General features: G+C 33.3%; 2 protein-coding genes across 2 annotated transcripts; both read right to left on the reverse strand.

Moving 5' to 3' along the window:
• Window positions 1-22,687: 22,687 nt before the first annotated feature.
• LOC131857868 (receptor-like protein Cf-9 homolog) lies at window positions 22,688-23,953 on the reverse strand. The gene has a single exon (XM_059210639.1). It carries the CDS (start codon window positions 23,951-23,953, stop codon window positions 22,688-22,690), a length of 1,266 nt encoding a protein of 421 aa, XP_059066622.1.
• A 71-nt stretch (window positions 23,954-24,024) lies between these two features.
• Window positions 24,025-25,674, reverse strand: LOC131857869 (probable LRR receptor-like serine/threonine-protein kinase IRK). The gene has a single exon (XM_059210640.1). The coding sequence runs from the start codon at window positions 25,672-25,674 to the stop codon at window positions 24,025-24,027; it is 1,650 nt and encodes a 549-aa protein (XP_059066623.1).
• Window positions 25,675-72,089: the final 46,415 nt, after the last annotated feature.

The following is a 72,089-nucleotide window of genomic DNA, read 5'->3' on the forward strand; positions in this document are numbered from 1 at the left end:
ACCGGTTGCAATTAGGCCTCCTTTTGAGGGAATTGGGTGATAACTTTTGACACCCCGAGGATCTAAGCAAAAAATATATATTCAGATACCCTTTTGGGAGTTCTCAACAATATCTCAGTTTCTGGTACCAAATCAACTTGCAGATATTCCAACCAGTGTTGCACTAACAGACCTAATAGAGCTTTTAGACCTATTTGACTGAATGCCTTTCACAAAATAGTTTGGTTATCCTAATGGATGACCATCACAGACCATGAAATATTTTTTAAACCTCCAAATTACTCTTCTATAACATTCAAACCCTTTTCCAGTGTTCTACCACTCAATTCTCTCGCACTGCACTCATCAAACTGGTCTGTCACATAGAGACGCCAGACCTAGGGTTAGTTCTCCATCCTCTTCACCCTGTTGTATCCTCTTAATGAATTTTGGGTACTAATATATGATACAGTGGCCTATCATCTCCTGTAACAATAGAATGTCCAGTTAAGGATTGATAGGCCAAAACCAATTATTGCAATCAAACCCTAGGGGTTTAAGGGTTTTAGGCTACCCAGTAAAGATTTGCTTGTTGAATGGGGCAACAGCCACTTCAAGACTTCACACTCAAAGAAAAATAAAACAAGTGGTACTAGTACTAGATAAGTAAGGAAAGTTTCAATGTTTCAATCCTATAAGGATTACATGAAATTTTCTACTACTATCTAGTAGGTTTTGTCTTTAGAGTAAATTTTTCTTTATTTTGAATAAAAAACTATGGTTAAATACATTTGATACAAAGTAGTGCTATTAATAGATGGATAACAAAGTTTCAATTTTTTACCTCACTAAATATCATTTTAAATTTTGAAACAAAGTAATACTTGTATTGGATAGGCAAGGACTGAAGGAATGCTTCACCAATGGAAACATCACCTAAAATTTTGTATTATATTTTTCATAAATGATTTGGGAAGTTTTCTATTTAGAAGAAATAAAAAAGAAAATTATTTAAAAAAATTGCATGATTAAATATGTTTGAATTAAAATAATACATTATTATAATTGAATAAGAAAAAATGTAATATGTCATCTTATTAAGCATAAAAAATAATCATAAAAGTGGCATCCTTTCAAATGAGTGCTTCTCAAATATAAATGAATATATTGGACTCAAAAACTACTAAATTAAACTTTTGTAAAACATTATTTTCTTTTCATTTTCTTTCATTATCATTGAGACAATAGAGTGGTTCATCACACACCATCCTTAGACTACTATTTTGGACTCAAAGAACGGCGGATTGCAGTGGGACCGCCATGCTTACCCACGTCTCGTTCAGTCATCTCTTCCACCCTGAATTTCTACTCTGCGTGCTGGACTAAACCCAAGTCATACGCCAATGAGAAAAGGATTGCTACCCATAAAATAAAATCATGCGCTGTGATAAAATTTGTAGGAAACATGTTTTTTAACTTACGATTTGACTTGACTCGAAAACGTCCTCAACACGCGCTGAACAGTCTGCTACTTTGTAAGGATTCATCAATGAATGCTTAAATCAATTACCTTTCGTATTCCTGACAACTATGGGAATTCACCATGGTATCATTGAATTTAATTTTATTGGAATTTTAAATAATTTGGAATTAATTTGTGTATAATCTATGTCTTGACGTCCGTCGTTTTAACTGATGGAGATAATCTAATTTAGAATTATAGTTGTTATTTTGAACCCCTTAACAAATTGCCCCAAACTTATCCCACTTCCTTCCAAGTAGTTGTTAGTTGTTAGTTGCTGAGATAAGCAGGGGAAATGTAATTTGCACATTATGGTGTTGCATGGAAAGGCAAATCTTAAGTCGTTTTTAGTCATCTAATCAATTAATATTGATCTAAACTAATTCATACTAAAAATCTACTTAAGAAAATCAATACAACATTACTATCACATTCTCATAGGATTATATGAATAAAATTAGAACATACTAGCATATTGTAAGATTATTTTTTTAATTTATAATCAAAACTACCAACATCAAATTTGATAAGTGTCAAAACTTGCCAACATCAACTTTGATCATAAAACATATGTTAACTTCAAAATACTCACATTTCAATTACTATCACAATTAATTAATCTATAATTAATTTCTTGTTAATATACAATTTATCGTGTTAGCTTAAATTATAATTATTTTTTATTCGGTTTAAGAATAAGAATTGTGAAAAGCAATATCTGAAACAACAACCAACAACAAAACAACAACATAGAGACACTATCTCTGATGTCCAAATTGATCTTGCAACAATAGAGTAAACTATATTCAACAATGGCAGCAATATTGTAAGTAGTTCATCCTAGAGTCAATGGACTTGCAACCCACAAAACAATAGATATAGATAAACTGTGCCTATTTTCAAGAAAACACTAGATACCCCCAGACTCTAGAAAACAAAAATTGTACTCTATCTCAATACATCATGTCATTGTCTTTGAATGTTCCTTCCTGCAACCATAAATTGTTTTGACTCGTGCATGGGGGAAAGCAATTCGTGTCTTTTCTTATGCAACCTTCACAATTAATAAAAGCTCCAAGTGTTGAGCATGAAAAATTTCATAACAAGTATTTCATCCTTATTCAAACCATTAAATTCACATTAGGGGTTTGACTAGGAAGAATAATCCCTCCACGATAAACTCTCACTATTCTCTATAGACACCACAATTTTAGATATCAAAGGTGAAGAGAATGTTATAGGTCATAGGGGTGTATGTTGTTTACATAGATTTAGGTAAAAACCTTACTCGTGGGAATCAATTTTGCTAGTACTAATTAAATTGGAATGCAAAAGATGTCATCTTGTAGTTTATTAGAGTACTATTGTTGCACATTTTTTACACTCCAATTCAAAAGTTCTTTTTAATAATGGGTAGATGGATAAAATATTTATGTTGTAAGATTCTTATAATGGTTATTGTATATTCAACATTAGGAGGTAGAGGACTTGGTATTTTAGTAATATTTTTGAAACAATGGGATTTCAGACCTCTAAGCTAAAATGATCTCAAGGTCCTTTTGTAACATTGGAACATAAATAGGCCTTATTATTGTCCTAAAAAAGAGAGCTAGGTGTTGAGATTATGCTCTTTAATTGAAAAAGAATGAGATAGTGATGTGTGTGTATGTAATCTAGACTAAAAATGACAAAATGATTAAATTTAATTGTATACAGTAGATATAGGATGAAAAGCATGAACAAAAAGATAGATATGAGATGAGAATACATAGAGGAACTATGATCCAAAATTTGAAGCTAACTATACAGGATATAAGCTCTGGGTGCCCTAGTCTAAAAGTGATGAAGGTTGTGGAAGATGACTAAAAATGCGATTAGGAGGCTCTACACATCTATCTCTCAAAAAATTGGGTCATTATAGAGAAAAAAGGGTGTTAGGAACCCTAGTATTCCATCTATTCAACACCCATCATAGTCTATCACTATTTACTGTGCTCTTCTATAGCTCTCTCACTATTAGATTTGAACCTACACACACATAAAAGGGGAAAATGGTTGTGTTGTATAAGGGCTTGCCTAATTCAAACCCTATGTTTGTGTTCCCACCTCCACAACAACTATGATGAGTGATAGAGTGCATGCCCTTGCAAAGATAGAGGCTAAATCAATGGTGAAATATTGAAATGGCATGATTCCCTTTAGTAATTTGATTCTCTTTTGGAAGTCCTGCAAATAATAGTGCAATAAAAGAATGAAAATAAATGACAAATATGAATCCATTCTTGAATATAGAATTCTTGTAGTCTACTTCTTTATATATGTATAGCTCTATATTTGATTATATTGTAATGTGATTACTAGATAGTCTTATCTACCTTAGGGCCTTATGAATGATCGAAGATGTCCTTTATATAGGGATTACAAGGTTATTTTAAATATAGATTAGAAAATAATGATCAAATGCAAATAATTCTTAGACCAAATCACTAATAATGAAGGTGGACACTTGTAATAATAAAATTTGAGCTTCTTTTAGAGGGACTAGAGCATTAAGGAATAGGTCCACTTAAAAGGGAACCTTCAAAAGGGGAAACTTAAAATGTCAGGATCCTAAACATAGGACCTAGTCTTCGATTTAATATTTGATGATGATTAAGTTATAGGCTTATCAGTAAAATTATAGGGTAGGATAGAGCACAAATGGTCTTAAAATGATCTAATAGAAACCTCACTAAAGTAGGTACTAGATAAACTTTAAATTTTTTAACGTAAACAATTTATGACACAATATTTAGCCCCTACTTTAGTGAAAGTATGATCTTATGCTCATACTCATAGTAAAGAAATATAGAAGTTGAGAGCAAGGCACTCTAGGGATAGGATAACACTAAGTTGAGGGATTTGCAAGCTCTAGAGCCTAGGATCTTTTCAACCTACACAAGAATACTCAAAGAAGGATACACTTACTAAGGACACAAAAGGAACACAAAGCACAAAAAAGGATAGTAGTAATAAGACAAACAAAGGTTCCAATTCAACTAGGTGAAGAGACTTCAATTAAAAATTTATGCCAAATATTAAGTATCATTCCCAAAATGCTATTGTAAAGACACACGGACTTTTAGAAAGAGACAAAAGCACACAACACTAAGACGATATTCCATGGTTTGCAAATCAACAAGTGTGATGTGTTGGGGGTCCACAGACATTCCAAGCTACATGAATTTACCTAGCTAATAAGTCGTGTTATGTTTGGTCATTCATATATGGATAAGTGCAAGAAGATGAGCACAATTTTGGGGAAGTTTGTGCATTGGGAAAGATACCACTAGAAATGGGTACCTATTATGCTTCAGAGCCTGAGACTAAAATTCAATAATGATTGCCCATTTTTTAAATAGTACGTAACCATTATTTAAAAAACAAGTAATGTTATCTTAAATATATGTATTTTTTAAAAAGGTACCCATTATTTTTAAGTATTTTTTATTAATTCCTACAAACTCATTTTCACACCATAAATAATGAGTACCCATTACATTTAAATAATGGGTACCTTTTATTTAAAGTTTGAAATTCCAACCTGCCCTTTGCATTAGGTTTCAGCTCGGCAACTAGGCTTGGTGAGCCCGACCCTTAGCCTTGGACCTACAAGTACAAGGATATGTCAATAACAATGGAAAATATTGACTTTCAACGTATATCTATAGCCTTCTTTGACATAACTGTTTGATGAAATTAAAACACATTATAGATTATGGTGTGTAGATTTCAAATATGTAATTTTTTTTGGATTTTTGGAATACTTTTTTCTATTTTTTAATTATTATTTTTATGAAAATCATATTTTTAATTTATTTAATAAATTTTGTATTATTTACATTTGAGGGTCCAAGAGTTAGTATTTTGTGTCAATGTAGGCCTAGGTTGAGTTCATTCTTCTTAAGTTTGCATTTTTGTGTAAATAGTGGGTTTGAGTAGGTGGTTGACCTTCTTGATGGTCAAAAGTGTCAAAACTTGGTATAAGCATTAGGGAGGGTTAAATAGATCTTAGAAATGTTTGAAAAGTCGTATGTGATGACTTGGAATAGGTCTTATAGGTTGGAGAGACCAAAAGTGCAAAAATCACAAAGTTGCAAAAAGTTGTCATGACAACTTTTGTCCTGAATTGGTTAGCGGTGGAGTTAGGGTTTGTTCAACGCCCTAGGAGGACTCCACATGTGGGAAAGATATAAATACCCTCTCTTACACATTTAACAAGGTTAGAGAAGTATGTGATGTAAGTTCAACAATTGAGACTACTCATTTTTCAGTCTTGTTGACAACATTTTGGTTTGAGTTCACTCATTTTGCAATTGAATATGGATTGAATCCATTGATTCAGAAATGGATTGAGTTAATCTTATGTGTTATTGTGTTTTTTTTTCAATTTAGAGTTTTTGAAATACTATTCATTGGTGTTTTCTTGCTTAAGTTCGCAAGCAGCCAGTTTTTGCTTGTATATAGCAGTTTTCTAGTAAATATGATTGCCCCATGAGTTTCAAACATGCTGAAATCACGGATAGTTGGGAAATGATAGGAAACCACCTATACATTGTACATATTTAGGTTCAAGTTCTGGAGAAGAGTTTAAGTATGACTGTCACCTTGTTCTAGGCGAGTCCACGAGCAACCAGGCTAGAGGAAATAAGGTGAAAATGAAGTGCTAAGTGTAGGGGTGTGTGCCAAATCACCATTTCAGAGTTTGGAGGGGTCCATGGACTTGGGACAAAGTTTTCCATGCAAGGAGGAGATTTTACAAAGCTATTTGATGCCAAAACCCCAACTTGTTCATTCACTGCTCGTTAAAGGCCTAGTAAACCCTTCAAAACCCTCATTTTTGGGTTAGTACATTGTACGGTGAAACTAGGGGCCAAAACCAAAAAAATCCTTTAGTACTAGGTGTATCTTTGAAGAAAATCTGAACTTATTTTGGGGTCTTTTGCATCATTTTCCTTCAACCCCTAGAAAACCGGATTTGGAGGCCTAATAGGGCTCATTCCTTGTAGCCCTTTTCTAGGCAAGATTTTGAAATTGGTAAGAAACCTAATGATTGCAAACAACTAATGGACCCTAAATGAATTCAAAACATGTTAGAAGATACTTGCACACCTTTGCATCATCCCACAATAGCAGTAGGTCAGTTTGACAAGTTGAAGCCAAGAGGCCAGAATTGAGCACCTGAGAAGCATTGTGAATTGATAGGGTTCCTAACCAAAAGACCAAAAGAAAACACCTTAGAATGGTCAAGAATCAAGCCCTAGAAGAGATTGAGAAGGAATTGGATGTATAGAGTGCAATTAGGCTTGGTGAGTTGGTGGAATTGAGCAACACCAACTAGGTGACGTGTTGAGTAGGCTTGGTAAACCCCATCAAATTGGTATCAGAGCCTATAAGATTTGGGTGAAAAGAGTTGATGTCCTCAGTGGAATATGTAAGAGACAAAATCATGGTGACCAATGCAGAGTTGGCAAGGAAAGTGGATGATCAGGAGGAAGAGAATAGACTCCTGAAAGAGAAATTGATTGAATTGGAGAGTAAGCTTGGTGCAATTGAAACTAAGGCTGATGAAGTGTTGGTAAAGGTTGAAGGAGAAAAAGGGAAGGGTAAAGAAGTGTTAGAGATAGACAAAGTGCGTGAACCAGATCCTGTTCTAGAGAAAGAACCTTTCCTGAAGGCATTGAAAGCCTTGAGCGGTAAATCACTAGAAGGATTGCCATTGTTCACTGGTAAGATGGAGGCAGAAGTGGTCTTAGAATGGATAGAAGGTATGGAGAACCACTTTGAATATGAAGGTATAATTGAAAATGGATGAAGCACCCATCTCTTCTTGGAAAGGGATGCTAGTAAAAATTAAAGAAGTCTACCTCCCTGATGACTATGAAGTGCAAATTCATAGGAAGAGACAAAATTTAAGACAAAAAGACCTTGATGTTAGTAGCTACACAGAGGAGTTTCACAAACTTAGCCTTAGATCTCATGTGGTGGAAGAAGAGAGTCTCAACGTTGCTAGGTACCTAAATGGTCTACGGTGGAACATCCAAGAAGAAATCAGCCTAATGAGCCCAAAAACAGTCCATCAAACCTTTCAACTTGCCCTTAAGGTGGAGGAAAAACTGAAAAGAAAACATGACTCAAGCAGAAATAGAGGCCATAGGGGAGGCTTTGGAGGAAGAAGTATTGAACAAAGAACACAAGGTGAGTCCAAACTCATAGAGCAGCAAGAGAGTGGCACTAGTAGAGGAGGATTCAATTGAGGAAGGGGATCAAATAGTGGTTCCAAGGGAAGATGTAGTGGACAAGGTAGAGGTTCCTCATATTTTGCAACAATGAAGTGATACCATTGTAACCAACTTGGCCATCCAACATATAGGTGTCCAGAGAAGGGATCATCATCACAAGGTAGTGAAATAAGAGTGAACTATCTTCAAGAAGAGTCTTCAAGTAGCATGACCTCAGAGGTTGCCTTAGAGTCAGAAGTAGGTGACAACTTGATGATAAGGAGAACTTTGATCAAAGAACTAGTCAGAGAAGAGCCTAGCCAAAGAAGGTCCTTATTTAGAATCAAATGCAAGACTATGGACAAAGTGTGCAAAGTGATAATTGATTCAGGGTCTACAGACAATATTGTATTAGAAGAGGTAGTGAGTAAACTCAAATTGCAAAGGATACCTCACAACAATCCTTGTAGATTCACTTGGTTAAACAAAGGTCAACATGTTCTAGTCAATGAGCAAGCATGGGTCGATTTTACCATTGGAAGGTATAAGGGCAAGGTATTATGTGATGTCCTACCCATGGATTCATGTCATCTCCTATTAGGAAGACCATGGCAATTTGATAGACAAGCTATCCATGATGGAGCAAAGAATGCATACTCATTCAAGAAAGATGGAGTCACATTCAAGATTCACTCTATCCTTGAGCAAGGTGAGAAAAGGGCAACAGGTCCTAATGTTCTTTTGGTAAGTGAAAAATAGTTTTTGAAGACACTTGAGCAAGGTGAAGGTGTAGGATTTGCACTAGTGATGAACCCTAAAGAGGAAGACAAGAAAGATCAGTTAGATTTGCCAAAAGAGGTGCAAGATTTGTTGAAGAAATTCAAAGGCGTAGTAAGTGATAGACAACCAGCCACATTACCTCCTAAAAGAGCCATAAGCCATCAAATAGACTTCATTCCTAGATCATCCTTACTTAACAAGGAAACTTATAAGATGACTCCCCAACAAAAAGTTGAGATTGCCAAGCAAATCCAAGAGCTCTTAGACCAAGGCCTAATTAGGAGAAGCATTAGCCCTTGTGCTGTCCCTACTATGTTAGCCCCAAAGAAAGGTGGTACTTGGAGGTTGTGTACTGATTATAGAGCCATAAATAGGATCACCATCAGATATAGGTTCCCTATTCCTAGAATAGAAGACCTCATGGATTGTTTAGGGGAAGCTAAGTGCTTTACCAAGAGTGACCTTAAAAGTGGATATCACCAAATTAGGATTAAAGAGGGTGATGAGTGGAAAACAACATTCAAGACAACAAAGGGACTTTATGAGTGGCTTGTAATGTCATTTGGATTATCCAATTATCCAAGCACCTTCATGAGACTCATGAATGAGGTGATGAAGGATTTCATAGGTAAATTTGTGGTGGTATATCTAGATGAAATTCTCATTTTCAGTAAGGATAGGGTGATCATATTACTCATTTACAAGATGTATTACAAAGATTGTATGATAAAAAGCTAACCATGAACTTGGATAAGTGTGAGTTTGTCAACCAGGATTTGGTTTACCTTGGGTTTGTATTGTCTCAAGGAAACCTAAAGATGGATCCCAGCAAGGTTGAATCCAAAGTAAATTGGCCCACCTAAGTCAACAATAGAGGTGAGAAGCTTCCATGGACTAGCTCAGTACTATAGGAAGTTCATTAGGCAATTCAGTGCCATATGTGCACCAATGTTAGACACCATTAGAGGTGGAATGAAGGAAAAATTTTAGGGGAATGAGGAAGCCAACAAAGGTTTTGAAACCTTGAAGGGGAAGATAGCTACTCAACCGGTGCTAGTGTTGCCTAGTTTTGAGAAATTTTTCATTGTAGAATGTGATGCAAACAATGTTGAGGTAGGTGTTACCCTAAGCCAATAAGAAAGACCAGTAGCTTTCCATAGTGAGAAGCTAAGTGATTCCAAGAAGAAATATTCCTATTATGATCTTGAGTTGCATGCTTTAGTGCAGGCTTTGAGAAAGTGGAGACACTATCTCCTCCCTAAGGAATTTGTAGTCTATACAGATAACCAAGCATTGAGTTTCCTAAAATCACAAGATAAACTTAGTCATAAGCATATGAAATGGGTGGAGTATATGCAGGCCTATACATTCACCATTAAGCACAAGAAAGGGCAGTTAAACCGGGTAGCTGATGCATTAAGTAGAAGACTTTTGATAGTCCAAGAGATCCAATTGAGAAGCATAGGTGTTGACAATTTTAGAGGCTTATATCCAGAGGATGAAGACTTCTCAAATGCCTACAAGGTGTAAAAGGAGTATCAAAACCACTTCCATAGTGAGTATTCTGATTTTGCTTTGCAAAATGGACTATTGTTTAGAGGTGGGCAGCTTTGTGTGTCTAGAGGCTCAATGAGGGAAAATCTCATACAAGAGAAGCATAATGGAAGCCTTAGTTGATATTTTGGATTCAATAAGACTCAAGAGTTGGTTCAAAGGTACTACTATTGGCCAAGGATGAGTCAAGATGTGAAGAAGTATATGGAGACTTGCATAGTTTGCCAAAAGGCCAAAGGTACTTCTACAAATGCCAGTTTACACCAACCTCTTCCTATACCAAATAGACCTTGGGAATGCATTAGTATGGACTTTGTAGTAGGTTTACCAAGGACAAAACATGGATATGACAACATTTATGTCATTGTGGAGAGATTTAGCAAAATGGCTCACTTTGTGCCTTGCAAGACTACTCATGATGCATGCCAAATAGCTCAATTGTTCTTCAAAGAGGTAGTGAGGATACATGGTTTACCCATGAGAATTGTTTCAGATAGAGACTCAAAGTTCATGAGTAATTTTTGGAAGACACTTTGGCAAAATCTTGGCACCAACCTCTCTTTTGGATTAGCCTATCATCCTCAAACAGATGGGCAGACCGAAGTGGTGAATAGGAGCTTGGAAAACTTATTAAGGTGCCTTACTAAGGGATATGGTCAGACATAGGATCAAGTACTCTCACAAGCTGAATATGCATACAATGACACCATGAATAGGACTACCGACAAGAGCCCTTTTGAGGTGGTCTATGGAGTGCACCCAAGAGGAATTTTGGAGTTGAGAGACTTAGGTAGTGCAGCAGCAAGAAGTGGATATGCAAAAGAATTTGCATAATCAATGAAGGAAGTACATGAATCAGTCAAGCAAGCATTGAAGGAGAACACAAGCAAACTCAAGCAAGCATTGATGGAGAACATAAGGAAACTCAAGCAAAAAGTTGATGAAAGGAGGAAAAATCTACAATTTCAAGTGGGAGATCTTGTCATGGTGCACCTAAAAAAAGAAAGGCTACAGCAAGGAGTGCCTAACAAGTTACAAATGAGAAGGATAGGTCCATTTACCATTCTAGCCAAGTATGGAGAAAATGCATACAAGGTGGATCTACCTAGTGACATAGGATTGTCATCGGTTTTCAACATAGCAGACTTAATTGCCTATAAGGGACCAATTCAAAGTTCATATTGTAGTCACTCAGAGGTATCAGATGATGTGAACCACCTTCAATTACCAGCCAAACCAAATCCACAGGCCAAGAAGGTGTTGAGTTCAAGGATCGCCAAGAAGACAAGGCATCAAGCCTATTGGGAGAACCTCATCAAATGGTAGGGTATGTATGATGTTGAATCTACATGGGTGATTGAGATAGAGTTTAAGAAGCTTGGGATTGATCAGAATCTGATTTCCAAAGAGGTGACATGATCTTCTTTTGTTTGGGAGAATGGTGCAAGAGCACCTAGGACTTAGGCAAAATATTTTTCACAATTTTGGCTTGTATTGACCCAAATGAAGTCATTAGTGAATAAGGACTCTAGGAGGGTCCAAGAGATAGTATTTGTTTCAATGTAGGCCTAGGCCGAGTTAATTCTTCTTAGGTTTGCATTTTTATGTAACTAGTGGGTTTGAGTAGGTGGTTGACCTTCTTGATGGTCAAAAGTGTCAAAAATTGATATAGGAATTAGGGAGGGTTAAATAGGGCTTAGACATGTTTGAAAATTCATATGTGTTGATTTGGAATAGGTCTTATAGGTTGGAGAGACCAAAAGTGCAAAAATTACAAACTTGCAAAAAGTTGTCATGACAACTTTTGTCTTGAATTGGTTAGTGGTTGAGTTAGGGGTTTTCAAACACCCTAGGAGGACTCCACATGTGGAAAATATATAAATACCCTCTCTTTCACATTTACCAAGGTTAGAGAAGTGTGTGATGTAAGTTCAACAACTAAAAATACTCATTTTCAGTCTTGTTGACACGATTTTGGCTTGATTTCACTCATTTTGCAATTGAATATGAGTTGAATCCATTGATCCAGCAATGGATTGAGTTACTCTTGTGTGTTTTTGTGTTTTTAGTTCAATTTAGAGTTTTATAAATACTGTTCATTTTTTTTTTCTTGCTTAAGTTTGCGAGCAGCCAGTTTTGGCTTGTATATAATAGTTTTCTTATAAATATGGTTGCCCCATGAGTTCCACACATGCTGCCATCAAGTCTAGTTGGGAAATTGTAGGAAACCAACTTTACATTTTAAATATTCAGGTTCAATTTTTGGAGAAGAGTTGAAGTATGACTGTCACCTTGTTCTAGGTGAGTCGAGGAGCAACCTGACAAGAGGAAACAAGGTTAAAATGAAGTGCTAATTGTAGGGGTGTGTGCCAAATCACCATTTTAGACTTTGGAGGGGTCCATGGAGTTGGGATATACTTTTTCATTAAGGGAGGAGATTTTACAAATCCATTTGATGCCAAAACCCCAACTTGTTCATTCACTATCGGTTAAAGTCCTAGTAAACCCTTCAAAGCCCTCATTTTGGGGTTAGTACATTGTACGGTGAAACGAGGGGCCAAAACCACAAAAATCCTTCAAGTTTAGGTGTATCTTTGAATAAAATCCAAATTTATTTAAGGGTCTTTTGCATCATTTTCCTTCAAGCCCCAGAAAACTGGATTTGGAGGCCAAAGTAGGGCTCATTCCTTGTAGCCCTTTTCTAGGCAAGATTTTGAAATTGGTAAGAAACCTAATGATTCCGAACCACTAATGGATCCTAAATGCATTGAAAAAAATTTAGAAGACACCTCCACAAATTTGCATCATCCCACAATAGTAGGAGATCAGTTTGACAAGTTGAAGCCAAGAGGCCAGAATTGAACACCTGAGAAGCACTGTGAATTGATAGGGTTCCTAACCAAAACACCTGAAGAAAACACCTTAGAATGGTAAAGAATCAATCCCTAGAAGAGACTGAGAAGGACTTGGAGGTCTAGAGTGCAACTAGGCCTGGTGAGTTGGTGGAATTGAGCAACACCAACTAGGTGAAGTGTTTCAATCTTTAAGTATTTCAATTTTTAAGATCAATTGTGAGAAATTTTAAAAATTGAGAAAAAGAACATCCACTTTAGGAACTTTATGTGGACTCAACTTCTTTCAATGACATGTATACGGTATGGATTCCACCATCCAACAAGTTGTGTTATGTTGGGTGATCCATATATTTATATGCTAAACAATCACAACTAGCAAGCCACACTATATTAGGTGACCAATTCCTTAAGAAACATAAACAAGAACAAAAAAAAAAACTAGAAAGACACACTCTACTATATAATAAATTCTTTATGGAATGTAAACAACAATAGAGATCAAAATAGCAAGCCATGTCGTACTAGTTGATGATGATGAGTCATATGAAATGGATGTCATTGGCTAGAAATTTATGTTATATTGGTTGAATCATATACAATCAAAACCTTAGGGAATGTAAAAATGGATCACACTAATAGCTCACACTATAGTAGATGATCAAGAGAAGCCATATACCACAAAAATTGTAAGAGATAGATTTGATTATCACACCTTAGGGGGTGTTATGCAACACAATGCCACCACTTACGGGGCACACCAAAGAAAATAATACACAAAAAGGAGGTGATATACTCCCCTTTATATGTTATCATATTTTTATACGAATACCTCAAGGATAAGAGAGAGATCCATATCAAGAAAACACACCTTCAACATGAAGAAGAGATACACAATCATGATGCATGCGTCCAAGTGAGTAACATATCCTTATGAATGATGTACACACCTCTAAGAAAGGAAGGAATCATCACAAATGATATATACGTATTTAAATAAGGGTAAAGGGATCCTTATCAAGGATATACATTTTGAAACAAAGAGAATGGATTCTCATTAGGGATACATACCTTCCAAAAAGGCAAATATGGGGTAATTATTGTCTAAGAATACCTACCTTCTTAAAAAAAAATTAGGAATCCCTCCTAGCAAACTAGTTCAAACCGTATCTAGCAGCTTTCTAGTTCTATAATGTAAAAAAAAAATGTGCCATATAATGTGTAAAACTGGTTTGAGTGAATATATGAAACCAAGGAATCGTAAACTTGAAGATCTATTTATTAAAGTGTAGGAAGCATATAAGTGAGAACTAAAGAGTATAGCGATGGGAAGATTAATAGATTAGTATATATTGTGCAACTTTTAAGAATGAAATAGGTATTATATATATATAATCTAAAATGAATGCATAAACATGAGAATGAATTATAAATTCTAGAGAATCCCTTAATTACATAATATATTCTAGCATCACATTTAGTACATCATCATATAATTTATATATAGATTAAACTTATTGTATGGACATTTTCTTATTTCTAATGAGAGAAACTATATATGGTGAATGGAAGGGAGTTGAATATTTTTATGGATTTTTAAAATTTTAATTAACTTTGTATTTTAGTCTTCACATTGAAAATTTATATTTTCCTCGAAAAGAATTGTTCAAATTATATCACATAACACATTCTCATATCTTGATATAGGTAAACAAAAAGATCAAGAATATTTAGGAATATTTATCGAGTGCTTTTAATGAAAAGTGATTAACATGAATAATATACTTTTACTAAAGAATTTTTTTTTTAAATGTTGTTCCTAAAATTACATGATTTTAACATAATATTTTATTAAAAAAATTTAAAAATAATTATAATTATAGCTAACTATTTTTCTATATGTACTTTAATTAATGTACAAAATCAAAATAACATTATAATAAAATTATTATCTTAGAAATTAGATTAATTTTATAACCATTAATTTATATTCTTCAAATATATAATATTTTTCAACTAAATACATATATCTTTGATGAATAATTTTTAATAAAAAATTTAAAATATTTTATTATAATTTAAAAGGTTGTTCATTTTTGTGTAAGCTCATAAAATATCTATTTAATACAATTCTAGTTTATCACATTCTCTAAGTCAATTATGTGACTTTTATTTGTTGGGAAGAGTCGCTCTAAAAGAAATTTAGTCAGTAAAAATTTTTATGTGACTTTCATTTTATTTAGTGGGAACAATGGTCGGTAATGACTAGAAATGCACACAACATTTGGTTTGATCATGAATACTTATAATTTGTTGCCTAGAAAATGTTTGGAATATGCAATTGAACATTCAATTTGCATTCATTCTTAAATCGACATGTCTTTTGCCATCTTGAACAATGGAAAGACAAATGCATCACACAATGAACTTTCTAATTTTGAATGGATAGTTTAGTTTTGTTGTGACAACTAGTGGTTGTGTTTCTTCTAAATATAACAATTGATTGGTATGTGTTAAGTGAACTTTGTATTTATAGATGATTATAAAATAAATATATTAATAATATTTTATATTACAATAATAGTATACTGATTTTTAATGAAATATATTATTGAGAAATAAATAACATTAATCAATTGATGTAAATAGGTGATGATTCTTAATTTTTTTTACATGCACGAATTTAAAAAATTAAAAAGTTGAAGAAATCATTAATTGAAATATCAATAATCTAAGCGGTATCATAGTTGGGAAGTTTACCAAGTCTAGATTGTGACTTTGTGATTGTAGAGTTAGGTTGCATCTAGCATCATGACAATAAGAGCTCTATGAAAGAAAGAATCCATACAAAGGGTAGTTGTAAGTTGATATAATATTTGTAGAGCACTTTTAATTTACTCAATACTTTGTAGAATTCTAAAATAGCTAACCTAGGCTCAATTATTATATACAAAATATCATCTATTTCATCCATTATTTTTTAAATCTAATAGAATTACATACTTGTAATGAGGTAATATAATATTATTTTAAAAATTGGTTCATTCAAATCATTCAATGTTTCAATTAACACTTTGTATTTCAAAAAAATCCAAAGGTAAAATGTTGGAAGCAATAAAGAAAAGCCAAGTATATTTAATGGTCAAAGTTCTAGGAATCCGACCTATATATCTCTTGTTTGTTGGGATTACCATCAACCTTGTAAATATTTTGTGAGTAGTGACATGTACGCTTAGCTCAACCCCTTCAAAAGCCCATTTTAACCCACATACTTGATATTTATTAAATGGAAACCTATAGCTAAACATGGAACAAACAAGTTAGATAAAACATGATACTTGTTGTTTTCTCATGACATCTTTTCTACATTGATATTCTCTGTTCTGAATCTGATATAGCAGTGCATGCACAGTAGGAGTAGGTTTATGTATGTAGGAGTAACCCGGAGCTCTAATGAAATTATTTTTCTCTTTATTTCAAGTCATCTCATGGAGTGGACAATGGGATGCTTGGATCTACGAAGCTGACCAGAAGACCCTTCTCCAGAACTCATCAACCTATTCAAGCAATGATGGGTTCTTTCTTTCCCTTCTTCCTACATTCTTCTATTCCATTTCTGTTTGCATTTCTATGATCAATGTGATCTTTTCTCAGCTATTCCCATGACTTGTGTGGGATCTTCTGAATAGTTTTCTCTTTATAAATAAAGATATATTACATGCAGATGTTTTCTTTCTTGATTCATATATTTCATATTGGAAATAAGATACTTGTATGGCATACATTTTTTTAATAAAGATAGTAAACTTGGAAAAAAATTGTGTACCTTTTCTCTGCAATACATAAGACCTATTGTAGGTCACCAAGATTTTTAAGTGTGATAAAATTTTGGTAACATTACCACCTAAACGTTTGTATATTTTTTTAATGGTTTTCGAGGTATTGTGTTTAGTGGAAAATTAATTATTATTTATTTTAAGTTAACTCCATGATTAAATGCATTTTAGTCAAAGCACTACTACTAATGGAAGGGTAACAAAATTTTGAATACTTATCTCGATTAAACATCACCTAAAATTTTGTACTTCATTTTCTTAATTGCTTTGGTAGGTTTTGTCAATAGAGAAAACATTAAAGTGTTCTTTATTTTAAAGTAAAATCCATGATTAAACATAATTGATTCAAATTAGTTTCAATAATGAATGGGTAACCAAAATTCCAATGTTTGACCATTGTAAACATTACCTAAAATATTGTAGAATATTTTTTAAAACAGTTTAATAAATTTTGTCTTTAGAGGAAGTTTTAAGTGTTTTTTTTAATTTTGAAAGGAACTTCATAACTAAGTTCATTTGGGTTAAAGTAGTTCTAGTAGTATATGGGTTAAAAAGTTCAAATTCTTGACCAATGTAAATGTCACCTTAAATTTTATTTTAGATATTAATGGATGGGTAAGAAATTTTTCAAAGCTTCCAATCTTACAAACATCGCATACAAATTTGAGGCAATGTAGTACTAGTACTAGATGGGCAAGGAAAGTTTCAATGTTTCATTCCTATAAGGATTACATGAAATTTTGATCTACTATCTAGTAGGTTTGTCTTTAGAGTAAAGTTAAGTTTACTTAATTTTGAATAAAAAGCTATGGTTAAATGCATTTGATACAAAGTCGTGCTAGTAATGGATGGATAACAACGTTTCAATTTTTGACCATGCTAAATATCATTTTAAATTTTGAGACAAAGTAATACTAGTATTGGATAGGCAAGGAATGATCGAATGCTTCACCACTGTAAACATCACTTGAAATTTTGTATTATGTTTTTCATAATTGATTTGATTAGTTTTCTCTTTAGAATAAATTAGATGTTTTTTATTTTAAAAAAACTGCATGATTAAATACATTTTAATAAAATAATACTTACAATAAATGAATAAAAAAAATATAATATTTCATCGTATTAAAAATCAAAAAATCATAAAGTGAAATTATTTCAAATCACTACTCCTAAAATATAAATGAATATATTTGACTCAAAATATACTAAATTAAACCTTGGTAAAATATTATTTTCTTATCATTTTCTTTCTTTATCATTGAGATAATAGAGTTGTTCACCACACACCATCTACTATTTTGTTTTGGTAATTTTGTCTTTACAAAAAAAAAAAAAATTCTTAATTTTGAAAGAAACTCCATGATTAAATGCGTGAGTTAAAATAATACCTATAATAGATGAATAAGAAAATTTCCAATATTTCATCTTATTAAAGCCTAAAAATAAAAATAAATAACATGCTAATTAAAATGTTCATTTTCATAGAAGTGATTTTTTTTGTCAAATCATACCTTATTTAATGATAAAGTTTATATTGTAGGCATCTAATAGTATTGAGTTCAAATCTTCTACAGTATTAACAAGAGACACAAAGCGTTGAGTTCCTATCATCAATATGGTTAGTTTAGAGTAGTTGAAAGTAGAGATGCAATAGAGGGGGAGAGGAAGACAGAGAACAATAGATAGAGATAGAGATAGGTAGAGGGAGAAATAGAGAGGAAGAGGCGGAGAGATATATAAGGGTAGAGGGATAAAGAGAAAGAGATAGATAAATGTGTGTGTGTGTGTGTGCGTGTGTGTGTGTAGAGAGAGAGAGAGAGAGAGAAGTATATATGTTGTTTGCTTTAATTTTAACAATAGCATGTCGAGGAAGCCCATGATGAGTTGTGCAATATGTATGAGAAGTTAGATTAAGTTTAACATTTAGGAAAGAAAAAAAATCAATTGTATTTTTTTTAAAACGTTTTATGGATATTATTATTATTAGCTAGTTTTCTTATAAGAAAAAAGATTATTTCTATAAATCTAGATTAAACAAATAAATAAAAATAATTATCTAATAATTGAGCTAGGATGGATAATCGAAATTGAATTATGTATTATAATTAAATAAAGGGATAGGTGTACGTAGTTTTAGAATCGATGATAAATAAATGTGGTAGGTGTTGGTTGGAATATTTTTTCATTGTTGAAAGATTAGTTATTTTAGTTTGATGAATGTTTCAAACTCTAAATTGAAATTATGAACCAAAGTCAACAAAAATTATACTTATTATCCCTATTTAATCACATTAAAAAATTGAAATTAGACTTGTATAGTGTAGTATGTAATCATTAGATGTGAAATTGAAAAAAATATTGTATAGAGAAAATAAAAAAACTATTCCCTATAACAGTGGGCCAAAATATGAGGACTAATTGACTATTAATTCATTAATTAATTAAAGTTTGTGAAAATGTATTTGTTAGAAATATTAAATTGAAAAGAAATAATTAAAGTTAAGATATTATATTATAATATTATATACATCTTTTTTAATAGTATATTATTATTATATAATATTTAAACAAATTATTTTCATTATATTTAAGAAAATTATATTACTAAATTACATAAGGATTACCCCAATTTAACTTTTATATTTTTAATGTTGTCCAAAGGCGCCCGTTTCCACTATGACTTTGAATTTTCGGCAATGAAATTTCGGCCATAACAAGAATATTCCAAGAAACGAAAAAAAATTAAAGAACGGAGGATTGCACTGGGACCGCCATGCTTACCCATCTCTTTCACTCATCTACTACGACCCTGAATTTCTGCTGTGTGCTGGACTGAACCCATACAATACGGCAATGAAATTTGTAGGAAACATATTTTCTTAATATTAAAATATGACTTTGAAGAGTCTACCGGTAGAAAAATAATTTACAACTATGTAGATGTGAACATTGAATATTATTTGGAAGTCAGTTTGCTATGGCCAACAATAGTAGCTTTCTAGAAAATGTCCTCAACACGCGCTGAACAGTCAGTTTGCTATGGAATTGATTTGTGTCTTGACGTCCGTCATTTTTATAGATGGAGATTATAATCTAATTTAGAATTATTTTTGTTATTTTGACTTCCTTAACAAATTGGCCCAAACTTATATCTCTTTTTTGGAAGTCGTGTTGAAATAAGCATGAAAATGTGATTTGCACATTATAGTATTACATGGAAAGGCAAACCACAAATCATATTTAGTCATCTAATTAATTAATTTTGATCCAAACTAATCCATACTAAAATCTAATTAAGAACATCAATACAACATTACTATCACATCCTCATAAGATTATACGAACATTTATTAAAATTAGAACATACTAGCATATTGTAAGATTTTTCTTTTTAATTTATAATCAAAAGTTATCAACATCAAATTTGATAAGTGTCAAAATTTGCCAACACCAAATTTGATCACAAAAAATATTTTAACCTCATAATACTTGCATTTCAATTACTATCACAATTAATTAATCTATAATTAATTTCTTGTTAGTATACAATTTATTGTGTTAGCTTAAATTATTATTATTTTTTATTAGATTTAAGAATAAGAATTACAAAAACCAATATCTGAAACATTTAGAAAAAAAGTACCAAAAGATGAAGGTAAGCATGGTTGGGTGCGCGAGGAGAAGAAGAGTGTAATGTTGAAAGGGGAGTGTGTAGCAATGCATGGAGACAATGGAAAACCTGTGTAAAGGTGAAGAAACAAAAAAATCAGTAACCACACCTTTTTAGACAACTGAAATGAAACAACAGCAATGTGAAATTTATTTATTTATTTTTTTGGAATCTGGGGTGTCCCACAGGAGATAGCCTCTCGATTAATTATAATAATATATTGATTTGTAGTGAAATATATTATTGAGAAAGAAATGAGATTAATTATTTGATGTAAGTAGTCATTCTTAGTTTCTTTTATATGTATGAATTTAAAAATTTAAATAGATGAATAAATCATTACTTGAAATGTCAATAAATATGAATACTATTGTAGTTAGGAATTTTATCAAGTAAAATTTAGATTGTCACTTTTGTGATTGTTAATATAGGTTGCATCTAACATAATAACAATGAGAGCTATATGAAAGCAAGAAGCCATACAAAGGGCAATTGTAAGTTGATACAATATTTATAGAGTACTTTTAGTTCACCCATTTACTTTGTACAATTTCAAAATAGTCTACCTAAGCTCAATTATTATAGACAAAATATGATCTATTTCATCCAATATTTTTTAAATGTAATAGAATTACATACTTGTAATGAGGTTATATAATATTGTTTTCAAAAATAGTTCATTCAAATCATTCAATGTTTCAATTAGCAATCTGTATTTGAGAAAGGTCCAAAGGTACAACAAAATAAAGCCAAGTATATTTAATGGTCAAAGTTCTATGAATGCAATGTATATATGTCTCATTTGTTATGATTAAGGTGCCATTAACCTTGTAAATCTTGTATAATTAATTATTCCTTCTGTTTGTAAAATTCCATAATGGAATATGTACTCACTAAGAAATGGTCTTATTTCAGCTACATTTAGATCTCAATACCTAAAAAGGGGTGTGGGGGCACTTACCCCCCACTACTGTTGTCCCTCCAAGATTTTCCCTAGCAGGGGTTCTAGGATAGTGCTCCCAAATGGAATTTTTTAGAAAATTGCATTGTAAAATTATATAATTTTTTAGTCAATCTAAATCATTCATCATTAGGTCATAGAAATTATGGTAGGATTCGTTTCCTTAGAAGAAAACACATTTTAATGAGGGCATTGTATTAAGATTGTGACAAGACAGAAAGTTCAGATAAAAGAATAGACGATGTTGAAATAAAGACAAAAAGTGAAGTGTGTTAGTGATTTATTGTAAACTCTATTGAAATTTATATAGACCAGTGCACATCTCTTCTTGTGTTTATTTTCTTCTCAAAAATATATTTCCACATAAATATTATATTTTTCGTATATTCTTTTATTTCCTTTGTTTTCCCTAATTTGTTTTCCTATTATCTCTATTTGGTTATGCATTGGATCAATAATTATAATTACTAAAACTAGATTATCATTCTATAGATGTTTACCTTTATTTCAAACTTTATTTACTTTGAAGAAGTTCATAAATGAAACTTTAAAACTTTTCTTCCATGTTCCTTTTCAATATTTACCTCAATCTAATTTGCTTTTCTATTTTTGGTTTATCTTAATTTTTCCTTAGCAAAGATTTTAGTCTTTACGATATTTCCTTTAAATAAGGGTTTGTGAACTTCATCCTACGGAGGGGAGGAGATGTTCAATTGCTCAAGAACATATTGTAGAAAGATCACCCACAAATCAAGATATTTAAATTTTGAAATAGACATAAATTTGGTTGAACTATATTACCTGATCCAAAAAAATGATCCTCTAATATATCATATTTGTAAATTAAAAAAATATATTAATAGGAATCGTTAGAGATCAAAATAAATTATAATAAAACATAATAAATTTTAAAATAAAAATCAAATAATACAAAAAATTAAATTAAATACTATAATTTTTAAAATAATAAAATGTACAATTTCATCCCTTAAAATTACATTTTACACATCAAATTATTTAATAAAACAAAAACACTTAAAAAAAACTTCATATACACCGATGAAGAAAAAACACAAATACACTAGAAAAGCTAAAACCAAGGAATCATTTTGAATTTCATATATTACCCCTTGAAATGTTTCTGTCATCATTAACACCAACAATTTCTAACACACCTCATGCTAATAAATTTGCATCGGCCATATACTAAAAGAAAACTTTGTCATTATACTAACAAAACCCTCTATACAGTTGTATCTACTTTGATCTATTAACCTCTTATACACCCATCAATAGCTAAAATTACAACATCATAAAAATCGAAGGCTCTCTTTCTCACCCTCTTATTTAAAGTCAATACTCCAATCACAACAGAGAATCCCAAACCATAACTCAATCCAAGTCCGACTGCCCATCCTATCATTTCACCATCTGAATTCTTTGCTTCACCAATTCTCTCAATACTTGTGCAGTTGCCATAGCCAGAAGAGTTGTTGCAGACGCTTATATTGGTAAATGGAATCCCACTTAGGTTAAGATTGCCTAAGTAGGACGACTCCCCAAAAGTTAGGAACTGTCCTCCATGGGGTACCTTTCCATCAAGCATGTTGTAAGATAGATTCAAGAACTCCAAATAACTCAGGAACTCAAGTTCTAAGGGAATGTTGCCATTCAACCTGTTTAGCGAGAGGTCCAGAGACTCTAGTTGTTCCATGTGTCCCAATGTTTTTGGGATTCGGCCACTGAGATGATTCCTTGACAGGTTAAGGGCTATCAAGCCTTGAAGAGATCCCGTTTTAAAAGGAATGCTCCCTGATAAACTGTTGTTTGAAAGATCAATACATTTAAGAATAAAGAGAACTTTCACAAATTCAACATCCCAGCCTTTCCAGGAAATTTTGATCTGATTTGTATATTTAGCACCACCTGAACTGTATTCTTCGAGATGGTTTGAATTATTCTGCGATGCATTGACCATTGCAAGCAGGTTTGTAAGGTTGCTTGGAATAGCTCCTGAAAGGTGGTTGCCAGAAAGATCCAGAATTTGAAGATTCGGAAGGCCAATTACCTGGCGTGGGATACTGCCATGAAAATGATTAGACCTTAAGACCAACACATGCAGCTGTGATAGCTTTCCAATCCACTGGGGAAGGGTGCCTTCCAAATCATTATTTCCCAAATCCAATACTTGCAGAGATCGGCCTTCTGAAATGGACGAGGGAATAACTCCTCTCAAATGATTACCATTGAGCTTCAATGTATGCATGTTTGTAATGTTGCCCCACTCTGCTGGCAATTTACCTTCCAGATGATTTTCTGCCAAATCTAGAACACTAAGAGAAGAACAATTCCTGGTTAAATGAGGAGGAATGACACTGCTCAGCGTATTTTTTGAAAGGTCAAGAACCTGCAAATATGGAGTGCAAATAGAATCTGGAATCGCTCCGCTGAGGTTATTCCGCGACAAGGATAAGAACCTTGCATTTTCAAGATACGCACCGATGTGACTAGGAATAGAACCATTAAACTGATTCATCGACAGATCTAGCAGATAAGCTCCAGCGAGAGGAAGATGAAGAGAACCTTCTAGGCTATTATTGTGCAAATCTAGAGAGTCAATATACATAGGTAAGGTTTGTCTAGAGGCAATGACCCAGTTAATTGATTACAGCTAAGGTTCAAATCATAAAGGCTGGGTAAGTTCCATATCCAAGATGGAATATTTGTTTGGATACTGTTAGCAGATAGGTCTAGATATTCCAAGTCGTATTGGGTCACAAGAAACGATGGAATTCTATCTAAATTGCAAGAACCTAATGCCAAACCGGAAAGCGTAAACTCCGGAATCCATGTTGAATCAATGTTTACAGTTAACTGATTGTAAGAAAGATACAGCCTATCAAGACTAGTGAGATTATCGAATACGGAAAGGGAAATGAGGCCGCTTAAACTATTGGAGTGGAGCAAAAGGCTTCTTAAGTTAACAAGATTTGAAATTGTAGATGGAATCTTACCATTCAATTCGTTCGCATTAAGGTCAAGACTAACAAGGGAAGAAAGTGAGTCCAATGAAGCTGGGATTACCCCAGTTATCATGTTGTAGGACAGGTCCAATTCAACAAGTTTAGAGAGATTGAGTATGGAGACAGGAAACTCACCTTCAATAGAGATATCACACAGATAAAGACTCTTCAAGGACGACACATTCCCTATAGCAGATGGAATCCCACCTTCAATTCTGGTATCTGATAGATCAAGACTTTGCAAGGACAACAAATTCCCTATAGAAGCTGGAATCTCACCTTCAATCCTGGTATCTGATAGATCAAGACTTTGCAAGGACAACAAATTCCCTATAGAAGCTGGAATCTCACCTTCAATTCTGGTATATGAAAGACGAAGATGCTCCAAGCATGAGATATTCCATATAGCAGATGGAATTCGGCCCTTGATGGCTGTCATTGAAAGACCAATGCTGGTTAGTGACAAAGAAGACTTTCGTTGTCCAATGAAAGAAATGTCTCCTCCAAGATTCTCATTCCAAGAGAGATCAAGAGAGAGCAAGCGCCCAGTCACATTTTCAAACCAAGCTGGTATATGTGCTGACAAATAGTTGTCTGATAGATCCAGATGAAGCAGAGAGGTGAGGTTGAGAAGGGAATTGGGAATTTGTCCTCCAAGCCCACAGTCAGACATGCTCAGTTGTTGGAGGTTGGATAGACTGCCAACAGCTTCACCCCACTCTTTGCTTGCAGAGATGTTCACTTCAGCAAGAGAGAGGTATTCCAAGCTCGCCAGATTTGATAAGCTTTCCAAACTCACATAAAATTCCCATACAGAATCCAGAGAGGAATAATTTTCATAACCAGCAAATGACAAGTCAAGAAAAGTGAGACTCTTCAACTTTCGATTATGGGGAGGACTGAATTTACCCTTGAAGAGGTTGTGACTGAGATCGAGGTGCTCCAACCGTGCAAGTTGGAACAGCGATGAACTGATGTTACCTTCCAAATTGAATCCACTCAGATCCAGTCGAGAAACATGGCCTGTGCGGAGATTACAACTGACTCCTCTCCACGTGCAGCAATTGAATCCGTGCCAGGAAGTTAGAGTGTTATACTCATCTACAACGGCTGCCTTGAAATCCAGGAGAAGATTTCTTTCAGGGAAGGGGCATGCAATTGCAGGGGAAGTGAAGCAGCATAATATTGTTATAATTGCAAATGCAACTCTGCCACATGAAAACATAGCTTCCATTGTTTTGGAAACTAAAATTCTTATTATCTTTAGTTTGAAAGAAAAGAGATGATCAGAAATCATGGGAAAAGAATGATGAATATATCGCTAACTGTGGTTATAAAGTGTTGTTGTGTGAACAGTGTCGCGTAATATTTTTGTCATTTTCAATGGGTGGAAAAGTCATGTGAAGGTAAGGCCTAACAAATTTCCTTGAGCGATATTTTCAATTTGAATGTGATGGGTATCGTGTAAAACAAGAATATGGCATGTCAATATAGAAAATTAACTAGGTAAATTGTGATTATATACATTTCAATTATTTTCAACATTGACGACAATTTTTATTAGACTTAAATTTCGTGCATTTCCTTTCCACAAATATTCGTATCGACCAGGAAAAGCTTTCACATAAAATTGAGATCGCTGGAAAACATAGACCAGATCATACGACTTACACAAAAATAGAATATACTTAAAAAATAGAACATAGTTAAAAAATACAACAATAATAAATAAATTAGGGGCACAAACTAAATTTACTTTGAATGAAAAGAGATGATCAATATATCGCTAACTATGGTTAAATATTGTTGTCTGAAGAGTGCCATGTCTGCAAAGAAAGCGTGTCACATCGACACAGTAACATTTTTGTCATTTTTGTGTATTTTCAATGGGTGGAAAAGCCATGTGAAGGTAAGGCATAACAAATTCGGGGGTCAAACAAGAAAATGTTGTGTCAATATGGAAAATTAACTATATATTTTTCTTTCCTTATTTCCAACATTGACTGACAATTTTTAATAGACTTAAATCTCATCCATTTTCTTTCCACAAATATTCCTATCGACCAGAAAAATCTTTCACATAAAGTTGAGATCGCTGGAAAACACAAATCAGATCATACGACTCACACAAAAATAGAACATACTTAAAAAATACAAGAATAATAAGGAAATCAGGGGCATAATCTCAATTTTCAGAGTTTAGATGTTTTCAAGCAAAGAATTTTTTTTTAAAATATATGTTGAATATCAAAGAATTTTTTTAATTGTGGTTTAATCATGTGATCTTTGAACACTATGTTATATTTTATAACAAGTTAAATTGTATAAAATTTAATTATATATCTGAATAATTTTGCATAAATTTTAACTGTTTATCATTATAAAAATTATATAGGTAATAGAGTTTTGATAAAAAAAAAATAGTTTTATTTTATGATTAAAAAATTAAATATGATTATATAGTAATTAAATTCTAATATATATATATATAAATTGTTTGTGAATCACATATATTAAAAAAAAAATCATACATAGAGTAGAAACATCATTTTTGTCGAAACTCATCCAAGGATTGGCAATAAAATTTCAAATTGCTTTTTTTCTTTAATTTTGCTAATGTTTATATTTATCCATATTGAAATAGAAAAGATTGTATATTCGTGTCCTCTTCTTTTATGTTTTAGGCCTAATTTGATTAGGTTATCTTTTAGGTATTGATTAGTATATGTCCTGACATGATTTTACATCGAATTTCAATGATTTTATCATAATCTCATTCTATCTCCATGCATCTCAAAGGTATGAACATAATCAATAATCTCCACCATTAGTTAGCATGATTTTTTCATAGTCCATGAAGAATTGATATTATTACTTTTGATTTTAACAATGCATATTTATGAATCAGCAATTTGATTTTAACTAAGTGTGATCCAAAATTTTCATTGAAAAAAAAAAAAACAATTAAAACCAAAAGTAATCATATCAAATCTCCACCATTCATCATCCTATATTAGACCCACAAATGCATAATTCATGTAGGTCACTTGCATGCATACATATTTGAACCTAACAATTTAAAATTCCATTTGATAATTTCATCCCTTTTTAACCATTATTATTCAATTAAAGTCTAATTTATTCCACATTACAACCTAGGTTAGTGTTTGTAAGGACTAATTTCACTTCATTTAAATTATCATGAGATAATCAAAATAATATTTACATGTAAACATAATAGAAAGATCATGTAACATCCTAGTAAGGGCATCATTAGCTTGCAACATTATTCTAGGTGTCCTACATACTTGCTTAATGTCTTTAATCCTCATTCATCACCATTAATTTAGTCTACTTAATGCACTATCTAATAAGAACATAACCCTTTCTTACTAAGTTCATAGAATTGGTGTCTATAAACACCACCCTACTTGATTCATGTGGTACTAAAGAAGATTATGCACTAGTTTTTTTTTTTTTTCGATGGATAATAGGTCGTGTGCGAATAATTGTATTAATAAAATGAAAATACATGAAAGTATACAACCTGATTCAATGTGGGAACTGGTAGGAAAGAATTGAGCAAAGAAAACCTTCAGTCATGCCCAAGGAAAAATAACTCTTGGAAATAATCAGGTAATAAAATAAATGGTCAGATGCCAATAAAGAAAATTACAATTGATAATTCCTGTCGAGAATACCATACTCATTCCATCGCTAATGGATTCATAATTTGACTACAATGGAGTAATATTCTGCTTATATTGAGATGGTGTTGTTCTGAGTAAGACATGACGATGACCTCCAACTAAATCTTGCAGAGTCAGATTGCCAAAACAGAAACCACATTCTTCTTGCACATTGTTAGGCTAGTTTGAATGAAGAATTATGAGCAATTGTAACCCAAAATTGATAAATTCCTCTGTTTTGTCTTAATACCAACATTTCCATAGATTTCCACTATGACAACATACCCAAAGATTTCAAAACAAGATAGATCGATATACTCTCAAACCTGCCTGACAAAAACTTACCGACGCATAGAAGAGAAATCAAGGTAAGCAAGACCCAAAGCAAGATTTAGCTGCCAAATCTAAGTATCCATAACATAACCCAGTCTAGCGCCGTGATAGCCATAGACAAATTTAGGAGACCTAGCCATGAAAAATTAATAAAAGAAGCGAGAATCCCAACCTACATCTACCTACAAGGATGAGAGGATATAGACAAATATATATACAAAATAAAAGATATATATATATATATATATATAGATATACATATCCATATATATATGTATATATACATACATAAATATACATATATATATATATACATCCCGACTATACTATGCTGGGACAAATTCCATCTCTCAAAAGTTGGTCTCTTTTCCTCGGCTGCAATACAAAGGAAGGGTTCTCACCGCAGAACAGTTCAAACTTAGAGGTTACGAAGGGCCTTCAATCTGCCTCCTATGTAAGGAAAATGAGGAAACTTAGTCAATTCATGTGAAATGAATACCACAATGCTAAATGCCATACAATACGCGCATGTTGTCCAAAGGCACCCATTTTCGCTATGACTTTGAATTTTCCAAACCCATGTCATACGGCAATGAATTTTCTTCATCTTACATACTTCTGCCATGAATGCACATGATAAGTGAGAGGAAAGAAGATTCCAAGAAAATAGATTTGATAAATGAAATACAAAACCCATGTGCGAGGAAAGAAGATTCCAAGAAACAAAAAAAAAATAAAGAACGGGGGATTCCAATGGTGCTTACCCATCTCTGTGCTTTTGATTGAACCCACGCAATACGGCAACGAAAAAAGGATTGTTTACCCATAAAATCAAATCATGTGTTATGATGACATTTGACACATACTATTTGACTCGACTCCAAAAGCCAACTAGGAAACGTCCTCAACACCCGCTGAACAGTCGTATTCCTGACAATAATAGGAATTAATTTTATTTGAAATTTAATGAATTTGGAATTGATTTTTGTATCATCTATGTCTTGACGTCCCTCATTTTTACGGAAAGAGATTATAATCTAATTTATAATTATTGTTGTTATTTTGACCTCCTTAACAAATTGACCCAAACTTATACCTCTTTTTTGGAAGTCGCTGTTGACATAAGCATGGAAATGTGATTTGCACATTACAGTGTTGCATGGAAAGGCAAACCTTAAGTCATTTGTAGCCATCTAATCAATTAGTTTTGATCCAGATCAATCCATACTAAAATCTAATTAAGAACATCAGTACAACATTACAATCATAGGATTATATGAACATTTACTAAAATTAGAACATACTAACATATTGTAAGATTTTTCCTTTCAATTTATAATCAAAACTTACCAATATCAAATTTTATAAGTGTCAAAACTTGCTAGTATCAAATTTGATCACACAACATATTTTAACCTCAAAATACTCACATTTCAATTACTATCACAGTTAATTAATCTATAATTAATTTCTTGTTAGTATACAATTTATTGTGTTAGCTTAAATTATTATTGTTTTGTATTAGGTTTAAGAATGAGAATTGTAAAAAGCAATATCTGAAACATTTAGAAAAAAAGTACCAAAAAAATCCTCATCAATCTTCGATGTCTTACACATATTTTTCCTAGTAGCTTTCAGAAATAAATAAATTAGATCAAAATATGGTGACCATACACATGTATTGTATGCTCTTGAAACATATAATTTTAAATAGTAGTTTTTAGAAATGCTTTCTAAAAATCAATTTATATCATTTGGGTATTAAAATAAATTACATGTTTGAAAACTAGACTTGGAGTAATACATTTCATATTTCTAAACTTTTTCAAGATTCAATCTTTAAGTATTTCAATTTTTTAGATCAATTGTGAGAAATTTTAAAAATCGGAAAAAATAACTTCCACTTCGGAACTTTATGTGGACTCAAATTCTTGCAAGAACACATATACGATATGGATTCCACCAGCCAACAAGTTATGTTATGTTGGATGATCTATATATTGCTATGTTAAACAATCACAACTAGCAAACCACACTATATTAGGTGACCAATTCCTTAAGAAGAATAAACAAGAACAAAAATCAAACTAGCAAGACACACTCTACTATATAATGAATTCTTTATCGAGTTTAAACAACAATAGAGATCAAAACAACAAGCCATGTCATACTAGATGATCATGATGAGTCATATGAAATGGATGTCATTGGCTAGAAATTTATGTTATGTTGGCTGAATCATAGACAATCAAAACCTTAGGGAGTGTGAAAAAGGATCACACTAACGGCCCACGCTATACTATCTAATGATCAAGATAAGGCATATACCACAAAAATTGTTAAGACTCATACAAAAGAAGCAACCAGAAGAGGTGAAGAAAATTGGTTGAACATGCACAAAAATAGAGAGGGTTAGTGTGTGAGGAAGGGGAAGAGACCCGGCAATGAAAAGTAGAAGAGTTGATAGCACATGAGAAGACAAAAGAAGGTTGCGTAAAATAAAATAGTGAACTCATTATTTGATGGTTGTGTGAGGAGAGTGTGTGTAATCTGCACAAAAGATGAAGATAAGCATGGTTGGGTGTGCGAGGAGAAGAAGAGTGTAATGTTGAAAGGGGAGTGCATAGAAATGCATGGAGACAAGGAAAAACCTGTGTAAAGGTGAAGAAATAGAAAAATCAGTAACCGCACCTTTTTAGACAACTGAAATGAAACAACAACAATGTGAGAAATTTTTAGTTTTTGGGGGGAATTTGGGGTGTCCCATAGGAGATAGCCTATCGATTAATTATAATAATAGTATATTGATTTGTAGTGAAATATATTATTGAGAAAGAAATAAGATTAATTATTTGATATAAATATGTATTTATTCTTAGTTTCTTTTATATGTACGAATTTAAAAAATTAAATAGATGAATAAATCATTAATTGAAATATCAATAAATATGAATAGTATTGTAGTTAATGTAGGTTGCATCTAATGTCATAACAATGAGAGTTCTATGAAAGCAAGAAGCCATACAAAGGGCAATTGTAAGTTGATAAAATATTTTTAGAGCACTTTTAGTTTACCCATTTACTTTGTACAATCTCAAAATAGTCTACCTAAGCTCAATTATTATAGACAAAATATGATCCATTTCATCCACTATTTTTTTTAGATGTAATAGAATTGCATACATGTAATGAGGTTATATAATATTGTTTTCAAAAATAGTCCATTCAAATGATTCATTGTTTCAATTGGAAATTTATATTTGATAAAGGTCCAAAGGTACAAAAAAAGAAAGCCAAGTATATTTAATGGCCAAAGTTCTATGAATGCAATTTATATATGTCTCATTTCTTATGATTAAGGTGCCATCAACGTTGTAAATATTCTATAATTAATTATTCCTATTGTTTGAAAAATTGCATAATGGAATATGTACTCACTAAGCAATGATCTTATTTTAGCTACGTTTAGATCCCAATACCTAAAAAGGGGTGTGGGGCACTTAACCCCCACTACTGTTGCCCCTCCAAGATTCTCCCTAGAAGGGGTTCTAGGGTAGTACTCCCAAATGGAATTTTTTTAAAAATTGCATTGTAAAATTATTATTTTTTTTAGTCAATCTAGATCATTCATCATTAGGTCATAGAAATTATGGGGTGAACTCATAAAGTTGGTTCCCACTTTTTGGTACATCCTAATTTTTGCTGAAATCATACATTTTTTAGAAAATATAATGATTTAAGCTTTAAGAGGTCCCATTTTAAGTAATTAATTGAAGAGAGTTAAATAAAAGACTCTTAGATCAAAATTTATTGGATATAACCTCTCTACTTCTAAATCATACTTGCAATGGAGTCTCCTTTGCATCTATCAAATGTTGATAAAAAACCAATTTTACATTAGCTTTTGGGGGGTCAAATTAAGTCATTTAAAAGTTTTTTTTAAAATAGTATTTAGTCCTTATTATAAACTTTCCAAATAGTATAACTTTTAATATATTTAATTTCATTAATATATTTTTATTTTATTTCTTATGAATGTAAGTTTTTCATCGAACATGAACTTCTTTGTTCAATGCATTGTGAAAAATAGTAAACTAATTCAAAAAAATTCTGAAAAATATCTATGCACTAGGTATTGATGTTTTCTTTCTAACAAAAAAAAAGAAAATTGAATTTTGATATATATAGAACAAGTTATGTGTTCAAACGTACACCTATATCTAAATTATAATTAGTCAAACTTCAAAACTTAATAAAATGAAAAATATTCAACATATCACTATCAAACCAACTGCATGCCCTGAGTATTGATGTTACAAACCAAAATTCAAAAGAATTAAGTTTTTATCCTTTATAGAAAAAAAATTATGCGTTTCGGGATACACATCACTCTTAAAAAATGTTGTTTGCTGTAAAAAATTACTTTTTGAGGGAGATGGAAAAATCAATTAAATTTTATTCAAACAAATTTGAAAAAAATATATTTAGAATCTACAAACAAGATGTTAAAAATCACTAGTTTATATCATCTTCAAATTCTTAACGGTTTAAAAGTTATAGGTGTCGGAAAGTGAAGGTTTTTTTCAAAATATTCATATAAGTGTCAAAGTTGGTCAAAAAGTGGGAACCAATATTGTGAGTTCACCCTATGGTAGGCTTTCTTTCCTTATAAGGAAACACATTTTAATGAGGGCATTGTATTAAGATTGCGACAAGATAGAGAGTTTAGTTAAAAAAAATAGATGTTGTTGAAATGAAGACAAAAAGTGAAGGGTGTTAGTGATGCATTGTAAACTCTATTGAAATTTATATAGACCAGTGCACATCTCTTCTTGTGTTTATTTTTTTCTCAAAAATATATCTCCACATAAATATTATATTATATGTTTTTTTCTTATATTCTTTTATTTCCTTTGTTTTCCCTATTTTGTTTTCCTATTATCTCTATTTGGTTCCGCATTGGATCAATAATTATAACAACTAAAACTAGATTCTCATTCTAAAGATGTTTACCTTTATTTCAAACATTATTTACTTTGAAGAAGTTCATACAAGAAACTTTAAAACTTTTCTTCCATGTTCATTTTCATTATTTACCTCAATCTGGTTTGTTTTTCTATTTTTTGTCAATCTTAATTTTTCCTTAGCAAATATTTTAGTCTTTATGATATTTCCTTTAAATAAGGGCTTGTTAACTTCATCCTATGGAGGGGTGGAGATGTTGAATTGCTCAAAAACACATTGTAGAAAGATCACCCACAAATCAAGATATTTACATTTTGAAATAGACATAAATTTGGTTGAACTATATGACCTGGTCCAAAAAAATAAATAATACAAAAAATATTGCCCCATTTTGCTGGTATTTTACCTTCCAGATGATTTTCCGCCAAATCTAGAACACTAAGAGAAGAACATTTACTAGTTAAATGAGGAGGAATGACTCTGCTCAGCCTATTATTTGTAACATTTTTCTCATTTTTATGAGAAAAATGTTACAAATAATAGGCTGAGTAGTGTCAGGTGAAGGTAAGGCACAACAAATTCGAGGGTCCTTGAGCGATAATTCCAATTTGAATGTGATGGGTATCGTGTGAAATAAGAATATGGCGTGTCAATGTGGAAAATTAACTAGGTAATAGAATTTTGATAAAAAAAAAATTTATTTTATGATTAAAAAATTAAATATGATTATATAGTAATAAATTCAAGTTTCTAATATATTTAAATAAAAAATCATGCATAGAGTATAAACATCATCTTTTGTCGAAACTCATCCAAGGATTGACAACAAAATCTCAAATTGCTTTGTTTTAATTTTTCCTTTCATTTTGCTAATTTTTATATTTATCCATATTGAAATAGAAAAGATGGTATATTCATGTCCTCTTCTTTTATATTTTAGGCCTAATTTTATTAGGTTGTCTTTTATGTATTGATTACTATATGTCCTGACATAATTTTACATCGAATTTCAATGATTTTATCCTAATCTCATTCTATCTCCATGCATCTCAAAGGTATGATAATAATCAATAATATCCACCATTAGTTAGCATGATTTTTCATAGTCCATGAAGAATTGATATTATTACTTTTGATTTTAACAATACATATTTATGAATTGACAGTTTGATTTTATCTGACCGTGATCGAAAATTTTCATTGAAAAAAACACAATTAAAACCAAAATTAATCATATCAAATCTCCACCATTCATCATCCTATATTAGACTCACAAATGCATAATTCACGTAGGTCACTTGCGCGCATGCATATTTGAACCTAATGGTTTAAAATTGGATTGATAATTTCATCCCTTTTTAACCATTATTATTCAAGTAAAGTCTAATTTATTTCACATTACAACCTAGGTTAGTGTTTGTAAGGACTAATTTCACCTCATTTATATTATCATGAGATAATCAAAATAATATTTACATGAAAACATAATAGAAAGATCATGTAACATCCTAGTAAGGGCATCATTAGCTTGCAACATCATTCTAGGTGTCTTACATACTTTCTTAATGTCTTTAATCCACATTCATCACCATTAATTTAGTCTACTTAATGCACTAGCTAATAAGAACATAACCCTTGCTTACTAAGTTCCTAGAAATGGTGTCTATAAAAACCACCCTACTTGATTCATGTGGTACTAAACATGATAATGCACTAGCGTTAATCATCTCTGAAAAATACAAAATCTAGCATGCAACTCCATGCACCATACACTATGCACATAGTTCTAAGAATCATATCACACCAATACATGTATTTTCCTATAACATGTGTGCTCCCTAGTTTATATCAAGAACCATGAAACATCATAAAATTTAGCTCCTTGATTCATACACCATTCTTGTTACACTTGGAACCATAATGTGCAACTCATAAGAAACATCCTAAATCTTGAATAACGTTTTTATATTATATGTCACTCGTGAAATGTCAGGGATCATGCCACAACTTTATGGATGATTCTATTTCAGTTTTTTGTAGCATTTGTAATTATTCCTCTTAATGAATACATTCCACTATTTATATTTCAATATATATTATCGCACAACATTTTAAAATACCACACAATGCTCCAACACAAATTTTGGAGCCATTACATAATATTGGTCATCTATTTTCATATTAAGAAACTAGAATTCTAACCATCAAAAGATGAATTCTAACACATGGAAGCTTAACAATTTTAACATGCATAATGAGATTTATCTTCATGAACATTTACACAATATATAAATTTACATCTATAACATAAGAAAATAATTGTAAGAATATATTTTGACATAAGAAAAACAGGAAAGATAGGAGGAAATACAAACATTTATCTTCCTTGGGAGTATACTATGTACCTAACATGTAGATTAATAAGATTGTTTATTCTATTTTTTAAATTCAATCTTAATATAAACCTTTGTCTCTATATTTTAGATTATTATCTCTTGGACCACCTAAGATCTAGATCATTGGTATCAAAATGGTTCATATCCCATCTCCCTACAATGTTGCAATGGTTCTAAGGATTATGATAGTTTGGTAAATATTTTTGTTATCACTATAAGGTAGAAGCACGTAATTTTTTTTCTTCTCTAAGAAATTATATTTTCTTTTTTGTATTTATTGAGACCATAAGAATCAGGTAGTCCCATGTAAATTGTAGTACACTAGGTAAATTTTTTAATGTAACCTATGATGTTCGTGCAACATGACCTTTAGTAGCATGTGGGCTACAAGAGACTGGAGCTTGTGATCTTGTGCCTACCATAGGAAGCTCTCACCAATTAAGCTAGGTGCCAAGCCTTGTCTTGTGTATTTTGTTTTTATCCCTTTCTACTATTTCTATATTTTTACTTTCTTCATTCCTTAGGTTTTATGGAGGAATTATGTGGTATTATCCATTTCATTCTTAAGTTGATAAATGGGATATTATGTTTATATTTAATAATTTAGCTTTCCATCTACTCATTGTGTTTTCTTGAGAGATTATTACACTGTTGACAAATCTATTTTCTTCATATCTTGCAATCCTTTCTTCAATGAGATGACATTTATTTAATATGTCAAAAAAATAGCATTTTTTATATACGGTTCCACATTTTTGTTAGGAACATGGTGTCTCAACCTTGCAAATACATAATTTGCCTATTTATAGTAATTTAATATTTGAGCACGAATTGGTCTGAAATTTACCCTAGAGCTCTGGATTACTAAATAAGCATGTTGGTAAAATTTATTCTCAAGATCATGCCTAGATTTGAACACATTAAGTTTTCCATTTTTTAAAGTTTGAAAAAAAGCTTCAAAGTCAATTTTGAACACCTTAGAGGCATTTTTGGGTCTGAAAGTGGTTTTAACTAACATATTGGGTTTTAGATTGATAGAGAACGTCATGTTATTTTTCGCTCTTCAAGTGGTTTGTCAATCAAACTCTCATATCAAAATTTATGACCTCTAGAACTTGGGTCTCTTGAAATGGGAAATATAAAAATGTATTGGATTGTAAATGAGTTGTAAAAGGGAGTTACATGTGTTGGTGTGTGCTTTAACACATCATAAGGAATCTTCAATTAAAAACAATTTGGACACGACTTTTAGCTGGTTTTAGCTCATGTCTTTGTAATAACATTTGATAGTTTCTTGTATTGTCCATTTGACAGTTTCTTGTATGTTATATCCTATAAACTAGGTGCATGAGATAGAGGTTATTTGTAAGAGTCTTATAGATATTCAATTACCTTTTGATGTCTATTTATTGATACTTCTAAGAGAAACTTTCTATCCAAGTATATTGTATTCTTTTTTTTTTTTTCTAAATAATAAATTGGGTATCTTTGGAGTGTGCTATTTTACTTTTGAAATGATTTTCTCAATGTAAACAATTATTTTCGGTATGGATGTCATTTTTTATATCCTATAAATTAAGTGCATGAGATGGAGGTTAGGTGTAAGAGCCTTATAGGTATTCAATTTCCTTTGGATGTCTAGTTAGTGATACTTCTAAAACCCAATAAAAAATTAATCAAACACTTCCTTAACACATTTTACCCTACACTATTCTAGCACACAAATTCATCAAATCATGAATGTTTATAACACTAATATCAATATCATTAAGAAGAATCAAATATTAAAATAATAGTATAAGATTGTTGTGTCATAAATTGTACACCCTTAATTGGGTGGTACAATTCCATGCTTAGGTTAGCACCCGCCTTAGTGTGTTGCATTTTGCATTTTAAATTCCCTTTAAGCATTTAATTAATTAATTTAATTTACTCTAAAATCCTCTTTTATCACTTCACACATCATAAAAATGTGCCCTTAACTATAAGTGCGCCCCTTTTTATTTTATCTTTTTAATTAATTCATTCATCAAAGCCCTAATTATGTCATATTTCGACCTTCAACGCTTGATTTTGCATATCTAAACATCTTGAATCATCACATCGAGTTGGGGATCACCTTATAATCACGATACCTTGCATCCCTAAAAATTTGGAAAAACGTTGGTCAAACCGATGTGGTTAACATCGGCCCCTACATTTTCTCCTTGAATTCCAGGATCATGTTTTGGAAATATTATAATGTTTAAAATCAACTTGATGTGGAATTATATGATTTCTAGGTTGGTCTATGATAAAAAATAAAGTTAGGGTTTCATACACATAACATTTCCTTTCCTCATTTGAAGGATCCGACAACTCTAGGAATTGAAGGAGCCTCTTATGATGTGAAAGTGCAAGTTGATGTGAAGTATTCATTTAGAAAATCTAGCTTCTTATCAAGTATACATCAACCATTTTCTATTGAACACTAGATGTCACTGAGAGGGGGCGTGAATCAGTGATTTCCAAACTTAATCCTTTTCTAGCCTATGTGTGTAAACCGGTTAACAGATCTAGCATAAAGAAGACATACCAATGAGAAGGGAGAATGACACAAATGCAACCACACATAAAAGGGACACCACATAACACCATATGTACGAGGAAAACCCAAGATGGGAAAAAACTCGTTGAGAAATACTGTTGGAGACTATTGCTCCAATCCAGCTTCACAATGAAACATTCAGTTACAACATTTAGGGTACCAACCCAAGGAGTACCACTCCTCCTTTAGGGCACCAACCCAAGGAGCACCACTCCTGCTTTAGGGCACCAACCCAAGGATCACCAACCCTTTATTTTAGGGCACCAACCCAAGGAGCACCAACCCTAGCACTAAGTTCTAACTCAGTGAGCTACAATAAAGATATATCGGATACAAAAGTAATATCTTTATTACAAAATAACTTTATAACTCTTATGCAAATCTCTCTACCGGTTCTCCTCTCTTCAATCCTTTGTCGGTTCTTTTCTCACCTTCTCACTACAACAACCTTATCTCCTTCTGCAACTCACTCTCTATTGCAACTATATTGGCTCATCATCTTCTCCTTCTCTATCGATTTTGCTTCCTCTCTGTCACACTGCTGCTAGACACCACCAGTCTTCTTAACTTTGTCAATTATCTACTATCTAATCACTATCGATTCTTATCTTACCGGTTCATCATTGCAATGTTCTCTGCAATTTTCTAGGCTAGTTCAATCACCACTGGTGCACTCCTCTGTTAGGCTTAATGGCAGACTACCGATTAACTCACTCATGCCAATTGAATTCTTTTAATTGGTTCTCTCTCTCTCACTCAATCTCTTCTCTAATTGTCCTTGAGAACTTGACTGATTGGCTTTCTTCACTATCCTTCCTCTCTCATGCAGTAACACCAACTACATCTTTGGCTCGCACTCTTATATCCATATTTTCCCACCTAAACGTGAGTTTGAACATTTGCACGCTAGGGTTTCTACCATGCACTAAATCTACATACGATCTGATCTCTAATCATCATGACATATCATATCCAATCTGATATCACGTCCCTGATCGATGTTCAACACTCAATCAATGAGCATTGCCCAACTGTTTACCTTGCGAACCACGTCTTCTCCCTTTTTGATGTCTGTAGCATGATTTTTAGCCTTTTGTATGATCGATCACATGTGTGATGCGGTTTCCTTCATCCTCTTTTATCTGAAAGATCAATGCTTACTAGATCTATGTTTTTTCCTTGATCTCGAGTTGTAATCCTCTTCCTTCATTCCTCGAGCTTCATAATCGTCATAAAAGTTGGATCAGACACCAACAACTTTATCGACTCACCGCACTGACCTGTGCATGCATGCCATGTCATCTCCACATGGTCCCCTTGTCACAATCCACCTTTTCTAGGTTGGTTATGTTAGTTTGGATAGGATCACCAACCAATCACACACCTTGGTTCATCTACTGGTTCATAGACCCTGCCAGTTATAACCTAGTCGGTTTGCCTTCAACCTTTCACTTTGCTTCTCTTTTGTTGGAGCACCTAAACCAATCAACACACATGCCAACCTACCTCATGCAAATCTTTATTAGATGGGAGCCTTCTACATCTATACTTTGTCAATATTACTAGTGGACATATAAAGACTCTCCAAGGATGACATATTCCCTATAGAAAGTGGAATCTCACCTTCAATTTTGATATTTGAGAGAGGAGGATCCTTCAAAGATGACATATTCCCTATAGCAGTTGGAATCTCACCTTCAATTTTGGTCACTAATAAATCAAGATTTTTCAAGGAAAATAAATTCCCTATAGTAGTTGTAATCTTACCTTCAATTCTTGTTTGTGAATCTTGTACATTTAAAAGAAAAAAATTATAGTCATGCATAAAGTAGAAACATCCTTTTGTTGAAACTGATTCAAGGATTGGCAAGAAAATTTTGAATTTCTTTGTTTTAATTTTTTTCTTTAATTATGATATTGTTTATGTCCATTCATAATGTAATAGAAAAAATTGTGTATTCAAGTTTATGTCCATCCATAATGTAATTGAAAAAATTGTGTAATCATGTCCTTTTTTTTTATGTTTTAGGTCTACTTTGATTAGGTTGTCTTTTATGTATTGATTATTATATGTCGTAGCATACTTTTACATAGAATTTCAATAATTTTATCCTAATATAATTCCATCTCCATGCATCTCAAAAGTATGAACATGATAAATAATCTCCACCATTAGCTGACATGAGTTTTCCCTAGTCCATGAAGAATTGATATTGTTGCTTTTGATTTTAGGAATGTATACTTGTCAATCGACATTTTGGTAAATTAATGCTGTGATGCAAAATTTTGATTAAAAAAAAAATGCAATTGAAACAAAATTAATCATATCTAATATGCACCATTCATTATCCTAGTTTAGACCCACAAATACATAAATGACATAGGCCACTTCTATGCATGCATATATTAACCAAACATTTTAAAATTGGGTTGATAGGTTCATCCATTTTTAACCATCATGATTCAATTAGATTGTAATTTATTCCACATTACAAGCTACGTTAGTGTATTTAAGCACTAACCTTCATTTAAAATATCATCAGATAATTAAAATAATATTCACATGAATGCATAATATAAACATCATGGAACATCCTAGTAAGGGCATCACTAGCATGCAACATCATTCTAGGTATCAGGCATACTTTCTTAATGTCTTTAATCATAGTTTGTCACCATTAATTTAGTCCACTTAATGGGTAAGCTAATGAGAACATAACCCTTGCTTACTAAGTTCCTAAATGGCACGCCTATAAACACTACCCTACTTGATTCATGTGCTACTACACAATATTATGCACTAGTGTTAATCATATCCAAAATAATACACATTTGGGCATGCAACTCCATGCACATTGTTCTAATAATCATGTCACACCAACACATGTAATTCCCTTTAACATTCATGCTTCGCATTTTATATCAAGAATCATACAACATCATCAAATACAGCTCCTTGATTCATGCACCATTCTTGTAACACTCAGACTTAATGGGCCACAACTCATAAGAAACATCTTGAATCTTGAATAACTTTTTATATTATGTGTCACTTGTGAAATATTAAGGATCATGCCACAAAACATTATGGATATTTCTATTTGAGTTTCATGCTACATTTGTAATTATTCCTATTAATGAACACATGACATATTTTATATTCTAATACATATTATCACACAACATTTTAAAATACCACTCATCACTCCAACACAAATTTTGGAGTCATTACTTAAGACTAGTTATCTATTTTCATATTGTAAAACTAGAATTCTAAGCATCAAAAGATAAAATGTTACATATTCAAGCCCAATAGTTTTAACTTTCATAGTGAGTTATGTCTTCATGAACATGTACATAATATATATAAAAATGTACATCTATAACATAAGCAAAGAATAGTAAGCATATATTTAGACATAAGGAAAATACAAAGGAAGGGGGGAAATACAAAAAACTATCTTCCTTGAGAGTATACTATGTACACAACATGTAGCTTAATAAAACATTTTATTCTTTTTTTTAATATTCTCATCAATTCAAACCTTTCTTTTTATATTGCTTCCACATTCATATGTCGCATATACATTCTTATTTACAGTTTTATCTCTTGGACCACCTAGGATCTAGATCATTGGTATCTGAATGACTCATCTTATATCCTACAATGTTGCAATGGCTTTAAGGATTATGATAATTTTGCAGATACTTGTGTTATCATTATAAGGTATAAGAAAGTGCCTTTTTCTTTTCTTCTATGAGAAATGTCATTTTCTTTTAATTACTCTATCTCGTTTGTATTTTTTTAGGTTGTAGGAATTGGGTAGCCACCTATCAGGAATTCAAGGTGAAATTGAAACTCCATTTAGGGATACAAGTGTTCTTAAAATTATCCATTTCTTAGATTTATTTTTTATTCGCGACAAATATCCAACTCAAAATTGAGAACTACACATCTATGTGCCCTCCTTTCCACATATGTTAAATTGTGAAAAATAAATAAACATTCTTATTGATAATTTCAGTAAGAACTAGAAATCATCGTCAGATACAAGGGTTCTTAGAACTAGCAAAACCTTTGACTTGTTCCTAATAAAAGCTAAACATTTGGTTACCTATAACTTTTGTATTTTTCTATCTTTTAATCCATTGAATTATAGTAGTAGATAATCAGTTTAGACTTCTAATGGATGGAGTCAAAGTTTTAGTAAAAATACACCAAATCCTTAGATAATAGATCACTCACTCCTACAAGTGAAAACAATTAAAAACAAACAAACAACATAAAATCCTAACCAACGTTGAAATGAGAAATATTTAAAACATATAATTTTCTTTATGTTGTGTAAAGCGGAAAAATCGAACCCTAGTTGCTCTCCCCTCTTCCAACTCTGAGGAGAGAGAAGGGAGGTCACTAGGGTTGGCGGTTTTCACTTGGGAAAGACTTTACATTCAAAAGAGGGGTTGAAACCCACAAGATCCAATCCCACACAATGCAAGATTGGATTCTAAATGAGTTTCAAGGGTTAAGACAACAAGGCTACCCTCTTTTGTAAAGAATGTGGATAGAATGATTAAGCTAGGAATGCATGAAAAGTGAGAAAGATTCACTTATAAACAGAGATAGGAATATAGGATGAAGCTGCAGACCTAGAATTAGCAGTAAAATGTCAATACGGCGCTGTCCTGCAAATTTGAGCAAAAGTTGACAGGACAATGGCGCCCGGCGTGCACACAGTCCTCCAAAAAATCCGCGAAACGAAGGGGGATCTGTTCGTCTCTGCACAAGGATTCCAGATCTTCAATTTCAGTCATGTACCTGCAACCTACACACAGAAAAGCAAAGACGATTGGGGGGTTAGGGATTAGGGGTTTTCCCTTAGGTCAAACCCCGGTTTTGGAATTAACCAAGAAATGGGAAATGCTGTAAATGTAAATGTCTGTAATGTAAAACAAGTACTAGTACCTTGTTGTAAGGATGTTTGTATCCTTATATGCGAAGGTATAGATGTTGTATGTTGTATGTTGTATGTAGTAAGTGATCTCCTCTTCAATGGTTGAATCCTTGTCTTGAATGCAACACTTAGCCTTGAATGGAGACTTAGAATGCTCAATTGCTTGAAGGAATGCTTGAATGCTTGAATGCTTGAATGTTTGAGTATCGTTTCCACCTTTTTTCCATCCATCCAAATGGGAGAGGAAAATGTAGTTTATATACTTGTCAATTAGGGCTGATAGACTGATTTTCCTGACCTTAGGCCGACCAGGAAATGTTATTTTCCAAATTGCAAACAAAAAGACCCAAAGCCCCATAGGAGACCGAGCCCAAAATAGGGCCAGGGACCAGGGCACTGGGCGCCATGGTCCTGGGGGACCAAGGTGCTGGGCACCATGGTCTTGGGGGACCAAGGCGCTGGGCACTCTGGTCCCACCTCCCGGGATAGCAGGGTGCAAAGGAGGATCAGGCCAGGGTGCAAGAAAATGCAGTTTTTGGTGCCATGAGCAAGTTTCGGGGTCTCCATTCAGGTTCTGTGTTGCATCGCCATCGTGAAGACCGAAATGGAGTCAAAATTGCAAGTGTCACAATTTTAGGATGCTACATTTAGCCCCCACTTTAGCGGGAGCATAGGCGTATGCTCATACTTCCGGTAAAGTACAAGGAAACAACATTGAAAGACTTTCACCACGTCAAGGAGGCAAGACACACCAAGCCCCCAGTGGACTAAGGTTCTTACGACTTCAATTGACAAAGTAAAAGGGAAGATCATGAGGGAGAACCATGACTGTCAGTAGTAAGGTTCCCTCACTATGAGTCATGCAAGAGAAATACCAAAAATTTTCAAGGCAAAGCTAAGTTTGTCAAGAAATTTTCAAATATCTTGAAAGGATAGACGGGGTGTATGCCCCCCTACGTTAAAGTGATCGCACATGCCTCAATGGGGGTGATTGCTTTAATGTAGTGATACACATAAGAAATGAGAAGGGAAGGAGCACGTTATCACAAAGATTTAGCCCCCAAGTGTGAGATAAACCCAAGGATAATAGACACAAAACACAAAGCACAAGGTGACTTCGCTTTCCTCGGGGTCAGTATGCTGTATGATAAGTCATGTATATCATATGTATGTATGCATAATTGTTCTTCATTCCCCAATCAAGGAAGGTCACCTAGAAGAAGGGAACACATGTGTCTTTTGAGTCAACATGAGAGAGACCAAAAGAGATCTCAATGCTTTGCATCATCCTCAAGTAGACAACACTAAGGACAACAAATAGAAGAATGAGAATAACACATAGAAGAAGTAACGAAAGAGAGGAGGAGAGAATCTGCTATGCTAATGAAACTAGTCTAGCACATCATCTACCCCCCGATCTTGTTGATCAATGTTTCGGGAAGGCAAGAAACACGCTAGAGGAGGAACATTCAACATAGCAGATGGAGCTATCACAAGATCCAAACAAGGGCTATGTTCATGTTCCAAGCCACGTTGTTCTTGTCTAGGAGCTAGGATAAGTGCTTTAGAAAATTCATTAGATAAATGGTTATCAATATCAACAAGTTCATATTCACTATAAGAAGCAAGAGAAGTAACATTTTCATCATGAATAACATTTTCATCTATATCATCATCAAGATTTATAAAAATACGATCTTTAACTCGTACAGGATCAAGACCATCATGCATCTTATGTTTAGGAGATTTTGGCTCAATTTTCGGCTGAGGAGAAAATGGAATAATGCTTGTTGAAGGTGTTTTTGGAGATTGCAAAGTTTGAGAAGCAGCTGCATGAGCTCTAAGATGACACTTTTGCCGATGTTCACGCCCAGAATGATTTCATCTAGTCTTAGTAGGAAGTGGAGAAGATTGAGGAGGAGGAATATTCTCATCCTTATCACTTGGGTGTTTAGGTTGTGGTCTCTTAGGCTGGATAATAGGAGAAGAAGAAGGTCTCTTCTCTCTATAAAAGGAAGGAGGAGGAACTGCTCCATATAAAGGAGGAATATTTGGTTTAGGAAGGAGACCAAGTCCATCATGTCGAGGAGGTATAGGTCTACCCTTAGAAAGTTTGTTAGGCATAGACATAGTTACATCCATAGGGATGGGTTGGGAATCTTCTTGAGGAAAGAAATTAGTTTTATCTTTCAAAGGAAGAACTTCCTTCTCAAGAACGATAGGAATATCAAGCTTGGGTGTTCTAGGTTCACTTAAAGATAGGATCATATCTGTTTTCCACTTTTGATAAGATTTGAAAAGATGATCACTTTGCGGTGGAAGAGATTGGAATTGTTTAGGCCAAAAATAATCAATAGGAACGCTAGAAGTTCTTTTAGCTAGTTTAAAGAGACTATGATTGACAGTAACAACTTCACCATTATGGGGAAATTTCAAACACTTATGAATAGGAGAAGAAATAGCTTTCATGGAAGATAGCCAAGGATAGCCAAGCTTCACACGAAATTGTTCGGATGAAAGAATAATAGCAAAGTTCACATCAAGGGATTTGTTATGGACCTCAATAGGTAATGTAATAGAACCAATTGCAGGAGAAGAAAATGCATCAAATAATTTCACAATCACATCTGTTTTGTCATAGATCACTTGATTCAATTGCAAAGTAAAAAGAAATTCTTCAGTAATAACATTAACCATCCAAGAAGGATCAATAAGCACTGCACGGCAAGGTGTATTCTTGACTTTTGCAACTATATATAAAGGACCATCAGGTGCCCTGATAGTTTCACTAGCATCAAATGTGATGGAAGGTTCTTTAGGGTTTTCTTGCTGCTCTACAAAGTTAATCACATTCAGAGTCATAGACACAAGACCATCAGATGAGAGAGAGGAATCATTTGTCTCAATCACATTAGAGGTATGAGAAGGTAATGGAACAGTAAAAATATGAAGATTTTGGTTAGGAGGAGCTACAGATGTATTGCCTTTATCATTCACTCCTGAAACAGAGATAGTATTATTATCAATCAAATCTTGAATTTTACCCTTTAAAGCAAAACATTTTTCAGTATCATGCCCAGGTTGATGATGAAATTGACAAAAAGATTTGTTATCAAAATAGGGTGAATTAATCTTTGTAGGATCAATTTACCTTATAGGAGGAAGAGTAAGCACATTTTGTTCCAATAACTTATTAATAATACTATGCAATGATTCATTCAAAGGAGTATACTTTCTTTCTTTCTTGAAAAACTTAGAAATAGAAGGCACACCTGATGCTGCATTCACATTGTTGTTGATGATGTTTTCATTGAATTTGATGGAATCTCTGTTCGGTTTAAACTTTCCAAATGGTTGTTGACTGCTATCACCCTTATCACTCAGAGCCATAGGATGTGATTGTTCCATTTGACTCACAGTCAGTTGATAATTGTGAAGAGTTGCACACAACTGTTGGAAAGAAGTAAGCTCAAAAAATAGAAGTTTGTCTCGAATATCTTTTTGTAAATTAGAAATAAAGATTCTTTGAATATCATTGTTAGGTACTGGAAAAGAAATTTGAGCATACAAATGCTTATATCTACCAATGAAATCAGTCACTTTTTCTTTAACACCTTGTTTACAATGCATTAAATCAATCAAAGTAACTTTAGGACTTATATTGTTTTGAAATTGTTGAATAAAAGCATTTGCAAGTTGTTCGAAAGAAGTAATAGAATAAGAAGGCAACGAGCAATACCATTGTAGGGCTTTGTCTCTTAATGTTCTGGTAAACAGTTTTGCAAGCAACCTTTGGTCATAAGCAAAATCGGTACATATTGTTTGAAAAGTCTTAACATGTGTTAGAGGATCACCTTTACCATTATAAAGCTCCAAATGTGGGATTTCAACATGTTTAGGGGGAATAGCTCGAACAATGCCAAGAGAAAGTGGGCTCGCAACATCAAATGTGGGCACACTAAACTTAGATTGATTCATAGAGGCAATTTGTTGCTATAAAGAAGAGATAGTTTGTGCAAGATTGTTAATGGTCGCTTCAGTCAAAGAATTCATATTAGATGTGTTAGATTGTGATGGAGGTGTTATGTTATTGAAAGAAGGTAAAGAGTAAGGTGATGGGACACTATGATAGTTAGTCATAGGAGATGATTGGACAGGAGGAACACTATAAGGAGGAATAGAATGGTTGAATGAATTGCCCCCTTGCGTCATGTTCATTTTTGGGGATGTAATAGGGACACTCATTGAAGTAATGAATGAAGAAGTCGGATTGAATGAAGGAAGAGGGTTAATTGAAGAAGAGGGATTGCCCCCATGACTGGTGATCATAGGAGGAATGTCTTGTATTGAAGTAGTCATTATGTTTGATGTAAAGGTAGGTATGCTAGCAATAGAAGTTGTCAGAGGAATAGAATGATTGACTTGAGTGGGAGGTTGTGTATAACCTAAAGTTTCGGCACAACTCTTCATAGGCATCACATTCGAATCCACAATGTGTGCAATACCACGCAAAATATCAATTCCATTCTTATCACTTTGAACCATACATTTTAGACCCTCAATTAATGAAAGAGCTTGACTATCAGGGTATTCTTGAGACATCCATTGTCAAAAATCGTCAAATTGGTTATCCAATTTCGAAAGTTGTTCTACAGAAACCTCATGAAGAGCTTCTTCATCATTAGGAGGATTAGAGGAATTACCCATGTCCTCGTTAAAAAGGCTATTCAAATTAGGTTCCATCTCCTCGGTAATTAAACCTCGGAAAGACTTAATTCTATGGCTTCGTCTAACGGGTATAGTGTAAGTAGGGCTTTTTGTTGTAAAACTCATGCACCAGAGAGGGAGAGAAGATTTTGAATTTTAGAGGTAGCAAATTTCAGTAAAATCAGCCAATCTCCTAGATTTAGGCTGTTAAATGCAATCACAACAATCTCCCGAAATTTTGAAAAAAATGTCAGGGACCGTGGCGCTCGGGGTGCACACGGTCCTCGCAACTTTTTTCAAAATTTTTCAGGGATGAAAGTTATGATGATTTTAAAGCTAATCTGAAAAAATTGAGTGATTTTACGATCTGTAGATAGGCCAAATTAAAGTTGCAATCTCAAAATTGAACCCTACCAAGATTGTTGAAAAATGCAAAATTTGAATTTTGAAAAAGAGAGGGAAACTGAAATTTTGAATTTTATGATTTTAGAGGGAATACCAAAAGCAATGCAAGTTTTGAAATTTAAAAGTTGACTCAATTTCACGCACAATTCAATTTTGAAAGCGGAAATCAAAGTTGTTGTAATTAAGCACTTAATTTCAAAAGTCACAAATTGCAAGAATTTGAATAAAGCACTGAAATTTCGAATGAATGCAAACACACTTTTCAGATTTAGGATAGTAAGAAGCACAATTTTGACATGAATTTCAGTTTCAACAATTTTTTGAATGATTAGAAGCCTTAATCCAAGCAATCACTAGACCAACTTTGACTTTAATTTTGAAAGTGTTAGAATTGATAAAGTTAGCCAAGATTCTGGATTTTAGCAGAAAAATACAATAAGATCTAGCTCCGAAATTTCGGAAAAAATGTCGGGGACGATGGCACTCGGAGTGCACACGGCCCTCGCAACTTTTTTCCAAATTTTCAGGGATGAAAGATATTGTGATTTTATTGCGGAATCCAAAGTTACAGCTGATTTGGAGATGTTTTGATCAGTGAAATTGTCGGACAAAGGTTGAATCAAGAGGGTTTTAAAAATTAGGGTTTTGACACTTAACCACTTAATTTTCAAAATTAAAGCACAAATATGAATTGACAATTTGTAATAGAAGGGTAGATCTGAAGCAAGCATTAATAATTAAACATTTCACAAGTTCAATTACTAAAAAGAAAATTCAGGGTTTTTATGCAATTAACCTCTAAAATTTGCAAAAGATCAAACATGGAAATGTAATCAAGGAATCCAATTTTCAAATCTAACCATGAATAATCAAAAAGGATGTTCATGTCGGGTTCACCAAAATGTAAAGCAAAAAAATCAAACCCTAGTTGCTCTCCCCTCTTCCAACTCCGAGGAGAGAGAAGGGAGGTCACTAGGGTTGGCGGTTTTCACTTCGGAAAGACTTTACATTCAAAAGAGGGGTTGAAACCCACAAGATCCAATCCCACACAATGCAAGATTGGATTCTAAATGAGTTTCAAGGGTTAAGACAGCAAGGCTACCCTCTTTTGTAAAGAATGTGGATAGAATGATTAAGCTAGGAATGCATGAAAAGTGAGAAAGATTCACTTATAAACAAAGATAGGAATATAGGATGAAGCTGCGGACCTGGAATTAGTAGTAAAATGTTGATACGGCGCTGTCTTGCAAATTTGTGCAAAAGTTGACGAGACGATCGCGCCCAGCATGCACACGGTCCTCCGAAAAATCCACGAAACGAAGGGGGATCTGTTTGTCTCTGCACAAGGATTCCAGATCTTCAATTTCAGCCGCATACCTGTAACCTACACACAGAAAAGCGAAGACGATTGGGGGGTTAGGGATTAGGGGTTTGCCCTTAGGTCAAACCCCGGTTTTGGAATTAACCAAGAAATGGGAAATGCTGTAAATGTAAATGTTTGTAATGTAAAACAAGTACTAGTACCTTGTTGTAAGGATGTTTGTATCCTTATATGCAAAGGTATAGATGTTGTATGTTGTATGTTGTATGTAGTAAGTGATCTCCTCTTCAATGGTTGAATCCTTGTCTTGAATGCAACACTTAGCCTTGAATGGAGACTTAGAATGCTCAATTGCTTGAAGGAATGCTTGAATGTTTGAGTATCGTTTCCAGCTTTTTTCCATCCATCCAAATGGGAGAGGAAAATGTAGTTTATATACTTGTCAATTAGGGCTGATAGACTGATTTTCCCGACCTTAGGCCGACCAGGAAATGTTATTTTCCAAATTGCAAACAAAAAGACCCGAAGCCCCATAGGAGACCGGGCCCAAAATAGGGCCAGGGACCAGGGCGCTGGGCGCTCTGGTCCCACCTCCTGGGACAGCAGGGTGCAAAGGAGGATCAGGCCAGGGTGCAAGAAAATGCAGTTTTTGGTGCCATGAGCAAGTTTCGGGGTCTCCATTCAGGTTCCGTGTTGCGTCGCCATCGTGAAGACCAAAATGTAGTCGAAATTGCAAGTGTCGCAATTTTAGGACGCTACATGTTGATAGAAAATTTATCTATTATGATAATGCCATTTATTAAAACTAATTATTGAAACTAAATTATGACCTATACAAAATTAGGTATTTTTTAATAGCTTGGTATTGTTATATTTTTAAAGCAATATAAATATTTTAATTTTCAAGGAAATTCTATAATGACATATTAATTTAGTCATAGCAGTACTTATATTGGATGAGAAATATATTATTTAATGCTTGGATCATATACGAGTTAAATTATTATTTTCGCATTAGAATTGTATTAGTAGTACACATTTAAGAGCATATCTAATGCTTCGAACTTATATAGATAACACTTAAAATATTAAATTGTATTTTCTTAAATAATTTGGTATGTTTTACTTTATAGGAAAGTTAAGTGTTTTTGTATTTTGAAAGAAACTTTATGTTAGAATTTTGATAAGATTCTTATTTAACTTTGTATTTCAGTTTGATATTAATTCAATTTATGATGACCTATAGGGTTTGTATATTCACTATCTTTGAACAAGAGCTGTGAGACAGCATGAGTCCCTGCCTTTAGCTAAACATGCTAGCAATGCAGTGAACTATTGAGAACAATTAAGTAGTATAAAGTTACTTTGAGCATGTAAAACATGTATATAATAAATAATATTATATATGATAAATTTTTAAATTTGGGTGAGCTTATATTTGACATAGTAGGAACTTTTTCTTTTCATATAATGTAATTTCAGAAACAGTTTACAACTGAAATTCAGTGCTAAAATCATAAGTGGTTGTAGTGTTGGAAGAGCGAGTTATCAAACCTAATAGAAAGTGATAGTTTGGAAAGTATGGTGTCTAATACTATGTGTGTTCTAAATGTAACTGAACAATGCACAAAATTTGCATTTACAAAAACTATGCATAATATCGAATGTTTGTTGTGAGAGATAGTTAACTATACTGTAAAGACATAGCCGAATTAAAATTACTCAAACTTTTTCACGATTTAGAGTTTAATGGTTAAGTTTGTATATACTGTGAAAGTGTAGAACTTAATGGTTAAGTTTGCATTGCAACTGTGTACGAAGAAAACTTGTAACAATAGAGAGGATAAAACAACATGGATACATCATGTATTCAAAAGAATATTTCATGTAAATTGTTCGTAGTTACTACACATGTACTGTGTTCTTCTAGGCCAATAATATTTCTTGTGTTAATTGCTAAAACAAAAATTTGGGAAACAACATCTATAAACACAAAATTACCCTTCTATATTTGCAGCTAGTTAAGATAATACATGGTAGTAACAATGAAGTGGTGTTGGTGAATAAGTCTTGTATAATTGTGTTGGTAAGATATTGGGTTTGTTTTTTTAGGAAGAAAATAGGAAACGTAGCGAAGGACTCTGTTTCTAAGAGTTATGAGAAAGGGAGAGTCTGCAACAAATACAGGGGAAAAAATAATCAAAGTTTTGAGCTTGAGGAGCTTTGATCAAAATGAGTTGTGTCTCCAATTCTTGCTTTGTTTAATTGATTTTCTTCTCAGGACTTTTGGATTTAGTGGTATATGTTTTGTTTGGGATTATAGCCAGTGATTAGAAATACAATTTTTTGTAAAAATTTATATGTTGTACATGATTTTTGCTTCAAGTTCTGGTTTATACTTCGATGGTTGTAGTTAAAATAAATAATTTGGAGAAGCTTTCATGACGTTATATACAAATGGATTTATCCTCTTCAAGAATTTTATAATGATATGAATGAGACGTCATGTCTTCCAGGCTTGGAAATTCTATCATGGAGGTTTTAATTTCATTAAGTATTTAGTTAGTTAATCTAGATTACCAACTAATCCTAAACTTTTTTGGTGATTGAATTACTCACTGGGATTTTTTTCTCATCAAAGCCATGTTTAGAGGAGTAATGGATAACAAATCTCTTTTTTGAAGGGGTTTCTTTAGGGTTCAGAATAAAATATATCGTATTTGATTACTTTTGTAACATTAAATAAAATAAAATTATTGACTTTCAACATCGGATTATATTCCCTTACAATATGTCCAGAGGTCTTTCTACATTTTCTCTCTTTTATTTTTAATAGATTTTATCTATCATTAATTCATGTATTTTATGTGATTTTAAAAATTAATCACTAAACTATAAAAGGTGTAATTGCTAATATTTGTTTGACTATTAATTGTAATTTGATTGTTTGATTGTTATTAGACTATTAATTATGATTTGATTGTTTGATTGTTAATTTTTTTTATGTTTGAAGGCGAGTGTCTTTCTTTGATTTTTTGAGTTTATATAATCTAGCTTTCATTGATTTTTTGAGTTGATATAATCTATCATTTTTCAATGTATTTATATGCTTCTATTATGATTACTCTCTATGTTGGGGTATAATTGTTATTTGATTGTGTTTGACTATAGACTCTCATTTTATTTTTTATTGATTGTTCGAAATAGTCTCTTTCTTTGACTTTTTATTAGATTCAAGAACTTACTTTACAAATAAAATCACAAATAAAATCACAATAAAAAACTAAAAATACAAAAAAATATTAAAAAAAATCACAATAAAAAACAAAAAATACAAAAAAACATATTTAAATAGTTTTAAGAAATTAATTTTGGTTATATAATTTTTTAATTATCTTTTGATATAAAAAATAATGTTAAATATTATTTTTTTAAAAATTTAGGAATTTTTTATTTAAAGTTCATTTGCTCTTGAACATATTAATCTTTTAAAAATTTTTAAAAATATGTGTGTGAGCTATATGAGATTTTTTAAGGTGTCGCTAGTAGTTGTCTGTGACCGACAACATGGAACGTTTTCCTGAACCGGGAAGAGTGCAATATGGATATGTGGTTATCGAACAACAAATTACAATGGATAGCATGAATGTAGAGGATAATTCCTATGCGACCCAAACTGGCAAAAATCCTACCGAATAAAAAACCATGACTGGTGGGACCGACTGACTTTTTAATCTTGCTTAAGATAAGCTTTCGCATGATCAGATTTCAATTTTTACAAACATTGGAAAATCATTTTAATTTTTTCCCTGTTCAACATTTGATTGGTCATCTATTTTACATTTATTTATATTTTAAAGAAAAAAAAAAAACCCAAGAAAAAGTACACTAGCAAATCAGGAAAATCTAAAAAATATGAGAAAAATGATATTAATAAATAAATTAAGTCAACAATAGGATAAACTATAGGATAAATGTATGACACAGTTTTTGGAGCAAAGTAAATTGAAAAAGCGATGGAAATGAAAACATTAGTCTCCGCCTATAGATAGGCGAGACTAATAACAATAATTTGATGTAGATCATTAAATGTACATACTGCAGTATCCTGTAGATTATTAATACGGACTGTTGTATATATCCTTTGATGATCTATAGGAGATAATTGAAAGATGCGAGTCTTCTTCACGGACCGCACAAACTAATGTCGACTATTATATGTCGACTTCCTTGTTCTATAGTTGTATATCTATATTCTCTGACTGCGGAATATTGTCATGCACTTTTATATTGGGTCGAACTGTATGTATATTTCCTATCATATCATACTGCATAGTAATGATGCACTGTTATAGTATTCTCTCACCAACTGAAGGCAATAGTATTGGTATTATATGTGCTCGGTCGGTCACACATAGAGTCATGACTCTATGTGGAACCATGTTGGTTCCACATAGAGTCGTGACTCCTATGTGGAGATACAACCCTTGATAACAATAAGCATTGCTTAACAATGTAATTGGCATGATTAATATAATCGATACAATGTTATGATAACTAACATTAAGCATCACATATATATATATACATTGATTATATTAATATCATTGTTGTTATGTATGATCGATAATATAAGGAATTATCAATTGTACATAGAATCAATGGTATGTATAATCTGATACTCATATAGATGATGATTGAAACAAATCGATCATACAGTAATATCAAACCCGTGTCACAGTTTTATATTGTTGATTTATGGTTTCATGGGTAAAAGCACAAACCCGTGTCACAGTTTTATAAAGGAAGTGGCCAACACAACTAGAACTATTCAACTTCAATTGCATAAAAGTGGAATTTCTAATTTGAATCTAAAAATGACATAAACTAATGAAATGTAGAAATATTCATGAAATTTATGCCTATTATGTTTTGAATATTAAAAAAAATGATTTTTTTATATATTCAAAGGAAGATTTTTTATTGTCGAAAAATGTTGAAAATTAGGGGGTCTAGTCAGCATAACCAAAAATAATGAAAAGACATTTTTTATTCGGGATTTAAATTCTCCAAATAGATGACATGCATATGCAGTGTAGAAAAAAAGAAAAATTAAATTTTGATGTATGTTTTCCTCGTAATAACATTTTAAAGTCCAACATAGCTAAATTTGATAGTTTTAATTTGGTGTCACTTTTTGTCTATTAAGTTTATCATTACCAAAAAATAAATTATACCCTTTTGGAAAAGATTTTATCCTCTAATGAAATATATATTTTGTAAAATATTTTAATACGATTTAATTTTTTTTTTAATTTCAAATTAGCCTCTTCTCAAATTTAAAAACCTACTTGCAATATTTAAAAAAAAAACACATTCAAATTAATTATCAAAAATTTAAAATATATATATGTCTAGATTCGTGACTTTGAGCTCTACAAAAGGGTATTCTTAGATTTTTTACTGCAGAAAAATATAGCAAATGTTAAAAGTTTAATAATTTATTGAAAAATGATTATGTGGTTGTCACTTAGGATGTGACGAGGAAGCAATAGACCAGAAGGAGGGTAACCTTGCTCCAACCAATCTCTAAGGCACACGAACTCAATCTGCAATCCCTAATTCTAAAGATCCTTACATAGCACCAAGTCAAGAAATGGTTCAACGTCACCAAACAACACCTTGGGAGATCCAAAGGATCCACTATTTCCACTTAAAAAGAGCTAACACTTCTCAAGTTCTTGTGTGACAACACACATCCTTTCTTTCATAAGTGGGCTACTACTAGACTTTAAGGTTTGAATGGCCCACTTGACCAATTCAACACAACAATCCTTGGGGGGGTGTCCTCACAACACCTTAACACAAATGAAACATGATTTCATGATTTAGATCCACTGGAACATCAATTTTGACTCACTTGCCCATAAACAGAACCGGTTGCAATTAGGCCTCCTTTTGAGGGAATTGGGTGATAACTTTTGACACCCCGAGGATCTAAGCAAAAAATATATATTCAGATACCCTTTTGGGAGTTCTCAACAATATCTCAGTTTCTGGTACCGAATCAACTTGCAGATATTCCAACCAGTGTTGCACTAACAGACCTAATAGGGCTTTTAGACCTATTTGACTGAACGCCTTTCACAAAATAGTTTGGTTATCCTAATGGGTGACCATCACGAACCATGAAATATTTTTTAAACCTCCAAATTACTCTTCTATAACATTCAAACCCTTTTCCAGTGTTCTACCACTCAATTCTCTCGCACTGCACTCATCAAACTGGTCTGTCACATAGAGACGCCAGACCTAGGGTTAGTTCTCCATCCTCTTCACCCTGTTGTATCCTCTTAATGAATTTTGGGTACTAATATATGATATAGTGGCCTATCATCTCCTGTAACAACAGAATGTCCAGTTAAGGATTGATAGGCCAAAACCCATTATTACAGTCAAACCCTAGGGGTTTAAGGGTTTTAGGCTACCCGGTAAAGATTTGCTTGTTGAATGGGGCAACGACCACTTCAAGACTTCACACTCAAAGAAAAATAAAGGTAAAACAATCTAGTTATAGTAACTATGCCATGACTATTCTTTCCAATCCACCTTCAGTATGCAATCAACAAAAAATAGACAGTTTTTCCGAGTTTCCAACAATTCTTGATGCTTCAATTTCTTTCCAAATCAACCAACTCAGCCAACATACATTCTTTAGTGTTTGGTGCCTTTGAAGATGTTTCCCAAATAACCTCAACCTCCTCCAACTATTTTTCAAACTGACCGACCATTGGAAAATCATGACTTACAAAAAGTGCAAAATTGTCATGATAACAAATTGACAATATGACAACTTTTGCATAATTCAATCAACTTAGACTCTAGAATATCATAGTCTCCCAAAATGATTAGATTTGATTCTAAAATATCAAAAATGACTCAAATAGACTTTTGGTCACTTGATCCCTGAATTTAGACCATCGTGACCCTTATTGACTCAATTTGCTCTACTAGACCCTAGATGACAATTTGACCCAAACATGGACAAACTTGTCACACTCCTAGGACATTTAATTACAAAAGGGACCCATAGGGTCTAGGGGGTTGAGCTTAGTTGGTTAAAGCATTGATTTCTCAATGTGGAGACCCAAGTTCAACTCCCAAGAGGGACATCTTTGTGGAATTCTATGTTGTGACTCTTGGTCTTCCATTGGTTGTATTTGTCACATTGTTTAAACTGGATTTCTAAGTTGTGACCCTTGGTCTTCCAATTGTTGTTTCTAGTTTGGTGTTCGAAAGGAGCTTGTATTTTTGCTTGAAAGGAGCTAGTATTTGTAATAAGCTTGCTCGAAAGGAGCTGGTAATTGTAATAAGTTTGTAATTGTTCTATGATACTTAATAGAAAAAAAGGACCCATGCGGTCTTATTACATTCATTCTAGGCTAATAAATCATCTTGTTCTTGGTTCATGTCTTCATAGGTAGGTGCTCCTGTACCATACTCCCTGGGTGAAATTTGTCTCAAGTCCTCTTAGAGACCAACTGCTTGAAATCAGCACCCTGCTTTTTGATATCTTCCTCTAGCATCCATGTATCTTATAAGTCAGGAAGGCCCCGCCATTTAACTAAGTGCTCAAAATAGGTCTTGTGCCTTGTTTTCTTGACCTCCCTGCTATCCAAAATGCATTTCATCTTAGGCAGATCCTTACGTGGTAAGTGCTTTATCCATTCTTCAAGTTTTTCTGAATAGATTCACCTGCAGTAGGACTCCTATACACTGTTAGATCAGACACATTAAATATAGGTAAAATGGCAATATCATCAGGGAGTTCAATTTTGTAAGCATTAGGACCATATTTAGCCAAAATTTTACAAGGTCCAATTCTTCTCATCATTAACTTGCTATGGCTTCCCTTGGGCAACCTGTCCTTGCTAAGATGAACCATGACCATGTCACCCACTTGGTACTGCACATCTCTTCTTCTCTGATCCATTCTTGCTTTAACCTTTTGGTTGTTCTGTTGTAAGGTATCTCTAACTTGTTGATGCACCTCTTTCATAGCCTCTACAAATTCATCAACATGTCCACTCCTCTTGTCCAACCCCTGTACATCTCTCAATTCAAAACTCCTCTTGGATGATTACCATACACAATCTCAAAAGGACTCAAACCTGTACTTCTGTTTGTGGAATCATTACAGGCATACTTTGCCTGAGGTATCACCACATCCTAGCTACTACCATGATCCTTTTTCAAACATCTAAGAAGATTTCCCAATGACCTATTCACAACTTTAGTTTGGCCATTAGTCTGAGGGTGATAGGCTGAGATAAAAGACAAATCTGTGCCCAACCTTTTCCACGAGGTTCTTCAAAAAATTACCTACAAACTTGTTGTCCCAGTCAGATACAATACTCAAAGGCAACCCATGGATTCTAATAATCTCTCTGAAAAACAATCCTGCAATATAGCTAGCATCATTTTCAAAGAATAAAGTGAGCCATATTACTGAAGCTAACTACAACAACAAACACACTATCATGATCTGTCTTTATCTTGGGTAATCCCATCACAAATTCCATACTCAAACTTTCCCATGGTCTACTCGGTATAGGCAAAGGTTGGCATAGTCGTGGATTGGTTGAGACCTCATTTTCTCTCTGACACACATTAAAACTCTCTACAAACTTTCTGATATCAGTCTGCATCTTTGGCCAAAATTAAAATCTCCTAAAATCTTTGGCTATCTTTTCTAATCAATTCATCCACAAGCATAAATGCTAAATTTTTATGCTGACATATTGTTCAAATTGTCTCCCTTTATTTTAAATTGGAGGAACTCACCAAGGATTGAGATAAAAACAACCCTTTTTTTGGACAAGATTAAGAACCAAATTCTTTAGCGGCATAAAGATATTGTAACCTATCTATTTAGGTACAATTTTTAAAAAAAAAAAAAAAAAATTAAATTTGTCTTGCTATGTAGTTTTGAACATCTCTTTCTATAGACCTTTGGCTAGTTGTAACGTTCATTTCATTTTGAAGGCTTGTTATATTATTTGGGCAACCTTTAGTGGTATTGTTGACTCTTCTTCTTTGGTTGTATATTAACAACATTGCTCCTTTGTAATGTACTTCTTGGATTGTTGCAATAAAATAAATATTAGCTAAAATTTTGAGTTGGAACAGTATTATTACTACATGGGCACTAATTTGTTACCACCTTAACTTTTGTATATTTTTTAAACTGGTTTTCTAAGTATTGTCTTTAGTGGAAAATTGTATTCTTGATTTTGAAGTGAACTCCATGATTAAATGTATTTGATTCAAAGTACTACTACTAATGGAAGGTTAACAAAATTTTGAATACATATCTCGTTTAAACATCACCTAGAATTTTGTACTACATTTTCTTAAATTGATTTGGTAGATTTTGTCAATAGAGAAAAGTTAAAGTGTTATTTATTTTGAAGGAAAATCCATGATTAAACACAATTGAATCAAATTAGTACCAATAATGAATAGGTAACCGAAATTCCAATGCTTGACCATTGTAAACATTACCTAAAATATTGTAATACATTTTTAAAAATGGTTTAATATATTTTGACTTTAGAGGAAGGTTAAGTGTCCTTGATTTTTAAAGTAACTTCATAACTAAGTGCATTTGAGTTAAAGTGGTAGATGGGTTGAAAATTTCAAATTCTTGACCAATGTAAATCTCACCTTAGATTTTAATTTGGATAGTAATGGATGGGTAAGAAAATTTTCAATGCTTCCAATCCTACAAACATCACCAACAAATTTGAGGCAATGTGGTACTACTACTAGATGGGTAAGGAAAGTTTCAATGTTTCACTCCTATAAGGATTACATGAAATTTTCTACTACTATCTAGTAGGTTTTGTTTTTAGAGTAAATTTTTCTTTATTTTGAATAAAAAACTATGGTTAAATGCATTTGATACAAAGTAGTGCTATTAATAGATGGATAACAAAGTTTGAATTTTTTACCTCACTAAATGTCATTTTAAATTTTGAGACAAAGTAATACTTGTATTGGATAGGCAAGGACTGAAGGAATGCTTCACCAATGGAAACATCACCTAAAATTTTGTATTATATTTTTCATAAATGATTTGGTAAGTTTTCTATTTAGAAGAAATAAAAAAGAAAATTATTTAAAAAAATTGCATGATTAAATATGTTTGAATTAAAATAATACATGATTATAATTGAATAAGAAATAAAGTAATATTTCATCTTATTAAGCATAAAAAATAATCATAAAAGTGACATCCTTTCAAATGAGTGCTTCTCAAATATAAATGAATATATTGGACTCAAAAACTACTAAATTAAACCTTTGTAAAACATTATTTTCTTTTCATTTTCTTTCTTTATCATTGAGACAATAGAGTGGTTCATCACACACCATCCTTAGACTACTATTTTGTTTTGGTAGGTTTTGACTTTAGAAAAAATTAGAAATAAAATGTTCATTTTCATAAAAATAAATAACATGCTAAATAAAATGTTCATACCATAATGCTAAATGCCATACAATACGTGCATCATCTCTTTCCGCTATGACTTTGAATTCCAGTGGGACCCACGTCTCATTCAGTCATCTCTTCCCCCATGAATTTCTGGACTGAACCCATGCAATACGGCAATGAGAAAAGGATTGTTACCCATAAAATAAAATCATTTCCTGTGATTAAATTTGTAGGAAACATGTTTTTTAATATTAATATATGATACTTTGAAGAGTCTACCATTAGAAATCTACGTACTGACTTGCAGTCAAGTTACAATTTGACTTGACTCGAAAATGTCCTCAACACGCGCTGAACAGTCCGCTACTTTGTAAGGATTCATCAATGAATGCTTAAATCAATTACCTTTCGTATTCCTGACAACTATGGGAATTCACCATGGTATCATTGAATTTAATTTTATTTGAATTTTAAATAATTGGAATTAATTTTTGTATAATCTATGTCTTGACGTCCGTCGTTTTAACTGATGGAGATAATCTAATTTAGAATTATAGTTGTTATTTTGAACCCGTTAACAAATTGCCCCAAACTTATCTTACTTCCTTCCAACTAGTTGTTAGTTGTTGAGATAATTTGCACATTATGGTGTTGCATGGAAAGGCAAACCTTAAGTCATTTTTAGTCATCTAATTAATATTGATCCAAACTAATTCATACTAAAAATCTACTTAAGAAAATCAATACAACATTACTATCACATTCTCATAGGATTATATGAATAAAATTAGAACATACTAGCATATTGTAAGATTATTTTTTTAATTTATAATCAAAACTTCCAACATCTAATTTGATAAGTGTCAAAACTTGCCAACATCGACTTTGATCATAAAACATATGTTAACTTCAAAATACTCACATTTCAATTACTATCACAATTAATTAATCTATAATTAATTTCTTGTTAATATACAATTTATCGTGTTAGCTTAAATTATAATTATTTTTTATTCGGTTTAAGAATAAGAATTATGAAAAGCAATATCTGAAACAACAACCAACAACAAAGCAACAACATAGAGACAGTATCTCTGATGTCCAAATTGATCTTGCAACAATAGAGTAAACTATATTCAACTATGGCAACAATATTGTAAGTAGTTCATCCTAGAGTCAATGGACTTGCAACCCACAAAACAATAGATATAGATAAACTGTGCCTATTTTCAAGAAAACACTAGATACCCCTAGACTCTAGAAAACAAAAATTGTACTCTATCTCAATACATCATGTCATTGTCTTTGAATGTTCCTTCCTGCAACCATAAATTGTTTTGACTCGTGCATGGGGGAAAGCAATTCATGTCTTTTCTTATGCAACCTTCACAATTCATAAAAGCTCCAAGTGTTGAGCATGCAAAATTTCATAACAAGTATTTCATCCTCATTCAAACCATTAAATTCACTTTAGGGGTTTGTCTAAGAAGAATAATCCCTCCATGATAAACTCTCACTATTCTCTATAGACACCACAATTTTAGATATCAAAGGTGAAGAGAATGTTATAGGTCATAAGGGTGTATGTTGTTTACATAGATTTAGGTAAAAACCTTACTCGTGGGAATCAATTTTGCTAGCACTAATTAAATTGGAACGCAAAAGATATCATCTTGTAGTTTATTAGAGTACTATTGTTGCACATTTTTTAAACTCCAATTCAAAAGTGTTTTTTAATAATGGGTAGATGGATAAAATATTTACGTTGTAACATTCTTATAATGGTTATTGTATATTCAACGTTAGGAGGAGGACTTGGTATTTTAGTAATATATTTGAAACAATGGGATTTCAGACCTCTAAGCTAAAAAGATCTCAAGGTCCTTTTGTAACATTGGAACATAAATAGGCCTTATTTATTGTCCTAAACAAGAGAGCTAGGTGTTGAGATTATGTTCTTTAATTGAAAAAGAATGAGATAGTGATGTGTGTGTATGTAATCTAGACTAAAAATGACAAAATGATTAAATTTAATTGTATACAGTAGATATAGGATGAAAAGCATGAACAACAAGATAGATATGAGATAAGAATACATAGAGGAACTATGATCCAAAATATGAAGCTAACTATATAGGATATAAGCTCTGTGTGCCCTAGTCTAAAAGTGATGAAGGTTTTGGAAGATGACTAAAATGCGATTAGGAGGATCTACACATCTATCTCTCAAAAAAATGGGTCATTATAGAGAAAAAAGGGTGTTAGGAACCCTAGTATTCCATCTATTCAACATCCATCATAGTCTATCACTATTTACTGTGCTCTTCTATAGCTCTCTCACTATTAGATTTGAACCTACACACACATAAAAGGGGAAAATGGTTGTGTTGTATAAGGGCTTGCCTAATTCAAACCCTATGTTTGTGTTCCCACCTCCACAACAACTATGATGAGTGATAGAGTGCATGCCCTTGCAAAGATAGAGGCTAAATCAATGGTGAAATATTGAAATGGCATGATTCCCTTTAGTAATGTGATTCTCTTTTGGAAGTCTTGCAAATAATAGTTCAATAAAAGAATGAAGATAAATGACAAATATGAATCCATACTTGAATATAAAATTCTTGTAGTCTACTTCTTTATATATTTATAGCTTTATATTTGATTATATTGTAATGTGATTACTAGATAGTCTTATCTACCTTAGGGCCTTATGAATGATCGAAGATGTCCTTTATATAGGGATTACAAGGTTATTTTAAATATAGATTAGAAAATAATGATCAAATGCAAATAATTCTTAGACCAAATCACTAATAATGAAGGTGGACACTTGCAATAATAAAATTTGAGCTTCTTTTAGAGGGACTAGAGAATTAAGGAATAGGTCCACTTAAAAAGGAACCTTCAAAAGGGGAAACTTAAAATGTCAGGATCCTAAACATAGGACCTAGTCTCCCATTTTATATTTCATGATGATTAAGTTATAGGCTTATCAGTAAAATTATAGGGTAGGATAGAGCACAAATGGTCTGAAAATGATCTAATAGAAACCTCACTAAAGTAGGTACTAGATAAACTTTAAATTTTTTAACGTAAACAATTTATGACGCAATATTTAGCCCCTACTTTAGTGAAAGTATGATCTTATGCTCATACTCATAGTAAAGAAATATAGCAGTTGAGAGCAAGGCACTCTAGGGATAGGATAACACTAAGTTGAGGGATTTACAAGCTCTAGAGCCTAGGATCTTTTTAACCTACACAAGAATACTCAAAGAAGGATACACTTACTAAGGACACAAAAGGAACACAAAGCATAAAATGGTCATAATTCTTTTTTGCAAAAACACAAAGAAAAAGAAAAGAGCACAAAAAGGGATAGTAGTAATAAGACAAACAAAGGTTCCAATTCAACTAGGTGAAGAGACCTCAATTAAAAATTTGTGCCAAATATTAAGTATCATTCCCAAAATGCTATTGTAAAGACATGTGGATTTTTAGAAAGAGACAAAAGCACACACAACTAAGATGATATTCCATGGTTTGCAAATCAACAAGTGTGCTGTGTTGGGGGTCCACAGACATTCCAAGCTACATGAATTTACCTAGCTAATAAGTTGTGTTATGTTTGGTGATTCATATATGGACAAGTGCAAGAAGATGAGCACAATTTTGGGGAAGTTTGTGCATTGGGAAAGATACCACTAGAAATGGGTACCTATTATGCTTCAGAGCTTGAGACTAAAATTCAATAATGGTTGCCCATTTTTTAAATAGTAGGTAACCATTATTTAAATAACAAGTAATGTTATCTTAAATATATATATTTTTAAAAAAGGTACCCATTATTTTTAAGTATTTTTTATTAATTCCTACAAACTCATTTTCACACCTTAAATAATGAGTACCCATTACATTTAAATAATGGGTACCCATTATTTAAAGTTTGAAATTCCAACTTGCACTTTGCATTAGGTTTCAGCTTGACAACTAGGCATGGTGAGCCCGACCCTTAGCCTTGGACCTACAAGTACAAGGACATGTCAATAACAGTGGAAAATACTGACTTTCAATGTATATCTATAGCCTTCTTTGTCATAACTATTTGATGAAATTAAAACACATTATAGATTATGGTGTGTAGATTTCAAATATGTAATTTATTTTGGATTTTTGGAATTTTTTATTTTTATTTTTCAATTATTATTTTTATGAAAATCATATTTTTAATTTATTTAATAAATTTTGTATTATTTACATTTGAGGGTCCAAGAGTTAGTATTTTGTGTCAATGTAGGCCTAGGTTGAGTTCATTCTTCTTAGGTTTGCATTTTTGTGTAAATAGTGGGTTTGAGTAGGTGGTTGACCTTCTTGATGGTCAAAAGTGTCAAAACTTGGTATAGGCATTAGGGAGGGTTAAATAGGTCATAGAAATGTTTCAAAAGTCATATGTGATGACTTGGAATATGTCTTATAGGTTGGAGAGACCAAAAGTGCAAAAATCACAAAGTTGCAAAAAGTTGTCATGACAACTTTTGTCCTGAATTGGTTAGCGATGGAGTTAGGATTTTTTCATTGCCCTAGGAGGACTCCACACGTGGGAAATCTCTAAATACCCTCTCTTTCACATTTACCAAGGTTAGAGAAGTGTGTGATGTAAGTTCAACAACTGAAACTACTCATTTTCAGTCTTGTTGACAACATTTTGGTTCGATTTCACTCATTTTGCAATTGAATATGGATTGAATCCATTGATTCAAAAATGGATTAAGTTACTCTTATGTGTCTTATTTGTTATCGTGTTTTTGGTTCAATTTAGAGTTTTGTAAATACTATTCATTGGTGTTTTCTTGCATAAGTTTGCAAGCAGCCAGTTTTGGCTTGTATATAGCAGTTTTCTTGTAAATATGGTTGCCCCATGAGTTCCACACGTGCTGAAATCATGGATAGCTGGGACATTATAGGAAACCACATATAAATTTTACATATGCAGGTTCAAGTTCTAGAGAAGAGTTTAAGTATGACTGTCACCTTGTTCTAGGCGAGTCCACGAGCAACCAGGCTAGAGGAAATAAGGTGAAAATGAAGTGCTAAGTGCAGGGGTGTGTGCCAAATCATCATTTTAGAGTTTGGAGGGGTACATGGAGTTGGGATAGAGATTTCCATGCAAGGATGATATTTTAAAAAGAAATTTGATGCCAAAACCCCAACTTGTTCATTCACTGCTCGTTAAAGGCCTAGTAAACCCTTCAAAACCCTCATTTTTGGGTTAGTACATTGTACGGTGAAACCAGGGGCCGAAACCAAAAAACTAATTTAGTGTTAGGTGTATCTTTGAAGAAAATCCAAACTTATTTTGGGGTCTTTTGCATCATTTTCCTTCAAGCCCTAGAAAATTGGATTTGGAGGCCTAATTGGGGCTCATTCCTTGTAGCCCTTTTCTAGGCAAGATTTTGAAATCGGTAAGAAACCTAATGATTGCAAACCACTAATGGACCATAAATACATTCAAAACATGTTAGAAGATACCTGCACACCTCTACATCATCTCACAATAGCAGGAGGTCAGTTTGACAAGTTGAAGCCAAGAGGCCAGAATTGAACACCTAAGAAGCATTATGAATTGATAGGGTTCCTAACCAAAACACCTGAAGAAAACACCTTAGAATGGTCAAGAATCAAGCCCTAGAACATATTGAGAAGGAATTGGAGGTATAGAGTGAAATTAGGCCTGGTGAGTTGGTGGAATTGAGCAACACCAACTAGGTGAAGTGTTGAGCAGGCTTGGTAAACCTCATCAAATTGGTATCACAGCCTATAAGATTTGGGCGAAAAGAGTTGATGTCCTTAGTGGAATCTATAAGAGACAAAATCATGGTGACCAATGTATAGTTGGCAAGGAAAGTGGATGATTAGGAGGAAGAGAATAGACTCCTAAAAGAGAAATTGATTGAATTGGAGAGTAAGCTTGGTGCAATTGAAACTAAGGCTGATGAAGTGTTGGTAAAGGTTGAAGGAGTAGAAGGGAAGGGTAAAGAAGTGTTAGAGATAGACAAAGTCCCTGAACCAAATCCTATCCTAGAGAAAGAACCTTTCCTGAAGGTGTTGAAAGCCTTGAGTGGTAAATCACTAGAAGGATTGCCATTGTTCCCTGGTAAGATGGAGGTAGAAGTGGTCCTAGAATGGATAGAAGGTATGGAGAACCACTTTGAATGTGAAGGTATAACTAAAGCCCAGAGATTCATGGTAGACAAGTAGAGGATGAGAGGAGTTGCTCTCACATGGTGGCAATTTGTACAAGATGAGAGGAAGAAAATGGATGAAGCACCCATCTCTTCTTGGAAAGGGATGCTAGTAAAAATTAAAGAAGTCTACCTCCCTGATGACTATGAAGTGCAAATTCATAGGAAGAGAAAAAATTTAAGACAAAAAGACCTTGATGTTAGTAGCTACACAGAGGAGTTTCACAAACTTAGCCTTAGATCTCATGTGGTGGAAGAAGAGAGTCTTAACGTTGCTAGGTACCTAAATGGTCTACGGTGGAACATCCAAGAAGAAATCAGCCTAATGAGCCGAAAAATAGTCCATCAAACCTTTCAACTTGCCCTTAAGGTGGAGGAAAAACTAAAAAGAAAACATGACTCAAGCAGCAATAGAGGCCATAGGGGAGGCTTTGGAGGAAGAAGTACTAAACAAAGAACACAAGGTGAGTCCAAACTCACAAAGCAGCAAGAGAGTGGCACTAGTAGAGGAGGATTCAATAGAGGAAGGGGATCAAATAGCAGTTCCAGGGGAGGATGTAGTGGTCAAGGTAGAGGTTCCTCATATTTTGCAACAATGAAGTGTTACCATTGTAACCAACTTGGCCATCCAGCATATAGGTGTCCAAAGAAGGGATCATCATCACAAGGTAGTGAAATAAGAGTGAACTATCTTCAAGAAGAGTCTTCAAGGAGCAAGACCTCAGAGGTTGCCTTAGAGTCAAAAGTAGGTGACAACCTGATGATAAGGAGAACTTTGATCAAAGAACCGGTCAGAGAAGAGCCTAGCCAAAGAAAGTCCTTATTTAGAATCAAATGCAAGATTATGGACAAAGTGTGCAAAGTGATCATTGATTCAGGGTCTACAGACAATATTGTATCAGAAGAGGCAATGAGTAAACTCAACTTGTAAAGGATACCTCACAACAATCCTTGTAGAGTCACTTGGTTAAAAAAAGTCCAACATGTTCTACTCAATGAGCAAGCATGGGTGGATTTTACCATTGGAAGGTATAAGGACAAGGTATTATGTGATGTCCTACCCATGGATGCATGTCATCTCCTATTAGGAATACCATGGCAATTTGATAGACAAGCTATCCATGATGGAGCCAGGAATGCATACTCATTCAAGAAAGATGGAGTCACATTCAAGATTCACTTTATCCTTGAGGAAGGTGAGAAAAGGGCAGTAGTTCCTAATGTTCTTTTGGTAAGTGAAAAATAGTGTTTGAAGACACTTGAGGAAGGTGAAGGTGTAGGATTTTCACTAGTGATGAACCCTAAAGAGGAAGACAAGAAAGAACAGTTAGATTTGCCAAAAGAGGTGAAAGATTTGTTGAAGAAATTCAAAGAGGCATAGTAAGTGATGGACAACCAGCCACATTACCTCCTAAAAGAGCCATAAGCCATCAAATAGACTTCATTCCCGGAGCATCCTTACCTAACAAGGCAAATTATAAGATGACTCCCCAACAAGAAGTTGAGATTGCCAAGCAAATCCAAGAGCTCTTAGACCAAGGCCTAATTAGGAAAAGCATTAGCCCTTGTGCTGTCCCTACTGTGTTAGTCCCAAAGAAAGGTGGTACTTGGAGATTATGTACTGATTATAGAGCCATAAATATGATCACCATCAGATATAGGTTCCCTATTCCTATAATAGAAGACCTCATGGATTGTTTAGGGGAATCTAAGTGCTTTACCAGGAGTGACCTTAAAAGTGGATATCACCAAATTAGGATTAAAGAGGGTGATGAGTGGAAAACAACATTCAAGACAACAAAGGGACTTTATGAGTGGCTTGTAATGCCATTTGGATTATCCAATGATCCAAGCACCTTCATGAGGTGATGAAGGATTTCATAGGTAAATTTGTGGTGGTATATCTAGATGAAATTCAAATTTTCAGTAAGGATAGGGCAGATCATATTACTCATTTGCAAAATGCATTACAAAGATTGTATGATGAAAAGCTGACCATGAACTTGGATAAGTGTGAGTTTGTCAAGAAGGAGTTGGTTTACCTTGGGTTTGTATTGTGTCAAGGAAACCTCAAGATGGATCCCAACAAGGTTGAATCTAGAGTAAATTGGCCCACTCCTAAATCAGCAATAGAGGTGAGAAGCTTCCATGGACTAGCTCAGTACTATAGGAAGTTCATTAGGCAATTCAGTGCTATATGTGCACCAATGTTAGACACCATTAGAGGTGGAATGAAGGAAAAATTTTAGGGGAATGAGGAAGCCAACAAAGGTTTTGAAACCTTGAAGGGGAAGATAGCTACTCAACCGGTGCTAGTGTTGCCTAGTTTTGAGAAACTTTTCATTGTAGAATTTGATGCAAGCAATGTTGCAGTAGGTGTTGTCCTAAACCAATAAGAAAGACCAGTAGCTTTCCATAGTGAGAAGCTAAGTGATTCCAAGAAGAAATACTCCTCTTATGATCTTGAGTTGTATACTTTAGTGCAGGCTTTGAGAAAGTGGAGACACTATCTCCTCCCTAAGGAATTTGTAGTCTATACAAACAACCAAGCATTGAGTTTCCTAAAATCACAAGATAAACTCAGTCATAAGCATATGAAATGGGTGGAGTATATGTAGGCCTATACATTCACCATTAAGCACAAGAAAGGGCAGTTAAATCAGGTAGCTGATGCATTGAGTAGAAGACTTTTGACAGTCCAAGAGATCCAATTGAGAAGCATAGGTGTTTACAGTTTTAGAGGCTTATATCTAGAGGATGAGGACTTCTCAAATGCCTACAAGGTGTGTAAGGAGTATCAAAACCACTTCCATAGTGAGTATTCTGATTTTACTTTGCAAAATGGACTATTGTTTAGAGGTGGGCAGCTTTGTGTGTCTAGAGGCTCAATGAGGGAAAATCTCATACAAGAGAAGCATAATGGCAGCCTTAGTGGATATTTTGGAGTCAATAAGACTCAAGAGTTCGTTCAGAGGTACTACTATTGGCCAAGGATGAGTCAAGATGTGAAGAAGTATATGGAGACTTGCATAGTTTGCCAAAAGGACAAAGGTACTTCTACAAATGCCATTTTATACCAACCTCTTCCTATACCAAATAGACCTTGGGAATGCATTAGTATGGACTTTGTAGTATTTTTACCAAGGACAAAATAGGGATATGACAACATTTATGTCATTGTGGAGAGATTTAGCAAAATGGCTCACTTTGTGCCTTGCAAGACTACTCATGATGCATGCCAAATAGCTCAATTGTTCTTCAAAGAGGTAGTGAGGATACATGGTTTACCCATGAGAATTGTTTCAGATAGAGACTCAAAGTTCATGAGTAATTTTTGGAAGACACTTTGGCAAAAGCTTGTCACCAACCTCTCTTTTGGATTAGCCTATCATCCTCAAACAGATGGGCAGACCCAAGTGGTGAATAGGAGCTTGGAAAACTTATTAAGGTGCCTTACTAAGGAATATGGTTAGACATGGGATCAAGTACTCTCACAAACTGAATATGCATACAATGATACCATGAATAGGACTACCGGCAAGAGCCCTTTTGAGGTGGTCTATGGAGTGCACCCAAGAGGAATTTTGGAGTTGAGAGACTTAGGTAGTGCAGCAGCAAGAAATGGATATGCAAAAGAATTTCCTTAATCAATAAACGAAGTACATGAATCAGTAAAGCAAGCATTGAAGGACAACACAAGAAAACTCAAGCAAGCATTGAAGGAGAACATAAGAAAACTCAAGCAAAAAGTTGATGAAAGGAGGAAAAATCTACAATTTCAAGTGGGAGATCTTGTCATGGTGAACCTAAAAAAAGAAAGGCTACAAAAAGGAGTGCCTAACAAGTTAAAAATGAGAAGGATAGGTCCATGTACCATTCTAGCAAAGTATGGAGAAAATGCATACAAGGTAGATCTACCTAGTGACATAGGATTGTCATTGGTTTTCAACATAGCAAACTTAATTGCCTATAAGGCACTGATTCAAGGTTCATATTGTAGTCATTCAGAGGTATTAGATGATGTGAACCACCTTCAATTACCAGCCAAACCAAATCCACAGGCCGAGAAGGTGTTGAGTTCAAGGATTGCCAAGAAGACAAGGCATCAAGCCTATTGGGAGCATCTCATCAAATGGAAAGGTATGTATGATGTTGAAGCTACATGGGTGATTGAGATAGAGTTTAAGAATCTTGGGATTGATCATAATCTGATTTTCAAAGAGGTGACATGATCTTCTTTTGTTTGGGAGAATGGTGCAGGAGCACCTAGGACTTAGGCAAATTATTTTTCACAATTTTGGCTTGTACTGACCCAAGAGAAGTCAGTAGTGAATAAGTACTCCAGGAGGGTCCAAGAGTTATTATTTTGTTTCAACTTAGGACTAGGTTGAATTAATTCTTCTTAGGTTTGCATTTTTATGTAAATAGTGGGTTTGAGTACATGGTTGATCTTCTTGATGGTCAAAAGTGTCAAAATTTGATATAGGAATTAGGGAGGGTTAAATAGGGCTTATAAATGTTTAAAAATTCATATGTGTTGACTTGGAATAGGTCTTATAGGTTGGAGAGACCAAAAGTGCAAATATTACAAAGTTGCAAAAAGTTGTCATGACAACTTTTGAAAGTTGTCATGACAACTTTTGTCCTGAATTGGTTAGCAGTGGAGTTAGGGATTTTCCAACACCCTAGGAGGACTCCACATGTTGGAAAGCTGTAAATACCCTCTCTTTCACATTTACCAAGGTTAGAGAAGTGTGTGATGTAATTTCAACAACTGAAACTACTCATTTTCAATCTTGTTGACACAATTTTGGCTTGATTTCACTCATTTTGCAATTGAATATGATCTGAATCCATTGATCCAGAAATGGATTGAGTTACTCTTGTGTTTTTTTGTGTTTTTGGTTCAATTTAGAGTTTTATAAATACTATTCATTGGTGTTTTCTTGCTTAAGTTTGCAAGCAGCCAGTTTTGGCTTGTATATAGCAGTTTTCTTGTAAATATGGTTGCCCCATGAGTTCCACACATGCTACCATCACATCTAGTTGGGAAATTGTAGGTAACCAACTTTAAATTTTAAATATTCAGGTTCAAGTTCTAGAGAAGAGTTGAAGTATGACTGTCACCTTGTTCTAGGTGAGACGAGGAGCAACCCAGCAAGAGGAAACAAGGTGAAAATGAAGTGCTAATTGCAGGGGTGTGTTCCAAATCACCATTTCAGAGTTTGGAGGGGTCCATGGAGTTGGGATAGAATTTTTCATTAAGGGAGGAGCTTTTAAAAATCCATTTGATGCCAAAACCCTAACTTGTTCATTCACTGCCGGTTAAAGGCCTAGTAAACCCTTCAAAGCCCTCATTTTGGGGTTAGTACATTGTACGGTGAAATGAGGGGCCAAAACCACAAAAATCCTTTAGGGTTAGGTGTATCTTTGAATAAAATACAAATTTAGTTGAGGGTCTTTTGCCCAGATTTGGAGGCCAAAGTGGGGCTCATTCCTTATAGCCCTTTTGTAGGCAAGATTTTGAAATCAGTAAGAAACCTAATGA

The sequence above is a fragment of the Cryptomeria japonica genome, chromosome 8 (genome assembly GCF_030272615.1).
Source record: "Cryptomeria japonica chromosome 8, Sugi_1.0, whole genome shotgun sequence".
In the NCBI taxonomy this organism is placed as follows: Eukaryota; Viridiplantae; Streptophyta; class Pinopsida; order Cupressales; family Cupressaceae; genus Cryptomeria; species Cryptomeria japonica.

Coding starts and splice junctions, on each gene's coding strand:
- LOC131857868 (XM_059210639.1), bottom strand. CDS start 23,953: ATGAATCAGTTTAATGGTTCTATTCCTAGTCACATCGGTGCGTATCTT.
- LOC131857869 (XM_059210640.1), bottom strand. CDS start 25,674: ATGGAAGCTATGTTTTCATGTGGCAGAGTTGCATTTGCAATTATAACA.